At 34.9% G+C, this 70,142-nt stretch overlaps 9 protein-coding genes across 9 annotated transcripts; 5 read left to right on the top strand and 4 right to left on the bottom strand.

Moving 5' to 3' along the window:
* The first annotated feature begins 1,136 nt into the window (after positions 1-1,136).
* On the top strand, positions 1,137-4,491 carry LOC141708861 (fatty acyl-CoA reductase 2, chloroplastic-like). Its single transcript, XM_074512671.1, has 9 exons — positions 1,137-1,903; positions 2,006-2,109; positions 2,203-2,402; positions 2,510-2,610; positions 2,708-2,891; positions 2,979-3,140; positions 3,277-3,358; positions 3,508-3,908; positions 4,021-4,491. The coding sequence occupies exons 1-9, from the start codon at positions 1,537-1,539 to the stop codon at positions 4,172-4,174; spliced, it is 1,755 nt and encodes a 584-aa protein (XP_074368772.1). The 5' UTR covers positions 1,137-1,536; the 3' UTR covers positions 4,175-4,491.
* A 16,210-nt stretch (positions 4,492-20,701) lies between these two features.
* LOC141704269 (fatty acyl-CoA reductase 2, chloroplastic-like) lies at positions 20,702-22,833 on the top strand. The gene is made up of 7 exons (XM_074507546.1): positions 20,702-20,897; positions 20,975-21,078; positions 21,162-21,595; positions 21,665-21,826; positions 21,978-22,059; positions 22,196-22,596; positions 22,647-22,833. Exons 1-7 carry the CDS (start codon positions 20,702-20,704, stop codon positions 22,831-22,833), a joined length of 1,566 nt encoding a protein of 521 aa, XP_074363647.1.
* On the bottom strand, positions 22,766-25,283 carry LOC141708862 (very-long-chain aldehyde decarbonylase CER1-like). Its single transcript, XM_074512672.1, has 6 exons — positions 25,198-25,283; positions 24,873-25,105; positions 24,098-24,693; positions 23,888-23,995; positions 23,183-23,647; positions 22,766-23,073 (listed from the first exon to the last, which is right to left on the bottom strand). Exons 2-6 carry the CDS (start codon positions 25,033-25,035, stop codon positions 22,909-22,911), a joined length of 1,497 nt encoding a protein of 498 aa, XP_074368773.1. The 5' UTR covers positions 25,036-25,105; positions 25,198-25,283; the 3' UTR covers positions 22,766-22,908.
* Positions 25,284-33,427: 8,144 nt separating this feature from the next.
* On the top strand, positions 33,428-34,578 carry LOC141704259 (fatty acyl-CoA reductase 2, chloroplastic-like). Its single transcript, XM_074507545.1, has 4 exons — positions 33,428-33,543; positions 33,695-33,776; positions 33,913-34,334; positions 34,425-34,578. The coding sequence occupies exons 1-4, from the start codon at positions 33,428-33,430 to the stop codon at positions 34,576-34,578; spliced, it is 774 nt and encodes a 257-aa protein (XP_074363646.1).
* Positions 34,579-42,000: 7,422 nt separating this feature from the next.
* On the top strand, positions 42,001-44,203 carry LOC141708860 (fatty acyl-CoA reductase 2, chloroplastic-like). The gene is made up of 6 exons (XM_074512670.1): positions 42,001-42,345; positions 42,429-42,862; positions 42,932-43,093; positions 43,245-43,326; positions 43,463-43,863; positions 43,914-44,203. Exons 1-6 carry the CDS (start codon positions 42,214-42,216, stop codon positions 44,098-44,100), a joined length of 1,398 nt encoding a protein of 465 aa, XP_074368771.1. The 5' UTR covers positions 42,001-42,213; the 3' UTR covers positions 44,101-44,203.
* On the bottom strand, positions 44,036-47,000 carry LOC141708858 (very-long-chain aldehyde decarbonylase CER1-like). Its single transcript, XM_074512669.1, has 7 exons — positions 46,867-47,000; positions 46,465-46,682; positions 46,140-46,372; positions 45,365-45,960; positions 45,155-45,262; positions 44,450-44,914; positions 44,036-44,340 (listed from the first exon to the last, which is right to left on the bottom strand). Exons 1-7 carry the CDS (start codon positions 46,924-46,926, stop codon positions 44,176-44,178), a joined length of 1,845 nt encoding a protein of 614 aa, XP_074368770.1. The 5' UTR covers positions 46,927-47,000; the 3' UTR covers positions 44,036-44,175.
* A 5,364-nt stretch (positions 47,001-52,364) lies between these two features.
* On the bottom strand, positions 52,365-53,327 carry LOC141704252 (uncharacterized). Its single transcript, XM_074507538.1, has 2 exons — positions 52,787-53,327; positions 52,365-52,690 (listed from the first exon to the last, which is right to left on the bottom strand). The coding sequence occupies exons 1-2, from the start codon at positions 53,325-53,327 to the stop codon at positions 52,365-52,367; spliced, it is 867 nt and encodes a 288-aa protein (XP_074363639.1).
* Positions 53,328-53,480: 153 nt separating this feature from the next.
* On the top strand, positions 53,481-57,863 carry LOC141704241 (fatty acyl-CoA reductase 2, chloroplastic-like). The gene is made up of 10 exons (XM_074507532.1): positions 53,481-53,607; positions 53,957-54,139; positions 54,217-54,320; positions 54,404-54,603; positions 56,148-56,248; positions 56,339-56,522; positions 56,592-56,753; positions 56,905-56,986; positions 57,123-57,523; positions 57,574-57,863. Exons 1-10 carry the CDS (start codon positions 53,481-53,483, stop codon positions 57,758-57,760), a joined length of 1,731 nt encoding a protein of 576 aa, XP_074363633.1. The 3' UTR covers positions 57,761-57,863.
* On the bottom strand, positions 57,693-60,657 carry LOC141708857 (very-long-chain aldehyde decarbonylase CER1-like). Its single transcript, XM_074512668.1, has 7 exons — positions 60,524-60,657; positions 60,125-60,342; positions 59,800-60,032; positions 59,025-59,620; positions 58,815-58,922; positions 58,110-58,574; positions 57,693-58,000 (listed from the first exon to the last, which is right to left on the bottom strand). The coding sequence occupies exons 1-7, from the start codon at positions 60,581-60,583 to the stop codon at positions 57,836-57,838; spliced, it is 1,845 nt and encodes a 614-aa protein (XP_074368769.1). The 5' UTR covers positions 60,584-60,657; the 3' UTR covers positions 57,693-57,835.
* Positions 60,658-70,142: the final 9,485 nt, after the last annotated feature.

Below are 70,142 nucleotides of genomic sequence, written 5' to 3'. Positions count from 1 at the left end.
ATTTGAGAGATTTAAATGAAAATTCAGGAATCGTGAACTTATACATAACCTACAGTGCTAGTCAAAAAATGTAGAAAAATTTAGGAATCATGAACTTAAACCCAACCTACACCTAGGACTCTAGTAAAAAAAAGTGGAAAAATTCAGAAATTGTGAACTTATACCAAACCTACACTCGGGCCAGGGAGTCAAAAAAAGTGAAACTCTTGTCACGTCTTAATTCAGAAACTCTCTCTCTGATGTGTACATACAAGATACATAAATTTTATTAATGAATTGAGGTGCAGATTCTTTGTTGAGTCTTGTTATATATGTGAATGAACCTTAATTTTATCCTGAAAACTTTAATATACCTAAGTGATTTTCTCTTTTATCATTTCATTACAGTTGTTAATTATAGTTTATTCTACTATTATTATTTAGATTTGAATATTTTATTTTTTATAGGTTATATATTTTTTCTTGTTTAAAAAGTTCTTTTTATTATTAAAAATTATATGCATCCATATAAAATAGTGCATTTTTTAAAACATGTGTATGTAAGCATACACAAGCCTAGGTTGACGGGAATGGGCTTCGGCCTAGGTTAGCCCGTTAGTTTAAGCATCCCTAAATTTTTGTCCTTGTTCCGTGGAGAAATTTTCTCGGTAATCAAGAGTACGGTTGTCAAAAAAATTCAAAAAATATGATATTTGTTGTCCGAAAAATTCGCATTCGTGTTTGAGAAAAAGCGGATATTATCCGTATCCGAAATAAAAGGGATATTATTCGTATTCGAATCCGGGATATTCGAGTCCGAAACTAAATACATATATGATATTTAAATTATATAAACATATAATTATAAAAAATTTAAAATATATTTTTTTAGTTTATATTGTGTAAATGCATTAAATAAATACATTATACAAATTTTATAAAATATAGGTCCCGTCAAGGTCCTATGCCCGGGCCGGAACCAGGCTGGGCTTTGACCGGGCCGGATTTGACCGGATTTTGATCAGATCGGGTCGGCCAGAATTTTGGGACCGAACTTTTTGTGCATCTCTGTCGGGATCCAATGATAATGATGACAACTATTGATGCAAAATCTTATAATTTTAGATCCATACATTACATGTGTGTATTCTTTATCTACCCATCTTAACCGAACAATTCACGGTATCCGCCGTGTTTCGATCTCAAATGTTTTCGCTCTTCTCCCCGTCATCAAAGTTTATATGTCTCGGAGTGAATTGGAGGGATAAAACAGATCGGCGGTTTGTGAATTGAAGACCACGAAGAATTGTAAAATACGTGTTTTGTTTAAATAAACTGGCACAATTCTATTCCCTGCGACCCTGGAATCGGATTAAAATATAGTTCCAGCTTGTACTTCCAATAGAACAAACTCGTTGCACAACAGATCACTTTGCAGCACAAATCCTCCTTGACATAAATTCACTTCTGAAATATTGTATAAATAAATCCCTCAACTCCGGACCTTGATAATAAACTCAACTTCAAACCTAAACCTTAAACTTTAATCCTGAAGTAATGACTGCATTGCAGAGTGCACTGGTCCTTGGTCCCAATAGCAATGGCACCTCAAGCTTCCACAGATATCATTGCACTAGACATTTTGCTTCAAATCTAGCTCCTTTGCTCAAATCACCACTGGCTTATCGAAATAAAAACATACCGAAGACGACGAGAACTACTACTACTACCACCACGACTGCAGTTTCTGCATATAAAGATTACAGTCTACATGAAGGTGGCTCTATGGCAACTACAATCAGGGCTCCTCCGGCCTCATCTGATCATCTTGAAAAGTTGCATGGTGCGGGGGGTATAGGAGTACTAGAGTTTCTTCGAGCCAAAAATTATTTTGTCACTGGTGCTACTGGATTTCTTGCCAAAGGTACGTAAAAATGTAGTTATAGTTCATCTAATACAGCTAATCTAAAGAATTTCATTTTTGATTTTATTAACTAAACGGAATTGTGTGACTATAATCTTCCAGTGTTGATCGAGAAGCTCTTACGGACGATGCCTGATGTGGGTAAGATTTATGTTCTGATTAGGGCAAAAGACCAGCAAGCCGCAGCAGAAAGATTGAAGAATGAAGTACGTACATTTTTACTGCACATTGTTTCTGTAAAGCACTTGGTGACACGAATTTAATGCCATGTCTAATTTGATATTTATTTATGTCATTAGATCATTGATTCGGATTTATTCAAGTCGCTAGAGTGCTCGCATGGGAAATCCTATAAAGCATTCATGCTGGACAAGCTTATTCCTGTAGCTGGTGATGTTTGTAAATCTGAAATTGGAATTGAAAGTGATTTAACTGCTGAGATTGCGCAGGTTGTCAATGTAATTGTTAATTCATCAGCCAACACAACGTTCGACGAAAGGTTTCTAATTGATCAAATTTATGCATTGTTATACATCTTAATATCATGTGATTTGTGATTATCTGCACTATATTTCATTCATATCTGGGGATTACTTTGTGAAAAAGGTACGATGTTGCTATAAACACAAACACAAGAGGACCTTGTCGGGTTTTAAGCTTCGCCAAGAAGTGCAAAAATCTATGCCTCTTCCTCCATGTATCCACTGGTAAGTACACTATTAAATTATACACAAGGTGTGAATTAGGCTAAAGAAAAAGAGCCTATATTTTGGATTGACCTGCAATATGATTTTGTTTTGGCAGCGTATGTCAATGGGGAGAGATCAAGCATAATTCAGGAGACACCGATACAAATGGGACAGAGATTGAGGAGCCAAGTCTACACGAATGAAGTTGACATTGAAGCTGAATTGAGTATAGCTTTGCAATCAAAGGAGGCCTCTCAAGTGAAAACAACTCCTTTGATGAAAGATTTGGGATTGCAGAGGTCATCCCTTGATAATATCTATTACTCTGTCCATTTATTTATAATAGGTTTAGTTTACTCATCTCAATTAACATGTACAATATGCAGGGCAAAGCTACATGGATGGCAAAACACTTACTCATTTACTAAGGCCATGGGTGAGATGTTGATCACCAAACAAAGAGAAAATATACCAGTAGTAATCGTTCGTCCTAGCGTTGTTGAGAGTTCCTATAGGGAGCCTTTCCCAGGTTGGATTGAAGGAAATAGGTACTTATGTAGTTCTAATCACTTCTTGAGTTCTTGGCTTCCCTTTCAATATAGTGTCTAGTAATTAAGGGCAGATATATGAATTTTGACTCAATAACATTCTCATTTGTACCTCTTCCTTTCTTCTTGTTACTAGAATGATTGACCCCTTAATGTTGTTCTATGGGAAAGGCCAGCTCCCCGGAATTTTAGCAAATCCCAATGCAGTCGTTGACATTGTAAGTGAAAGAGTTCTGGAAAACTTCCCGTTTATGTATCTAGAGAGTCAATAATTGTCTGAGATTATGAGTAGTTTATACTTAAGTATGAATTCAGGTTAGTCCTACACAACTTGTTTACAACTGATAATAAGTGTGTATGTTTAAAGGTACCCGTGGACATCGTTGTCAATACTGTTTTGGTTGCTATGGCAAAGCATGGTAGAGAAGCAAAGCCAGAATTGAATGTGTATCATGCAGCTTCGTCTGTCTCAAATCCAATACGTTTTCACGATTTTTTCAAGTATAGTTGTGAGCACTTCAAGTCTTCGCCATTGATGGATCGAGATGGAAAGCAGATTAGGATTACAGATATGAAGTTTTTAAGTTCTCTGTCTGATTTCTCATCTTACATTTCATCAGAGATAATTCAACAGAATGGCCTAAGGGATCATCAAGCAGTGCCAGATGAGAAGCATTTTGTAAAAATTAAGACCAAATGTGAAAAGCTAGAAACACTTCTTTTGCATATGGCTCAGATTTATGAACCTTACATGTTTTTCACTAGCAGGTCAGATTCTCTTTCAACCTAGGCAACTACAGACTTTTCCTAATCAATTCACGAAAGTTCTATCTCAATATTATAGAATGAATCTTTAATACTGCATTTTTCTAATTGTCAGGTTTGATAATGCTAAAGTGAAAGTACTGATGAAGATGATGTCTGTTGAAGAGAAGAAGCTGTTTGAATGCGACGTTGGGATCATAGACTGGAAGGAATATGTATGCAACATCCACATTCCAGGATTTCGCACTTACGTCTTGAAGGGAAAGTAAACTAGGAACACCAGGATGATTCAGAAATAGTACAGTGACAAAGCCTCATTTCTCCCTTCTCTGTCCATGGTTCGCGAATGTGATAAACCAGGACAAGCTTATATGTTACTACCATATTAATTTTTTCCACTGCTAAGAATATGCTTTCTAGAGTCTATAATCAAGAACTCATTGTAATTGAGCTCTTCAAGTTTTGTTGTTCTTCCAGCACAAGAGGTGGCAACACGTTATGCTAACAGACATATTCATCTTGATGTAAAACCTTCAAAAATCAAAAACAATGTCTTTACCTATCGCAAGTAAAAAAGAAAATCTTATGAATCGGGTTAAATATCAAGTAAGTGACTAACTGCGTCCAAAAAACTCAAGTAGGTTACTCATTGCAAATTTGACTCAAAATGATCATCAAATAACTTAATTTGATCACTTCGTTATAGTCAAAAACTGAAATTAGCCAAAATCAAAAAAAAGTTAACGCGGGAGGGTAGGGGTCATTTTGGGCTTCAATATGGTTATTAAAACTTGTTTTTTGACTCACAAAATCATGATGAAATCTCGTTTTTAATCTTCAAAGTTTTAAAAATAGCTCAAGTTAGGAGAAATAAAGCCAGATTTCAACATGATTCTGTGAGCCAAATAGAAAGTTTTAGTAACCATATTGAAGTCCAAAACGAGCTCTACCATTCTATTTTACCATTTTTCAGTTTTGGGTAATTTCAATTTTTGACTTTATCGAAATGATCAAATTAAATGAATTAATGATCACTTTGAGTCAAATTTGCAATGAATGACCTATTTAAGTTATTTGGACGTAATCAGTCACCTACTTGATTTTTAACCCCTTATGAATCTAAGTTAGGATTATAGAGGTTGCTGCATTTCATAGGGAACATTACTCCCTTGAAACATACGATCAGAGATAAAAATAGGATGCTCGTGCTAGACAATGAGCCACCCCATTTGCAGATCGTTTAAAAGAAAATAAAGACACATCTGACAATGTCTCTAGTATACACAAACATTCTTCCACCACCACCTCAAAGTATGACTCCATAGTTCAATGAGTAACAAAGAATCAGACTCAATATAACAGGACGTCCACACAGTTGCTGCTTACTCCAACTTAGCGCCTCCTTTAAGCCAGTGGCCGAACCAAGATCACAAAGCAGGTGGGGTCAAAATGAATTCTCGCTAATTTTTAGAATTTAGACGGTGCTTTAAGTAAAACTTCTACTGATTCTCAACTAAAAATTGTGACTTTATGAAAAGTTTTTATTGACATTTTCAGTTTAGCCGGGGCTTCGGCCTAGGTTAGCCCGGTTGGTTCAGCCTTTGTCGATAGCCTTAGCCACAGCTAGTGCTGTAATTCGAGTCGGGCGGCTCACGAGCTTGCCCGGCTCGAACTCGTTTAAGTGGGCTCGACTCGGCTCGTTTAGTTAAACGAGCCGAGTTCGGGCAGAAGTTCCGGCTCGTTTAATTACCCGAGTCGGCTCGACTCGACTCGTGAAATTAAACGAGCCGAGTTCGGGTAGAGTTTTTGGCTCGATTAAATGTAAAATTAAATGAACGGGCTCGCCCGACTCGTTAAAACCGGCTCGTTTAGGGCTCGCCCGACTCGTTAAAACCGGCTCGTTTAGCTAAACGAGCTGGGTCGACTCGACTCGTGGAATTAAACGAGTCGAGTTCGGGTAAGGTTTAGGCTCGATTAGTTAAACGAGCCGGCTCGGCTCGGCTCGACTCGATTAATCTCGGCTCGAATTATGTCCGGCTCGAAACTCGGCTCACTCGGCCCGAATTACGGCCCTAGCCACCGCTCTGCAACATGCACGAGTCCTTGCAAAAACACCGTTTGAGTCTCTGGCTACAAAAGCAAAACTGTAGCGTCCTGTTTCAGCGAACATAGCAGCATCCGTATTAATAGTGATTTAGTCTGAAGTTGGTTTTCTCCACTTTTCAAGACCATCTCCTGGGATATGCGACTCCATAGTGGCTGAACCACAGAGGGTGAGAGAATGTTTGAGATTCCCTGAACTCGAAAAAATAATTTAGGAAGACTTAATTATACATTAGCACCCTCAGAGAAAAAAGATGGAATTTATATAGGAAAAAATTTAAGCATCCCTAAATTTTTGTCCTTGTCCTGCAACTGCTACATGGAGACATTTTCTCACTAATCTAGGATAGGGTTGTCAAAAAAATTCGAAAAATATGATATTTGTTGTCAGAAAAATTCGTATTCGCATTCGAGAAAAAGGGGATATTATCCGTATCCGAAATAAAACGAATATTATTCGTATTGGAATCCGGGATATTCGAACCCGAAACTAAATACATATATGATATTTAAATTATATAAACATATAATTATATAAAATTTAAAATATATTTTTTTAGTTTATATTGTGTAAATGCATTAAATAAATACATTATACAAATTTTATATAATTGTACCCTTACTTTATACATATATAAATATATCATTTGTGTTTAATTGTAAAAAATGTTCTAAAATTATCGTCAATACGTAAGGCCATAAAAAATTCAAAAAATCCGATATTCTTCCGAAATATTCGCATTCGTATCCGAGAAAAAACGGATATTATCCGTATCCGAAATAAAATTGATATTATCCGTATTCGAATCCGACAATTGCGGATGCGGATACGGTTACAGATATAGGCAGATCTGTATCTGAATTATCAGTTTGACAGTCCTAGCCTTAATCAAGAGTTACACTCGCTAATTTTAAAAAAAAAAAGAAGATGTTTTTAGGAAAAAAATGCTTTTAATAAATTGTTCTTTTATTTATGTTTTACATAATAAATAATATTTTATGTTCGGCGAAAAGGTGATAGGCTGACATAATAACGCCATAGTTGCCATAGTTGCGAAAAGGTGATAGGCTGGCATATTTCTAGTATTTCTCCTGAAAAGATGGAGTGAGGTCCCAGAAAGAGCTGTTCGTGAACCGAACCGTTCGCGAACAAGCTCGATCTCGTCTGGTTAAAGGCTCGATCCGGCTCGATTCGTAGGGCTCGAGCTCGAACTTAAACATAAAAATGTGTTCGTTAGGAAAACGAGCTCGAACCGAGCTTTTGGCATGTTCGGCCGAGCTCGACTCGGCTCGGTTCGGCTCGAACTCGACTCAGTTCGGCTAGAAAAAAATTAAAAAAAATATTTTAATTTTTATATATTTGATTATTATGAATTTTATTCAGATTTTTAATAAATATTTTAAAATTATTGAACCATATGAATGTCAAAATATATATTTTAGTAATTTGAAAAAAAATTAGATATTAAAAATAAAAATTTTAACAAGTGAATTGACTACTACTTGTAACTAGTATTTATTCCCTGATTGGTGTTGTGATTTTTTTAAAATTATTTATAAATGATCCAACCGTACGGATGCCAAGATCTATATATTTAAGTGATATAATTAAAAATTTAGAAAAAATAAATATATTTGGTTTGCTATTTTAATAGTCAACCAGTAGTTTGACCAGTACTTCTATTTAGTCCTATATTGATGTATCGATTTTTTAAAAAAATATTTATGAATGATCCAACCGTACTTATGTCAAGATCTATATGTTTTAATGATAAGACAAAATTTTTACAAAAAAAAAGTATTTTGTTTGTTATTTTAACAATCAACCAACGGTTTGAATAATACTTATAACTAATGTTTAGTCTCATATGTAATATATAATAGATGATGTCAAAGAATTATGCCTCAGAAGAATGTCAAAGATTACTGGAGCTAATAATATCATCAACATCTATGATCTGAGTATATCAGAAGATCAGAAGAGTTGAAGGCAGCAGGCAAGAGCAGAATATCATAGGATGGAAGATTTCTGAATATAAAAGCTGACTCTTTGTCAAGTTACATGATAGGGATGTTAGCTAGATATCCTAAGCCAGATTTGCTGAAACTAATAGAGGCTCTAACTGACACCCTCATCCTAGAAGAATTGGAAATACTTGTGTAAATTAAGAACATAATTGAGAAAGAATCAGACAGCTCAGTCTTTACTTAATTATTGTAAACTGTCAAATATTCATTGTACAAGTGTTGTATCAGCTTTTGTATTATTTTATTTTCATTCTTTAACTTGGGGTTAGTCTTGTTAACAGGCATGAATTTGTGATAAGCAATCTTCTCACAAATTGGGGGAGATTGTTGTGCAAGACATGCCTGTATTATAACAAGACTAAGTCATACTGACAACCCTAAGATTAGTTGTATTGTAACCTTAATCTGTAATTCATACTTGTAATATTTAATGTCTGTAAAATGTAAATGGAGCAGACTGGAGCATTTTTCTCTAAACAGTGTCAAGCCTAAGAATTCTATCTGGAAGAAGATCAAGAAGATCATGCCTCAGAAGAATTATGAAGAAGCTTGGAGTTGAATAAATCTGTTTGGTGTAAAACATTCTAAGTCAAGATCTCTACAAGTCACAGAATTAGTGTTATAGAGAAATCATTCGAGAACTCCAGAATGACTTATCGAGAAGTCATTTAAACTCCAGAGAGTACCGACGGATGAATAACATCTACCTGACGGATGAGCAATATCTACTCGACGGATGAGCAATGTCTACCCGACGGTTAAGCAATATATACTTGACGGATGAGCAATGTCTACCCGACGGATAAGCAACATCCATCGGGTGTAGAGAACTCAGGAATTGCTATTGGAGATATCAATAAGTTAGATACCCATTTGAGAACTCAGAGATATCGACAAGTATACATTCATTAGAGAACTCTGAGTTATCGATAAGCCAAAGTCCATTAGAGAACTCTGAGTTATCGATAAACCAAAATTCACTAGAGAACTCAGAGTTATCGATAAGTCAAGTTAACAATGAAGTTTCAGAGATAGCGACAAGCCAACATGCCTATCGAGATGTCGAGTTCTCTACAACTTAATTGGAGATCTCGAAGTGAAGAAATTTCTCTAAGTACAGAATTGCAGAACAGTTCAATATCCAAGGTTACAAATCAACAAACAATTCACACAGCTGGATTGACAAGTCTACAAAAAGCAGCTTGAGAGATGTGCAAGATCAATGACAAAGATTAACTGACAGAGGAGATTAAAGTAATCACGGGATGCTAAAGATATGCTAAGCCAGAAATGGAAGATTTGTTTTTCTATATATAGAAATGACAAGTGACAGTTTAGAAAAGCTAATAGCATGTTTATTATCCACTGTGTAAACCAGCAGTTAACTGAGTTATAAAGTTAACACTGGTCCTCTAGTTAAGCAGAACAATAAGAATAGAAAATTTGTGTGTTCTCTCTCAAGAAACAAGCTAAGTTCTAAAACAAGAACTTAGAGATTTTGTAGCAAAACACTGCTTGATTTTTAATATAAAATTAAGTGAGTTTTGAAGATCTTTGTTTTACATATTTGCACAGTTATTTATGTTTAACATCCATTCTACTAAATCATTAACAACTACCAACTGCTAAAGCCTAAGTCGATCGAAAATCAAACAATTAAGCCAAAACACATTCACCCCCCCTCTATGTTGTATTCATACCTAACAAGTGGTATCAGAGCAAAATCTGAAAGTAAACAGATTATATCTTGGAAAAATGAATACACAGAAAATCAGTAGTATCAAGATTTCTCCCTTTGATAAGGCCAATTACACTTTATGGAAAAAAATGTTGTTGTTTATAAGAATCGCCAATCATCTTTACATTGGTATCCTCAAGAATGGGCCCTTCACTCCTGTAGTTAGAGTTGAGGAAACCACGGATGGAGATATGGTTATTCCAGCTCATTATGCTCCCAAGGATCCTTCTGAGTATACTAAACCTGAAAGAGTGAAAGTTTCCCTAGACAATGCTTTGCAACTGATACTAATTGAGTCACTTGACAATGTAATGTATAATAACATTGTCAACTGTGACACTTCTAAACAGATCTGGGAAAAGATTGAAATACTTTGTGAAGGAACTGAGGAGGTTAGGTCAAATCAAAGAAGGATATTGATTTCCCAGTATGAGGGTTTTATGGCTAAACCAAAAGAGAGTATTAATGATGTGTTTGAAAGGTTTAATAAGCTAATAAATGACTTGCAGCTTCATGATAAATTTTATGATGTCGAAGAAGTGAATTTGAAGTTCTTGCTTACTCTCCCTGATCACTTGGAACAAAAAATCTCTGCAATTAGAGAAGGAAGGGATCTGAGTAGAATCACACTGGAAGTGCTCTATGGGGTTCTGAAAACTTATGAGCTTGAAATGATTCAAAAGAAGTCATTAAGGGCTGGTCAAGGATATGTAATGGATGGCTCAAGTGCACTGATTGTGAATGATGGCCAGACTTCTAATGATGAGCAAAGATCCCCAACTCCAACAATTTCTACAAGTGAGAAAAGAGTCAATGACACTGAAGAGCAAGTCATACTGGAATGGGATGAAGAAGATGAGTTCTACACTCTTGATGAGCTTGATGAGCTAGACAAATCAATGGCTTACTTGGCTAGAAAATTCTCTAATATTAGAGTAAAGAAACCAAGATTTTTCAAGAGCAAAGGACAGTCCTTCAACAAAGACATCAGCTGGAAAGGAAAAGGGAAGTACACTCCTGATGGCAAAACTGGCTACAAAACTGGATCTGTTGATAGATCAAAAATAAGGTGCTTTAACTGTGATGAGTTGGGCCATTTTGCTACAGAATGTAGGAAAACCAAGAAGGCAAAGAAAGGCAAAGCCTATCTTGAATTGGAAGCAAAGTATGATGCTCTTCTAAAGAAGCAACAATGGAAAGCTTATATTGCTGAGGGCAAGAGCTGGGATGATTCAGATAATGATGAAGATGAAGTAGTTGGAAACTATGCATTCATGGCCTTGGAGCAAGGATTTTCTTCATCATCTAAATCACAGGTACCAACTCTTACCACAATTGATTTAAATGTGAGTCAATATAAGGAAACTGTTGAAAAGATGAGCACAGAAATGTTCCACATTCATACAAGCATGGTTGCTGTAAATGAGGAAGTTAGCAGATTGAAAAAGATCAATGAAAAACTTGAGAGTGAAAAACAAGAGACTGAATTATTGCTGGTTGAGCTTTATACTGCTAAGCAAGAAAATGCATACTTAAAGAACAAATTAAAGTGTGCAACTGAAATTGAAGCAGTATTGAGAGAAAAGCTGGAGAAGAATGAAGTGAAGCTGAAATCCTTCAGAAATGCTTCTGATTTGATTGGCCAATATCATGAAAAGAACAAGCCATGTGCAAACATTGCCATTGGTCTTGATTATGAGGATTTGAAAAACAAGAGGAAGTCTGTCAGTGACAAATGGAAATCAACTGAAACTGAAGATGTTTCAATTATTTTGAAGAAAGTTGAATCACCTTTGCTTAAGGCATGTGAAGTGAACTTCAGTGAAGAAGAGTTGATATTGAAGCTGAACTGAGTATTGCTTTGCAATCAAAGGAGGCTGCTCAAGTTAAATCAACTCCATTGATGAAAGAGTTGGGCTTGCAGAGGTCATCCCTTGATAAATATATTTCTCTGAGTATCGTTTACTCATCTTAATTAACATGTACAATATGCAGGGCAAAGTTACATGGATGGCAAAACACTTACTCATTTACTAAGGCCATGGGTGAGATGTTGATCACCAAACAAAGAGAAAATATCCCAGTAGTAATCGTTCGTCCTAGCGTTGTTGAGAGTGCCTATAGGGAGCCTTTCCCAGGTTGGATTGAAGGAAATAGGTACTTGTTTACTTCTAATCACTTCTTGGATTCCATTTCGATATAATGTCTAGTAATTATGGGAAGCTATATCAATTTTGAAATACTGTGGAAGTCAATATTAACTCAACAACATTCTCATTTGTACCTCTTCCTTTCTTCTTGTTATTAGAATGCTTGACCCCTTAATGTTGTTTTATGGGAAAGGCCAGCTCCCCGGAATTTTAGCAAATCCCAACGCAGTCATTGACATTGTAAGTGAAAGAAAACTGGAAAACTTCCCGTTTATGTATCTAGAGTCATTAACTGTCTGAGATTATGAGTTGTTTATACTTAAGTTTGAATTTAGGGTAGTCCTCCACAACTGATAATAAGTGTGTATGTTTAAAGGTACCCGTGGACATCGTTGTCAATACTATTTTGGTGGCTATGGCAAAGCATGGTAGAGAAGCAAAGCCAAAATTGAATGTGTATCATGCAGCTTCGTCTGTCTCAAATCCAATACTATTTTACGATTTTTTCAAGTATAGTTGTGATCACTTCAAGTCTTCGCCATTGATAGATCGAGATGGAAAGCAAATTAGGATAACAGATATGAAGTTTTTAAGCTCTCTGTCTGATTTCTCATCTTACATTTCATCAGAGATAATTCAACAGAATGGCCTAAGGGATCATCAAGCAGTGCCAGATGAGAAGCATTTTGTAAAAATTAAGACCAAATGTGAAAAGCTAGAAACACTTCTTTTGCATATGGCTCAGATTTATGAACCTTACATGTTTTTTACTAGCAGGTCAGATTCTCTTTCAACCTAGGCAACTACAGACTTTTCCTAATCAGTACACGCAAGTTCTATCTCGATATTATAGAATGAAGCTCTAGTACTGCATGTTTCTAATTGTCAGGTTTGATAATGCTAAAGTAAAAGCACTGATGAAGATGATGTCTGTTGAGGAGAAGAAGCTGTTTGAATGCGACGTTGGGATCATAGACTGGAAGGAATATGTACGCGACATCCATATTCCAGGATTTCGCACTTATGTCTTGAAGGGAAAGTAAGAAACCAGGAAAAAAGATTACGAACCTCATTTTTGCCCCCTTCCTGAGGTTGATGCAATATATGTGAAACATGCATGTGAGAACAAACTAAGGCAATACTTCCTGAGGATTAGTTCTGTAACTAGTGATATGAAACAAGAACGAGCCTCGGATATCATCACTAATAGTTTTGTACTTGTGTTTTTGAATTGCAATGAGCCAATGTACGAAAATTCGGACTCTCTCCCCTGTTATATGTGATAACAAAAGGTGATAGACAGTAGTGCACAGGCATAGGCATTTTGATTTAAGAAAATTAACCATAATATTCTCAGGGTATTAGAGCCTAGGTTGGCGGGAGAAGCACTAAGGTTCGACTTCCTAATATCCAGTATTCTCAATAATTATTCAAAATATTAATATTATATCTTGGTGGGCCCAAATAAATGGGGCAAGATCCCCACCTAGTAATTGACCGGATGTTAGGCCCAAAAAAGCACGAAACACCTAATGATGCACTTTTTATATCCGAATAACAGGCTTTCGAGTGAGGGGATATTAAGATATGAGATATGATCTGGGTTAGCCGAATTCCTAATACATTGAGATTTTAGCAGAACTGGTAACTTAACATTGGTGGATGATTTTTTTAGAGCTGCAAACGAACAGAACCCAGCTGAGTTTTATCCGAGCCGAGCCGAGCCGAGTTGAGTTCAAAAATCAAGCCAAAAAAAATGTCCACGATCGGCTCGTTTATAAACGAGTCGAACCGAACACGAGTTTGCTCACTAACAACCGAGCAGGGCCGAACTCGAGCAGAGCCGAACTCGAGCCGAGTCGAGTTGTCCACTAATAGTTCGCATATATTTTTTAATCGAACAAGCTTAAGGTAAAATTTATAATTCTATAAATTATATGGAAATCAAATACTGGTTTGATCTTACAATTTGAATTATATACGCACACTTACACTCGACACTTATTTCTTAATCCATATAATTTTATCAACTTATTTCACAAGTCGAGTTTTAAGAACAAAATCTTTTTTATTTTAAATTATTGAGATATTCGTAACTTTAGAAATCGTACATTACTTTTAAATTCTTGATGTCGATTATTAAAGATTTAGTAATTTTTGATATTTCAGTTAAATTGGTTTAGATTAGAAAGGACATATAAAATCTATTTTTATACTAAAGTAAAGTACAGCTAAGATCATTCTTGTTGATGTGTCAAACTCTCATTTGACAACTAACATCATCAAATTATAGGTGTCAAACTCTCATCAATTTTGATGATGTCATCTTTCACTAATAATTCTTTACTCATTTAATTTACTTTCAAAATATATCTCTCTCTCATTTATTAACTCCGCTAATTCTCTTTGTTCTCCATTTCTACAATTTCCCTTCCTCCTCACTTTTACATTCTCATATTTATAATTTACAATATTTCTCTTTAATCCACTAATTTTATCTTCATAAAAATTTATTTTATTTATATAAATATTCGTCAATTCCTTTTTATATTTTAAATTTAATAGAAAGTTGATAATCAATATTTGTATTTTGTATGCTATTATTTTTAAATTTTATTCTATTATTCTATTATTATATATTATGAATTTAGTATTAATACATATTTGAATTAAACTATTTCTAAAATATCTTTATTAAAATATAATTATGAGATAAACGGACATATGCCCGGGAACTACTCTAGTAAAATAAAGGAAGCAGGCCCCTTTAAGTGGTCGAGAAATATATTTATTAAAAATTATTTTATCTTTTTCCCAAAAATATTATAATGTTATAATTTATTTTAATAACTCACTATTTTAATTCATTTGAAATCGTAATTTTGGTCGATATTATCATAGACTCCTCTAATAAAAGTGTGAGGTAGAATTTAGTTTTAAGTTTAATTAGATATTGTTTGTTAAAGTAACCAAACTCTAGTGATATATATTAAATTAATTAAATTATTTGTTATTAAAATATATATTAAATTTAAATTAAATTAATTATTTTACTTTAAAATAAGTATTAAATTTTAATTAAAAAATAAACATTTATACAAGTGATTAGTAAATATTTATTATTCGTTATATATAAAAATTTTATCCGAGACGAGTCGAGTTACCGATTTCGAGCTGAGTCCAAGCTAAACAAGTCGAGTCTGAGCCGAACATACAAAAAAACTCGGCTCGACTCATTTAATTACCCGAGATTATTTTTATGTTCGCGATCAAAATGAGCCGAGACGAGTTTAAATAAACGAGCCGATCCCGAGTTTTGTTCACGAACGCTATGTTCATTTGCAGCTATAATTTTTCTCGTGATGTATGGGTATTCTTGTTGAGTGATAAAATAGAGGTACTTAAATTTTTTTATGTGGTTTATTGGTATGGTTGACTGTCAGTTTGAACAAAAAATAAAAATTGTACGCAGTGACAATGGTATATAATTTAATAGCATGAAAAAATATTTTTTGGCGAATGGTATATTATTTAAACTAGTTGTGTGGGTAGTCCTCAGCAAAATGGACAAGTGGAGAGAAAACAACATCATATTTTAAATCTTGGACGCGCTTTAAGATTTAAAGGAAATTTTCCTATCATGTTTTGGGGAGAATGTATCTTGGTTGCAGCATATTTAATTAATAGAACACCTTCTAGTGGTTTACAAAACAATATTTCGTATGAAATTTTATTTGATTTTCCTCACTCTTATGATATTTTGCGTATATTTGGATGTTTGTGTTTTGCTCATAATCAATGAGCAAAAGTTGATAAATTTGCAAGTCGTAATAGAAAGTGTGTATTTGTAGCTTACCCTCGTGGTAAAAAAGGATGGAAGCTATATGATTTGGAGAATAAAGATTTTTTCGTGTCTCGTGATGTGAACTTTTATGAGAATATTTTTTCTTACTTGGAGAATGATTCAGTGAATGCTAAATTGCCCCCTCCGATGAAAAATAAAGTGTTTATAGATTATTCAAAAAAAATTGAGTATTACGATATGCCAAATGAAACAACAGAGGTAATGAACTCAGATTCTCCTAATCATAATATTAAACCCCCAAATTTAGTGTTAATTGATCCATAAATCAGTGTTATGCAAGCAGGTGAGACCTCTACAAGTACCTAATGCTATATTTGATAGTACTTCGGGTCGAGAAATGAGAACAAAATTTCCATCGACTAGACTTTGTAACACATACAGTATTACATAAGACTCCATCATATGTTTTCTCTACTCCCAATTCTCCTTCGAGTACACGTTTTCCGAAAGCACATTATGTTAGTTGTGATAAATTTTTTGTTAAACACCGAAATTTTCTTGCAGCTATTACTACAGGTATGGAGCCACAATCTTTTAAGGAGGCTGTGAAGGACCCAGGGTGGCGTAATGCGATATAAAAAGAAATTCAAGATTTAGAAGATAATGGCACATGGATCATGAAGTATCTTCCTCCAGGGAAAAAAGCACTTGGCAATAAATGGGTGTACAAAATTAAGTACAACTCAGATGGCACCATTGAAAGAATGAATGCTAGACTGGTTGTTTTTGGGAATCATCAGGTGGAAGGTATTGATTATAATGAAATATTTGCTCTTGTGTCAAAGATGGTGACTATTCGGGCTTTCTTAGCCATTGCTGCAATAAAAAATTTGGAATTACATTAAATGGATGTCCATAATGCTTTTTACACGGTGATCTCGATGAGGAAGTATATATTAAACTTCTGCCTGGTTTTAAATCTCCAACTCCAAGTATGGTTTATCATCTTTATAAGTCAATATATCGGTTAAGATAGTCACCTCGTTGTTGTTCTGATAAACTTGTTGCCGCATTAAAGGAGTATGAATTTATGCAATTTTATTCTGATTATTCGCTTTTTACATATACAAAGGGTGGTGTACAAATAAACGTGCTTTTCTATATTGATTACTTGATTATTTCTGGAAGTGATTCTCATGCATTAAAGATGTTTAAAGATTATCTTTGCTCTTGTTTGCTCATGAAAGATCTTATGGTGGTGAAATATTTTTTGGGTATTGAGGTGGCTCGAAATCCTCAAAGATTATTTTTATGTCAGCGAAAGTAGACTCTTGATATTATTTATGAAACATTTTTGTTGGATGCTAAGCCTGCAATTCTACCAATTGAACAAAATCATAAACTTGGTCATGCTACTGGTGCATATCTCGCGGATCCTGAAAAATATCGTAGACTTGTTGGACGTCTTATTTATTTGGCAGTTACACGCCCAGATTTGTCATACACAAATCATATTATTTTTCAGTTTTTACAAAATCGTTGATAAAAGCATTAGGATGCAGGTCAAGGAATTTTACTTCGTTCTGATAGTGAATTGTCTTTGACTAGTTGGTGCGACTCGGATTGGGCAACATGTCCTCTTACTCGACGATCTCTTACTAGTTGGTTGATATTTCTTGAGCAGTCGCCAATATCTTGGAAGACTAAACATACAGTATCTTATTCTTCAGAAGCCGAGTATTGTTCAATGGAAGCTATTACTTGTGAGTTAAAGTGGTTAAAGGCACTTATATTGAGTCTTGTGTACATCACAAGAAAGTTATTCTTTTATTTTGTGATAGTAAATCTGCATTGCACATTATCAAGAATCCTGTTTTTCATTAGAGAACGAAACATATTGAGATCGATTGTCATTTTGTGCAAGATGGTATTATCTCTCCATTTTTATGTGCATACCACTGAACAATTAGAAGATATATTTACAAATGCATTGGAAAGAGACAGTTTGATTTCTATTTCAGTAAGTTGGGTATTTGTGATCTACATGCTCCAACTTGATAGGGGTATTAGGAAAATATATTAAATATATATTATATGTTTGATAGTTATTATAAAGTTGAGTTCTGTGGAGACCCATGTATATTGGAGACCGTGGAGACCTCTACTACAACCGTTATATTCTTTTATAATCATGTGACAAATACTAAAGTATGACACTTTCTATCTTTCTATATTAGTGTGTTGAGCCAATGAATAACCAACACAACTGTAACTAGAGGAAATTCAAATAAGCATTCATAAATAGTTTTATTGTGAATAGATTTGAAGAACATTTTTATGTAACAATGAAAAATTAATCGAGTGCCAAACATTTTAAAATGGGTCACAGGAGTGAAGGTGCAATATTACAGTTTTCATGGGAGGAACATAATTTTATGAGAAATTTGTAGTTTTCTTCAGTTCAACTACAATGTTTAATTTTCTATTTTTACGTTTTTTTGCATAACATAATAGTTTTTTTGAAAAAATAATTATTTGTTTGCAGAATTCTGACTCTTAAAAAACGATTATAGAGCTGAAGTTTTTTCCACAAATATTTTTCCTTAACTATAATTATGTTTTATTTCTATTAAAAATAATATAATAAAAATATGTGAAATTATTCATTTGGGCAAAAAAAGACCCACTTAAAAAAATTATAAAGTTTGTAGATAAATATTTTGTGCAAAATCAAGAATCAAAGTCTTAAAAAAATATAAATATGTTGTGATTTTATAAATATTTTGTTGATAACGTTTCTGTTAAATAAAATATAAAATTTTATTATAATAAAGAAAAATTATTAAAATGTAAAGTGTACATATATATATACAAATTATGTGTTTTTAAATTTTGCTTTCATAATCTTTTTTTATTACATTATGGACTACACTTTTTATGTTTTCTTATCTATAATTTTATTTTTGAATGTAGATATTCAACAACAGTATCATATTCTTAAGATTATTTATTTAAATGTATTAAAAAATATTTAAATGGAGGAAAATGGAATATATAAAAATAAATATAATATTTTTCATCTCTTTTAGTTCCATATAAAAAATTCTAATGATAAATTTCTTTTAATAAAATTTTGCAACACTTTTGAACTTAGTGTGCAATACTTGTTTTTTTAAATCTATTATTTTGTCGTGTTCTATACATAAACATGGTTTGCATTATATAAAATATATTTTGCATCATTCCACTTATTTAATTTGTGTTGTGCGCTTTTTTTCATTGTACAGCAGCACCTTGTATCCTGCACTCGGTTATACAAAATATGCAGTGTAGAACATAGTATTTTTACTATGTATAATATAGAAAATGGTTTTAATCAATTTATAAAGTGCAGCCCGATGATATATATTATCCAGGAAATATATATATACTCACCATGACAATTTTAAATAAATAAAAAACAAAGAAAAGTGGAGCGTTTGATGAGATATAGATCAACGGGCTAGGTTTGGTCTCCAGGTCTCCAAGAAAAGAACGGTCTCCATAGAACTTCCTTCTAAAGATATAATATTATAATATTGATGTATATATATATATATCTTCAAATACATTATTATCGGATTGTACGATTGAATAATTGAGAACACCTTTATTAATTTTGTCAGTTGCAGAGAAATTAGAAAACTCAAAATATAGTTTTAGTTGAATTGATATATTTTTAATTTCAAACTATTATATGATTTTGTAAATTGCATGTTACTAAAATATAGTTTTGTAATAAAGTGTATTAAGTACTTTCTTTTCTTATTTATTGTTCAGAATTATCAAAATGACATATGTTCTTTGTTAACTAGTAATGTTTAGCACTGTATAGCCTATATAAACATTGAAGTAATATTGTTTACTCCTTACCATTATATATGGATTATTTATTAATTGGTTTGATTATTTGAAACTTAGGATTTGTTTGGCAATATTTTGGATCACCATTTTTGCAGATAAGGTAAGTTAACTCTTCACACTTTATTTTATTCTAAAATCTTTTAAATATTTTTGCAATGCTTTTGTTTTAAAAATTATTGATCAAGTACCATGTTTTAGAAATAAGAATTCCCAGTGTGCTCTCACTTATGAAGCAGTTAGAAATTGCGTATAGTTCCGGAAAACTAGCCTTTGATACCTTACCAGCCAGTGCTACTTATGATGCATTGGGGAGCGCACACTCTATGATACCTTAGGGGCGCATTATTGATAGAAATTATGAACTTTTGATACTGTGTCACCAGGTTTTTGTGGCCTTAGCGAGCTGTGGAATTTTATATCTTTTGTCATATGGATTTTGGAAAATGATTTTTATCTTATAAAATTATGATACTTGATCCACTAGTGTAGAACTGTTTTCTTGCTGGGCTCTTGGCTCATTACTCACAAATTTTGAGGTACTTAACTTTTGGGACATCTTAAAGTGGACTTGATTTGAGCTTGCTTTGAAATAATATTTTAGTGATTATGTTTGTATTGGAGCTGCGTCTCCCATGATTTGCTTTATTTTCAACTTAGATGATTTTATTTCTGTCTCGGATTTTAGAATTTTATGAAAAACTAAAAACGTATTCTTATTATGGATTAAATATGGAGTTTAGCTGAATACTTAAGTACAGTCTGAAAAGTCGTGGTATTACACACCTTGAATGTTTTCAAGATAGGGGTCCTAACTTCTTCTTTTTTACTATAAAAAGTTGTAGCATTTATAGGATGTGCATTTAGTATAAAAGTTAAATAGCATATCCCTCATCTTCAAACCTTCCCAATAAACTTGCACAAAGAATTGATGACTGCTTTGCAGACTCCACTGCTCCTTGGTCACAATAGCAATGGCTCCTCAACCTTCCACAGATATTATTGCACTAGAAATTTTACTTCAAATGTAACTCCTCTACTCAAATCACCACCAACTTGTAAAAATACGAGCATGATGACTACTACTACCACCGTGTATAAAGATTACCACCTACATGAAGGTAGCTCTAGTGCAACTACAATCAGGGCTCCTCCGGCTCCATCTGATCATCTTGAGACGCTGCATGGTGCAGGGGGTATAGGAGTACTAGAGTTTCTTCGAGGCAAAAATTATTTTGTCACTGGTACAACGGGATTTCTTGCCAAAGGTACGTAAAAATATAGGAGTAACAGATTGTTTTTAGTTGATCAGGCTATATGAAATTGTATGACCTTGTTTTTCCAGTATTGATCGAGAAACTCTTACGGACGATGCCTGATGTGGGTAAAATTTACGTTCTGATTAGAGCAAAAGATCAACAAGCTGCTGCAGAAAGATTGAAAAATGAAGTACGTTTTTACTTGACACTTTGTTTTTGTAAAGCACTTGAATGTTGTGTGATGTGATGTCTATTTTTTTAAAATGTCATTAGATCATTAATTCGGAGTTATTCAAGTCACTGGAGAGCTTGCATGGGAAATCCTATATAACATTCATGCTGGACAAGCTTATTCCTGTAGCTGGTGATGTTTGTGAATCTGATCTTGGAATTGAAACTAATTTAGCTGCTGAGATTGCGCAGGCTGTCAATGTAGTTGTTAATTCATCAGCCAGCACTACGTTTGATGAAAGGTTTCTAATTTTATTTGTCCACTGTATAGATCTCAACACAAACACAAGACCTTGTCGGGTCTTGGGCTTTGCCAAAAAGTGCAAGAATCTGTGCCTCTTCAGGAGACACCGATTGAGGAGCCAAGTCTACACTAATGAAGTTGATATTGAAGCTGAACTGAGTATTGCTTTGCAATCAAAGGAGGCTGCTCAAGTTAAATCAACTCCATTGATGAAAGAGTTGGGCTTGCAGAGGTCATCCCTTGATAAATATATTTCTCTGAGTATCGTTTACTCATCTTAATTAACATGTACAATATGCAGGGCAAAGCTACATGGATGGCAAAACACTTACTCATTTACTAAGGCCATGGGTGAGATGTTGATCACCAAACAAAGAGAAAATATACCAGTAGTAATCGTTCGTCCTAGCGTTGTTGAGAGTGCCTATAGGGAGCCTTTCCCAGGTTGGATTGAAGGAAATAGGTATTTGTTTACTTCTAATCACTTCTTGGATTCCATTTCGATATAATGTCTAGTAATTAAGGGAAGCTATATCAATTTTGAAATACTGTGGAAGTCAATATTAACTCAACAACATTCTCATTTGTACCTCTTCCTTTCTTCTTGTTATTAGAATCCTTGACCCCTTAATGTTGTTTTATGGGAAAGGCCAGCTCCCCGGAATTTTAGCAAATCCCAACGCAGTCATTGACATTGTAAGTGAAAGAAAACTGGAAAACTTCCCGTTTATGTATCTAGAGTCATTAACTGTCTGAGATTATGAGTTGTTTATACTTAAGTTTGAATTTAGGGTAGTCCTCCACAACTGATAATAAGTGTGTATGTTTAAAGGTACCCGTGGACATCGTTGTCAATACTATTTTGGTGGCTATGGCAAAGCATGGTAGAGAAGCAAAGCCAGAATTGAATGTGTATCATGCAGCTTCGTCTGTCTCAAATCCAATACTATTTTATGATTTTTTCAAGTATAGTTGTGAGCACTTCAAGTCTTCGCCATTGATGGATCGAGATGGAAAGCAGATTAGGATTACAGATATGAAGTTTTTAAGCTCTCTGTCTGATTTCTCATCTTACATTTCATCAGAGATAATTCAACAGAATGGCCTAAGGGATCATCAAGCAGTGCCAGATGAGAAGCATTTTGTAAAAATTAAGACCAAATGTGAAAAGCTAGAAACACTTCTTTTGCATATGGCTCAGATTTATGAACCTTACATGTTTTTCACTAGCAGGTCAGATATTATAGAATGAATTACTAGTACTGCATGTTTCTAATTGTCAGGTTTGATAATGCTAAAGTGAAAGCACTGATGAAGATGATGTTTGTTGAAGAGAAGAAGCTGTTTGAATGCGACGTTGGGATCATAGACTGGAAAGAATATTATTCTTACGCATGTACGCGACATCTCATATTATTCTTAGGAAAATTTTGGGAAATATTTTGTACACGACACAACAGTAGTTCCTAATCAAGATTACACACTTGGAACCTTATTTGTTGTACATTACAGAAAGTAGAAAACTCTGCAACCATGTTTCTGAAGTTAATATGGTGTGGTTAATGGTTTAAATCCATGTTTTAGACAAGCTTCCCACACTTTTGCAATGTCTAAAATGGTGCTTCCACATTCATGTTCACTCCATCCTTCCAAGGCATGTACCATTCCGGCTACTCGTGAAGCGCTCATAACTCTCCTTGGTAGCCAGTTCTGTTAAACGAAACACGCAATGATTATTAATATGTGTATGTTACTGAACTCTTGAGACTAATGTTTATAAGATATAAATATGATCAAGAAGATGACATGATGTACTAACCTCACAGGAATCGACGTTTTCAAGAGATGCAGGGATCACCATTGCTGGTGTGTGATGGTACAAGCAATCATCGCGAACTTTGATAGGAGGTAATGAAGAAAATGGAATGATAACTGTTCCCTTATCAGCTCTAGACTGTTCTTCATCACCAAGTCCTTCTCCTACTATCCATACTTTTTGCTCATAGCCGCTTAGTCGGATCAAATTCTCACTGTACTTTGTGGCTTCTTGTAGCTTCTCATACTCATCTCCATCAGCAGCCACTTGTATTCCCCTTTTGCACAAAGCAGAAGCTACTGCACAAGCAACTTTTGTGACCTTGCCTCTAAGGAGCACTTGTGTTGTGCCTTGCGGAACGTTGTTTAGGACAATAGCAATGGCCAGAGCACTCCCATCTACAACTCTTAGTTTCAAATTAGGGAATTTTTCGATGAAAATTTCACCATTTTGGTTGAGTTCTTCACTCTGCAGAAAAATGAAAAGATAAGTCTTGTGAGAAATTTTCTTGAAAAAGAAACAAAATATGTTTCCCCGACAAAATGGAGTATTCACTACTAGAAAAATGGCCTTGGATACTTTTTTTTTTCAAAACGATGTTTTCGCATGTACAGAGAGAGGTAGGGGTCTCTAACATCGGTTTTTAACCGATGTTAAAGATGTACATAGACATCGGTTTTCTTAGCAAACTGATGTATAATTCGTCACCTGGTTCAGAAGGCCTAAACTTAAGACTTTAGTGCCTTTTGATTCTGCTTCTAGTATGGCATTTTCTATAAATCCATTGATAGCTTTTCTCTGCCATTTCGAAAAGTACTGCAGAAACAAGAAAATGAACCAATATAGCATCACCCTGACAAGCAATTAGACTAACTGAAATATGAATCAAAACTCAGTTTCCTGATAAACAAAACATACTTGCACGTTAAATCTAGGAACTGCCCATGACTGGACTTTAAGCTCTCCGAACTGATTCCTCTCAGAAATGACCGTTTTTCCATAAAATGAAGTGATAATCATGGACCACCATGTCACTGGTGCCATCAGCTTTAAGTACCATCTCGATTTCTCTGGCTTAGAAGAAACAGAAGCGAATCCTAAACGTAGATGATAAACAGATTCTGCAGTAGTTAAGTGAGTTAAATGAACGACATCCGGTCTGTCTTCCTTTTTCTCAAGGGATGTTTGATGCAAGCTATCAGTAGACTTGTCCATTGTTCCGTAAATGTAGTCATAGATGGGCATAAAAAGTGAGAGGTTTGTTTTGAACTGAGTGTGGTGAAGAGAATGGAATGATGGTGTGTACAGTAAGTACTTAAGGGGAGGAAAGACTCTGAAAAGCCAAGTAGGAATGAATTCGAAATTGCAGTGTCCCATATAGTTTACGAAATCAAAAATAGCAATGTAGCCGAGAAATGCAAGAATTGATGCAGTTCCTGTAAGGTTTAGAATCACCATTGGTTCTGCAAAGAGTACAACGTATGCTAAATCCTCCGCGAATGGATGAATAACAGCTGCAAAGTTTCAGTAAAATTTTCCAAATTAGTAACTAAATTTCAAAAACAACAGATATACAGACGTTTTAATGGTGAAAAAACGTAAATTGTTTAGGGGAGACACATGTCTCCCCTCCGTGCCCCTTACTAGATTCTCCCCTGCACACACACGTAGTAAGATTGTTGCATAAACTTACATGTAATAGGCTCGGTAACAATCGAAGAGTGATGATGAGAGTGGTAGCGAGAGTATAGAAAATGATGATGAAGTGCTCTATGAAACCAATAGTACAGAAACTCAATAGGACCAACATGAAGCAAAAACATTAGAATTGCACCATCAAGCTTCCACAATGGCATTTTCGCAATTGCTGGATGAGTGAAACTAAACAGATAGTATAGCAGCGCAACCGCCAAAATAGTATCATCCCTGTGGCGCAAAATTAAAGAAATCACAAGCATTTAAATATCAGCAATACAACAATCAGAGCTAAACAAATAGCAAGAGAAGAACTTAATTACCAATCTCTTTCCCTATCAACTTGTTCAAACTCAATGTTCTTGTCAACAATTCTAAGCTTGGCTGTTCGATAACGAGAATACGAAATCCAAATTTTAACTCAACAGAATTAAAATTAGGATAACAGATATGAAGTTTTTAAGCTCTCTGTCTGATTTCTCATCTTACATTTCATCAGAGATAATTCAACAGAATGGCCTAAGGGATCATCAAGCAGTGCCAGATGAGAAGCATTTTGTAAAAATTAAGACCAAATGTGAAAAGCTAGAAACACTTCTTTTGCATATGGCTCAGATTTATGAACCTTACATGTTTTTCACTAGCAGGTCAGATTCTCTTTCAACCTAGGCAACTACAGACTTTTCCTAATCAATTCACGAAAGTTCTATCTCAATATTATAGAATGAATCTTTAATACTGCATTTTTCTAATTGTCAGGTTTGATAATGCTAAAGTGAAAGTACTGATGAAGATGATGTCTGTTGAAGAGAAGAAGCTGTTTGAATGCGACGTTGGGATCATAGACTGGAAGGAATATGTATGCAACATCCACATTCCAGGATTTCACACTTACGTCTTGAAGGGAAAGTAAACTAGGAACACCAGGATGATTCAGAAATAGTACAGTGACAAAGCCTCATTTCTCCCTTCTCTGTCCATGGTTCGCGAATGTGATAAACCAGGACAAGCTTATATGTTACTACCATATTAATTTTTTCCACTGCTAAGAATATGCTTTCTAGAGTCTATAATCAAGAACTCATTGTAATTGAGCTCTTCAAGTTTTGTTGTTCTTCCAGCACAAGAGGTGGCAACACGTTATGCTAACAGACATATTCATCTTGATGTAAAACCTTCAAAAATCAAAAACAATGTCTTTACCTATCGCAAGTAAAAAAGAAAATCTTATGAATCGGGTTAAATATCAAGTAAGTGACTAACTGCGTCCAAAAAACTCAAGTAGGTTACTCATTGCAAATTTGACTCAAAATGATCATCAAATAACTTAATTTGATCACTTCGTTATAGTCAAAAACTGAAATTAGCCAAAATCAAAAAAAGTTAACGCGGGAGGGTAGGGGTCATTTTGGGCTTCAATATGGTTATTAAAACTTGTTTTTTGACTCACAAAATCATGATGAAATCTCGTTTTTAATCTTCAAAGTTTTAAAAATAGCTCAAGTTAGGAGAAATAAAGCCAGATTTCAACATGATTCTGTGAGCCAAATAGAAAGTTTTAGTAACCATATTGAAGTCCAAAACGAGCTCTACCATTCTATTTTACCATTTTTCAATTTTGGGTAATTTCAATTTTTGACTTTATCGAAATGATCAAATTAAATGAATTAATGATCACTTTGAGTCAAATTTGCAATGAATGACCTATTTAAGTTATTTGGACGTAATCAGTCACCTACTTGATTTTTAACCCCTTATGAATCTAAGTTAGGATTATAGAGGTTGCTGCATTTCATAGGGAACATTACTCCCTTGAAACATACGATCAGAGATAAAAATAGGATGCTCGTGCTAGACAATGAGCCACCCCATTTGCAGATCGTTTAAAAGAAAATAAAGACACATCTGACAATGTCTCTAGTATACACAAACATTCTTCCACCACCACCTCAAAGTATGACTCCATAGTTCAATGAGTAACAAAGAATCAGACTCAATATAACAGGACGTCCACACAGTTGCTGCTTACTCCAACTTAGCGCCTCCTTTAAGCCAGTGGCCGAACCAAGATCACAAAGCAGGTGGGGTCAAAATGAATTCTCGCTAATTTTTAGAATTTAGACGGTGCTTTAAGTAAAACTTCTACTGATTCTCAACTAAAAATTGTGACTTTATGAAAAGTTTTTATTGACATTTTCAGTTTAGCCAGGGCTTCGGCCTAGGTTAGCCCGGTTGGTTCAGCCTTTGTCGATAGCCTTAGCCACAGCTAGGGCTGTAATTCGAGTCGGGCGGCTCACGAGCTTGCCCGGCTCGAACTCGTTTAAGTGGGCTCGACTCGGCTCGTTTAGTTAAACGAGCCGAGTTCGGGCAGAAGTTCCGGCTCGTTTAATTACCCGAGTCGGCTCGACTCGACTCGTGAAATTAAACGAGCCGAGTTCGGGTAGAGTTTTTGGCTCGATTAAATGTAAAATTAAATGAACGGGCTCGCCCGACTCGTTAAAACCGGCTCGTTTAGGGCTCGCCCGACTCGTTAAAACCGGCTCGTTTAGCTAAACGAGCTGGGTCGACTCGACTCGTGGAATTAAACGAGTCGAGTTCGGGTAAGGTTTAGGCTCGATTAGTTAAACGAGCCGGCTCGGCTCGGCTCGACTCGATTAATCTCGGCTCGAATTATGTCCGGCTCGAAACTCGGCTCACTCGGCCCGAATTACGGCCCTAGCCACCGCTCTGCAACATGCACGAGTCCTTGCAAAAACACCGTTTGAGTCTCTGACTACAAAAGCAAAACTGTAGCGTCCTGTTTCAGCGAACATAGCAGCATCCGTATTAATAGTGATTTAGTCTGAAGTTGGTTTTCTCCACTTTTCAAGACCATCTCCTGGGATATGCGACTCCATAGTGGCTGAACCACAGAGGGTGAGAGAATGTTTGAGATTCCCTGAACTCGAAAAAATAATTTAGGAAGACTTAATTATACATTAGCACCCTCAGAGAAAAAAGATGGAATTTATATAGGAAAAAATTTAAGCATCCCTAAATTTTTGTCCTTGTCCTGCAACTGCTACATGGAGACATTTTCTCACTAATCTAGGATAGGGTTGTCAAAAAAATTCGAAAAATATAATATTTGTTGTCAGAAAAATTCGTATTCGCATTCGAGAAAAAGGGGATATTATCCGTATCCGAAATAAAATGAATATTATTCGTATTGGAATCCGGGATATTCGAACCCGAAACTAAATACATATATGATATTTAAATTATATAAACATATAATTATATAAAATTTAAAATATATTTTTTTAGTTTATATTTTGTAAATGCATTAAATAAATACATTATACAAATTTTATATAATTGTACCCTTACTTTATACATATATAAATATATCATTTGTGTTTAATTGTAAAAAATGTTCTAAAATTATCGTCAATACGTAAGGCCATAAAAAATTCAAAAAATCCGATATTCTTCCGAAATATTCGCATTCGTATCCGAGAAAAAACGGATATTATCCGTATCCGAAATAAAATTGATATTATCCGTATTCGAATCCGACAATTGCGGATGCGGATACGGTTACAGATATAGGCAGATCTGTATCTGAATTATCAGTTTGACAGTCCTAGCCTTAATCAAGAGTTACACTCGCTAATTTTAAAAAAAAGAAGAAGATGTTTTTAGGAAAAAAATGCTTTTAATAAATTGTTCTTTTATTTATGTTTTACATAATAAATAATATTTTATGTTCAGCGAAAAGGTGATAGGCTGACATAATAACGCCATAGTTGCCATAGTTGCGAAAAGGTGATAGGCTGGCATATTTCTAGTATTTCTCTTGAAAAGATGGAGTGAGGTCCCAGAAAGAGCTGTTCGTGAACCGAACCGTTCGCGAACAAGCTCGATCTCGTCTGGTTAAAGGCTCGATCCGGCTCGATTCGTAGGGCTCGAGCTCGAACTTAAACATAAAAATGTGTTCGTTAGGAAAACGAGCTCGAACCGAGCTTTTGGCATGTTCGGCCGAGCTCGACTCGGCTCGGTTCGGCTCGAACTCGACTCAGTTCGGCTAGAAAAAAATCAAAAAAAATATTTTAATTTTTATATATTTGATTATTATGAATTTTATTCAGATTTTTAATAAATATTTTAAAATTATTGAACCATATGAATGTCAAAATATATATTTTAGTAATTTGAAAAAAAATTAGATATTAAAAATAAAAATTTTAACAAGTGATTTGACTACTACTTGTAACTAGTATTTATTCCCTGATTGGTGTTGTGATTTTTTTAAAATTATTTATAAATGATCCAACCGTACGGATGCCAAGATCTATATATTTAAGTGATATAATTAAAAATTTAGAAAAAATAAATATATTTGGTTTGCTATTTTAATAGTCAACCAGTAGTTTGACCAGTACTTCTATTTAGTCCTATATTGATGTATCGAATTTTTAAAAAAATATTTATGAATGATCCAACCGTACTTATGTCAAGATCTATATGTTTTAATGATAAGACAAAATTTTTACAAAAAAAAAGTATTTTGTTTGTTATTTTAACAATCAACCAACGGTTTGAATAATACTTATAACTAATGTTTAGTCTCATATGTAATATATAATAGATGATGTCAAAGAATTATGCCTCAGAAGAATGTCAAAGATTACTGGAGCTAATAATATCATCAACATCTATGATCTGAGTATATCAGAAGATCAGAAGAGTTGAAGGCAGCAGGCAAGAGCAGAATATCATAGGATGGAAGATTTCTGAATATAAAAGCTGACTCTTTGTCAAGTTACATGATAGGGATGTTAGCTAGATATCCTAAGCCAGATTTGCTGAAACTAATAGAGGCTCTAACTGACACCCTCATCCTAGAAGAATTGGAAATACTTGTGTAAATTAAGAACATAATTGAGAAAGAATCAGACAGCTCAGTCTTTACTTAATTATTGTAAACTGTCAAATATTCATTGTACAAGTGTTGTATCAGCTTTTGTATTATCTTATTTTCATTCTTTAACTTGGGGTTAGTCTTGTTAACAGGCATGAATTTATGATAAGCAATCTTCTCACAAATTGGGGGAGATTGTTGTGCAAGACATGCCTGTATTATAACAAGACTAAGTCATACTGACAACCCTAAGATTAGTTGTATTGTAACCTTAATCTGTAATTCATACTTGTAACATTTAATGTCTGTAAAATGTAAATGGAACATACTGGAGCATTTTTCTCTAAACAGTGTCAAGCCTAAGAATTCTATCTGGAAGAAGATCAAGAAGATCATGCCTCAGAAGAATTATGAAGAAGCTTGGAGTTGAATAAATCTGTTTGGTGTAAAACATTCTAAGTCAAGATCTCTACAAGTCACAGAATTAGTGTTATAGAGAAATCATTCGAGAACTCCAGAATGACTTATCGAGAAGTCATTTAAACTCCAGAGAGTACCGACGGATGAATAACATCTACCTGACGGATGAGCAATATCTACTCGACGGATGAGCAATGTCTACCCGACGGTTAAGCAATATATACTTGACGGATGAGCAATGTCTACCCGACGGATAAGCAACATCCATCGGGTGTAGAGAACTCAGGAATTGCTATTGGAGATATCAATAAGTTAGATACCCATTTGAGAACTCAGAGATATCGACAAGTATACATTCATTAGAGAACTCTGAGTTATCGATAAGCCAAAGTCCATTAGAGAACTCTGAGTTATCGATAAACCAAAATTCACTAGAGAACTCAGAGTTATCGATAAGTCAAGTTAACAATGAAGTTTCAGAGATAGCGACAAGCCAACATGCCTATCGAGATGTCGAGTTCTCTACAACTTAATTGGAGATCTCGAAGTGAAGAAATTTCTCTAAGTACAGAATTGCAGAACAGTTCAATATCCAAGGTTACAAATCAACAAACAATTCACACAGCTGGATTGACAAGTCTACAAAAAGCAGCTTGAGAGATGTGCAAGATCAATGACAAAGATTAACTGACAGAGGAGATTAAAGTAATCACGGGATGCTAAAGATATGCTAAGCCAGAAATGGAAGATTTGTTTTTCTATATATAGAAATGACAAGTGACAGTTTAGAAAAGCTAATAGCATGTTTATTATCCACTGTGTAAACCAGCAGTTAACTGAGTTATAAAGTTAACACTGGTCCTCTAGTTAAGCAGAACAATAAGAATAGAAAATTTGTGTGTTCTCTCTCAAGAAACAAGCTAAGTTCTAAAACAAGAACTTAGAGATTTTGTAGCAAAACACTGCTTGATTTTTAATATAAAATTAAGTGAGTTTTGAAGATCTTTGTTTTACATATTTGCACAGTTATTTATGTTTAACATCCATTCTACTAAATCATTAACAACTACCAACTGCTAAAGCCTAAGTCGATCGAAAATCAAACAATTAAGCCAAAACACATTCACCCCCCCTCTATGTTGTATTCATACCTAACAAGTGGTATCAGAGCAAAATCTGAAAGTAAACAGATTATATCTTGGAAAAATGAATACACAGAAAATCAGTAGTATCAAGATTTCTCCCTTTGATAAGGCCAATTACACTTTATGGAAAAAAATGTTGTTGTTTATAAGAATCGCCAATCATCTTTACATTGGTATCCTCAAGAATGGGCCCTTCACTCCTGTAGTTAGAGTTGAGGAAACCACGGATGGAGATATGGTTATTCCAGCTCATTATGCTCCCAAGGATCCTTCTGAGTATACTAAACCTGAAAGAGTGAAAGTTTCCCTAGACAATGCTTTGCAACTGATACTAATTGAGTCACTTGACAATGTAATGTATAATAACATTGTCAACTGTGACACTTCTAAACAGATCTGGGAAAAGATTGAAATACTTTGTGAAGGAACTGAGGAGGTTAGGTCAAATCAAAGAAGGATATTGATTTCCCAGTATGAGGGTTTTATGGCTAAACCAAAAGAGAGTATTAATGATATGTTTGAAAGGTTTAATAAGCTAATAAATGACTTGCAGCTTCATGATAAATTTTATGATGTCGAAGAAGTGAATTTGAAGTTCTTGCTTACTCTCCCTGATCACTTGGAACAAAAAATCTCTGCAATTAGAGAAGGAAGGGATCTGAGTAGAATCACACTGGAAGTGCTCTATGGGGTTCTGAAAACTTATGAGCTTGAAATGATTCAAAAGAAGTCATTAAGGGCTGGTCAAGGATATGTAATGGATGGCTCAAGTGCACTGATTGTGAATGATGGCCAGACTTCTAATGATGAGCAAAGATCCCCAACTCCAACAATTTCTACAAGTGAGAAAAGAGTCAATGACACTGAAGAGCAAGTCATACTGGAATGGGATGAAGAAGATGAGTTCTACACTCTTGATGAGCTTGATGAGCTAGACAAATCAATGGCTTACTTGGCTAGAAAATTCTCTAATATTAGAGTAAAGAAACCAAGATTTTTCAAGAGCAAAGGACAGTCCTTCAACAAAGACATCAGCTGGAAAGGAAAAGGGAAGTACACTCCTGATAGCAAAACTGGCTACAAAACTGGATCTGTTGATAGATCAAAAATAAGGTGCTTTAACTGTGATGAGTTGGGCCATTTTGCTACAGAATGTAGGAAACCCAAGAAGGCAAAGAAAGACAAAGCCTATCTTGAATTGGAAGCAAAGTATGATGCTCTTCTAAAGAAGCAACAATGGAAAGCTTATATTGCTGAGGGCAAGAGCTGGGATGATTCAGATAATGATGAAGATGAAGTAGTTGGAAACTATGCATTCATGGCCTTGGAGCAAGGATTTTCTTCATCATCTAAATCACAGGTACCAACTCTTACCACAATTGATTTAAATGTGAGTCAATATAAGGAAACTGTTGAAAAGATGAGCACAGAAATGTTCCACATTCATACAAGCATGGTTGCTGTAAATGAGGAAGTTAGCAGATTGAAAAAGATCAATGAAAAACTTGAGAGTGAAAAACAAGAGACTGAATTGTTGCTGGTTGAGCTTTATACTGCTAAGCAAGAAAATGCATACTTAAAGAACAAATTAAAGTGTGCAACTGAAATTGAAGCAGTATTGAGAGAAAAACTGGAGAAGAATGAAGTGAAGCTGAAATCCTTCAGAAATGCTTCTGATTTGATTGGCCAATATCATGAAAAGAACAAGCCATGTGCAAACATTGCCATTGGTCTTGATTATGAGGATTTGAAAAACAAGAGGAAGTCTGTCAGTGACAAATGGAAATCAACTGAAACTGAAGATGTTTCAATTATTTTGAAGAAAGTTGAATCACCTTTGTTTAAGGCATGTGAAGTGAACTTCAGTGAAGAAGAGTTGATATTGAAGCTGAACTGAGTATTGCTTTGCAATCAAAGGAGGCTGCTCAAGTTAAATCAACTCCATTGATGAAAGAGTTGGGCTTGCAGAGGTCATCCCTTGATAAATATATTTCTCTGAGTATCGTTTACTCATCTTAATTAACATGTACAATATGCAGGGCAAAGTTACATGGATGGCAAAACACTTACTCATTTACTAAGGCCATGGGTGAGATGTTGATCACCAAACAAAGAGAAAATATCCCAGTAGTAATCGTTCGTCCTAGCGTTGTTGAGAGTGCCTATAGGGAGCCTTTCCCAGGTTGGATTGAAGGAAATAGGTACTTGTTTACTTCTAATCACTTCTTGGATTCCATTTCGATATAATGTCTAGTAATTATGGGAAGCTATATCAATTTTGAAATACTGTGGAAGTCAATATTAACTCAACAACATTCTCATTTGTACCTCTTCCTTTCTTCTTGTTATTAGAATGTTTGACCCCTTAATGTTGTTTTATGGGAAAGGCCAGCTCCCCGGAATTTTAGAAAATCCCAACGCAGTCATTGACATTGTAAGTGAAAGAAAACTGGAAAACTTCCCGTTTATGTATCTAGAGTCATTAACTGTCTGAGATTATGAGTTGTTTATACTTAAGTTTGAATTTAGGGTAGTCCTCCACAACTGATAATAAGTGTGTATGTTTAAAGGTACCCGTGGACATCGTTGTCAATACTATTTTGGTGGCTATGGCAAAGCATGGTAGAGAAGCAAAGCCAGAATTGAATGTGTATCATGCAGCTTCGTCTGTCTCAAATCCAATACTATTTTACGATTTTTTCAAGTATAGTTGTGATCACTTCAAGTCTTCGCCATTGATAGATCGAGATGGAAAGCAAATTAGGATAACAGATATGAAGTTTTTAAGCTCTCTGTCTGATTTCTCATCTTACATTTCATCAGAGATAATTCAACAGAATGGCCTAAGGGATCATCAAGCAGTGCCAGATGAGAAGCATTTTGTAAAAATTAAGACCAAATGTGAAAAGCTAGAAAACTTCTTTTGCATATGGCTCAGATTTATGAACCTTACATGTTTTTCACTAGCAGGTCAGATTCTCTTTCAACCTAGGCAACTACAGACTTTTCCTAATCAGTACACGCAAGTTCTATCTCGATATTATAGAATGAAGCTTTAGTACTGCATGTTTCTAATTGTCAGGTTTGATAATGCTAAAGTAAAAGCACTGATGAAGATGATGTCTGTTGAGGAGAAGAAGCTGTTTGCATGCGATGTTGGGATCATAGACTGGAAGGAATATGTACGCGACATCCATATTCCAGGATTTCGCACTTATGTCTTGAAGGGAAAGTAAGAAACCAGGAAAAAAGATTACGAACCTCATTTCTGCCCCCTTCCTGAGGTTGATGCAATATATGTGAAACATGCATGTGAGAACAAACTAAGGCAATACTTCCTGAGGATTAGTTCTGTAACTAGTGATATGAAACAAGAACGAGCCTCGGATATCATCACTAATAGTTTTGTACTTGTGTTTTTGAATTGCAATGAGCCAATGTACGAAAATTCGGACTCTCTCCCCTGTTATATGTGATAACAAAAGGTGATAGACAGTAGTGCACAGGCATAGGCATTTTGATTTAAGAAAATTAACCATAATATTCTCAGGGTATTAGAGCCTAGGTTGGCGGGAGAAGCACTAAGGTTCGACTTCCTGATATCCAGTATTCTCAATAATTATTCAAAATATTAATATTATATCTTGGTGGGCCCAAATAAATGGGGCAAGATCCCCACCTAGTAATTGACCGGATGTTAGGCCCAAAAAAGCACGAAACACCTAATGATGCACTTTTTATATCCGAATAACAGGCTTTCGAGTGAGGGGATATTAAGATATGAGATATGATCTGGGTTAGCCGAATTCCTAATACATTGAGATTTTAGCAGAACTGGTAACTTAACATTGGTGGATGATTTTTTTAGAGCTGCAAACGAACAGAACCCAGCTGAGTTTTATCCGAGCCGAGCCGAGCCGAGTTGAGTTCAAAAATCAAGCCAAAAAAAATGTCCACGATCGGCTCGTTTATAAACGAGTCGAACCGAACACGAGTTTGCTCACTAACAACCGAGCAGGGCCGAACTCGAGCAGAGCCAAACTCGAGCCGAGTCGAGTTGTCCACTAATAGTTCGCATATATTTTTTAATCGAACAAGCTTAAGGTAAAATTTATAATTTTATAAATTATATGGAAATTAAATACTGGTTTGATCTTACAATTTGAATTATATACGCACACTTACACTCGACACTTATTTCTTAATCCATATAATTTTATCAACTTATTTCACAAGTCGAGTTTTAAGAACAAAATCTTTTTTATTTTAAATTATTGAGATATTCGTAACTTTAGAAATCGTACATTACTTTTAAATTCTTGATGTCGATTATTAAAGATTTAGTAATTTTTGATATTTCAGTTAAATTGGTTTAGATTAGAAAGGACATATAAAATCTATTTTTATACTAAAGTAAAGTACAGCTAAGATCATTCTTGTTGATGTGTCAAACTCTCATTTGACAACTAACATCATCAAATTATAGGTGTCAAACTCTCATCAATTTTGATGATGTCATCTTTCACTAATAATTCTTTACTCATTTAATTTACTTTCAAAATATATCTCTCTCTCATTTATTAACTCCACTAATTCTCTTTGTTCTCCATTTCTACTATTTCCCTTCCTCCTCACTTTTACATTCTCATATTTATAATTTACAATATTTCTCTTTAATCCACTAATTTTATCTTCATAAAAATTTATTTTATTTATATAAATATTCGTCAATTCCTTTTTATATTTTAAATTTAATAGAAAGTTGATAATCAATATTTGTATTTTGTATACTATTATTTTTAAGTTTTATTCTATTATTTATTATTATATATTATGAATTTAGTATTAATACATATTTGAATTAAACTATTTCTAAAATATCTTTATTAAAATATAATTATGAGATAAACGGACATATGCCCGGGAACTACTCTAGTAAAATAAAGGAAGCAGGCCCCTTTAAGTGGTCGAGAAATATATTTATTAAAAATTATTTTATCTTTTTCCCAAAAATATTATAATGTTATAATTTATTTTAATAACTCACTATTTTAATTCATTTGAAATCGTAATTTTGGTCGATATTATCATAGACTCCTCTAATAAAAGTGTGAGGTAGAATTTAGTTTTAAGTTTAATTAGATATTGTTTGTTAAAGTAACCAAACTCTAGTGATATATATTAAATTAATTAAATTATTTGTTATTAAAATATATATTAAATTTAAATTAAATTAATTATTTTACTTTAAAATAAGTATTAAATTTTAATTAAAAAAATAAACATTTATACAAGTGATTAGTAAATATTTATTATTCGTTATATATAAAAATTTTATCCGAGACGAGTCGAGTTACCGATTTCGAGCTGAGTCCAAGCTAAACAACTCGAGTCAGAGCCGAACATACAAAAAAACTCGCCTCGACTCATTTAATTACCCGAGATTATTTTTATGTTCGCGATCAAAATGAACCGAGACGAGTTTAAATAAACGAGCCGATCCCGAGTTTTGTTCACGAACGCTATGTTCATTTGCAGCTATAATTTTTCTCGTGATGTATGGGTATTCTTGTTGAGTGATAAAATAGAGGTACTTAAATTTTTTTATGTGGTTTATTGGTATGGTTGACTGTCAGTTTGAACAAAAAATAAAAATTGTACGCAGTGACAATGGTATATAATTTAATAGCATGAAAAAATATTTTTTGGCGAATGGTATATTATTTAAACTAGTTGTGTGGGTAGTCCTCAGCAAAATGGACAAGTGGAGAGAAAACAACATCATATTTTAAATCTTGGACGCGCTTTAAGATTTAAAGGAAATTTTCCTATCATGTTTTGGGGAGAATGTATCTTGGTTGCAGCATATTTAATTAATAGAACACCTTCTAGTGGTTTACAAAACAATATTTCGTATGAAATTTTATTTGATTTTCCTCACTCTTATGATATTTTGCGTATATTTGGATGTTTGTGTTTTGCTCATAATCAATGAGCAAAAATTGATAAATTTGCAAGTCGTAATAGAAAGTGTGTATTTGTAGCTTACCCTCGTGGTAAAAAAGGATGGAAGCTATATGATTTGGAGAATAAAGATTTTTTCGTGTCTCGTGATGTGAACTTTTATGAGAATATTTTTTCTTACTTGGAGAATGATTCAGTGAATGCTAAATTGCCCCCTCCGATGAAAAATAAAGTGTTTATAGATTATTCAAAAAAATTGAGTATTACGATATGCCAAATGAAACAACAGAGGTAATGAACTCAGATTCTCCTAATCATAATATTAAACCCCCAAATTTAGTGTTAATTGATCCATAAATCAGTGTTATGCAAGCAGGTGAGACCTCTACAAGTACCTAATGCTATATTTGATAGTACTTCGGGTCGAGAAATGAGAACAAAATTTCCATCGACTAGACTTTGTAACACATACAGTATTACATAAGACTCCATCATATGTTTTCTCTACTCCCAATTCTCCTTCGAGTACACGTTTTCCGAAAGCACATTATGTTAGTTGTGATAAATTTTTTGTTAAACACCGAAATTTTCTTGCAGCTATTACTACAGGTATGGAGCCACAATCTTTTAAGGAGGCTGTGAAGGACCCAGGGTGGCGTAATGCGATATAAAAAGAAATTCAAGATTTAGAAGATAATGGCACATGGATCATGAAGTATCTTCCTCCAGGGAAAAAAGCACTTGGCAATAAATGGGTGTACAAAATTAAGTACAACTCAGATGGCACCATTGAAAGAATGAATGCTAGACTGGTTGTTTTTGGGAATCATCAGGTGGAAGGTATTGATTATAATGAAATATTTGCTCTTGTGTCAAAGATGGTGACTATTCGGGCTTTCTTAGCCATTGCTGCAATAAAAAATTTGGAATTACATTAAATGGATGTCCATAATGCTTTTTACACGGTGATCTCGATGAGGAAGTATATATTAAACTTCTGCCTGGTTTTAAATCTCCAACTCCAAGTATGGTTTATCATCTTTATAAGTCAATATATCGGTTAAGATAGTCACCTCGTTGTTGTTCTGATAAACTTGTTGCCGCATTAAAGGAGTATGAATTTATGCAATTTTATTCTGATTATTCGCTTTTTACATATACAAAGGGTGGTGTACAAATAAACGTGCTTTTCTATATTGATTACTTGATTATTTCTGGAAGTGATTCTCATGCATTAAAGATGTTTAAAGATTATCTTTGCTCTTGTTTGCTCATGAAAGATCTTATGGTGGTGAAATATTTTTTGGGTATTGAGGTGGCTCGAAATCCTCAAAGATTATTTTTATGTCAGCGAAAGTAGACTCTTGATATTATTTATGAAACATTTTTGTTGGATGCTAAGCCTGCAATTCTACCAATTGAACAAAATCATAAACTTGGTCATGCTACTGGTGCATATCTCGCGGATCCTGAAAAATATCGTAGACTTGTTGGACGTCTTATTTATTTGGCAGTTACACGCCCAGATTTATCATACACAAATCATATTATTTTTCAGTTTTTACAAAATCGTTGATAAAAGCATTAGGATGCAGGTAAAGGAATTTTACTTCGTTCTGATAGTGAATTGTCTTTGACTAGTTGGTGCGACTCGGATTGGGCAACATGTCCTCTTACTCGACGATCTCTTACTAGTTGGTTGATATTTCTTGAGCAGTCGCCAATATCTTGGAAGACTAAACATACAGTATCTTATTCTTCAGAAGCCGAGTATTGTTCAATGGAAGCTATTACTTGTGAGTTAAAGTGGTTAAAGGCACTTATATTGAGTCTTGTGTACATCACAAGAAAGTTATTCTTTTATTTTGTGATAGTAAATCTGCATTGCACATTATCAAGAATCCTGTTTTTCATTAGAGAACGAAACATATTGAGATCGATTGTCATTTTATGCAAGATGGTATTATCTCTCCATTTTTATGTGCATACCACTGAACAATTAGAAGATATATTTACAAATGCATTGGAAAGAGACAGTTTGATTTCTATTTCAGTAAGTTGGGTATTTGTGATCTACATGCTCCAACTTGATAGGGGTATTAGGAAAATATATTAAATATATATTATATGTTTGATAGTTATTATAAAGTTGAGTTCTGTGGAGACCCATGTATATTGGAGACCGTGGAGACCTCTACTACAACCGTTATATTCTTTTATAATCATGTGACAAATACTAAAGTATGACACTTTCTATCTTTCTATATTAGTGTGTTGAGCCAATGAATAACCAACACAACTGTAACTAGAGGAAATTCAAATAAGCATTCATAAATAGTTTTATTGTGAATAGATTTGAAGAACATTTTTATGTAACAATGAAAAATTAATCGAGTGCCAAACATTTTAAAATGGGTCACAGGAGTGAAGGTGCAATATTACAGTTTTCATGGGAGGAACATAATTTTATGAGAAATTTGTAGTTTTCTTCAGTTCAACTACAATGTTTAATTTTCTATTTTTACGTTTTTTTGCATAACATAATAGTTTTTTTGAAAAAATAATTATTTGTTTGCAGAATTCTGACTCTTAAAAAACGATTATAGAGCTGAAGTTTTTTCCACAAATATTTTTCCTTAACTATAATTATGTTTTATTTCTATTAAAAATAATATAATAAAAATATGTGAAATTATTCATTTGGGCAAAAAAAGACCCACTTAAAAAAATTATAAAGTTTGTAGATAAACATTTTGTGCAAAATCAAGAATCAAAGTCTTAAAAAAATATAAATATGTTGTGATTTTATAAATATTTTGTTGATAACGTTTCTGTTAAATAAAATATAAAATTTTATTATAATAAAGAAAAATTATTAAAATGTAAAGTGTACATATATATATACAAATTATGTGTTTTTAAATTTTGCTTTCATAATCTTTTTTTATTACATTATGGACTACACTTTTTATGTTTTCTTATCTATAATTTTATTTTTGAATGTAGATATTCAACAACAGTATCATATTCTTAAGATTATTTATTTAAATATATTAAAAAATATTTAAATGGAGGAAAATGGAATATATAAAAATAAATATAATATTTTTCATCTCTTTTAGTTCCATATAAAAAATTCTAATGATAAATTTCTTTTAATAAAATTTTGCAACACTTTTGAACTTAGTGTGCAATACTTGTTTTTTTAAATCTATTATTTTGTCGTGTTCTATACATAAACATGGTTTGCATTATATAAAATATATTTTGCATCATTCCACTTATTTAATTTGTGTTGTGCGCTTTTTTTCATTGTACAGCAGCACCTTGTATCCTGCACTCGGTTATACAAAATATGCAGTGTAGAACATAGTATTTTTACTATGTATAATATAGAAAATGGTTTTAATCAATTTATAAAGTGCAGCCCGATGATATATATTATCCAGGAAATATATATATACTCACCATGACAATTTTAAATAAATAAAAAACAAAGAAAAGTGGAGCGTTTGATGAGATATAGATCAACGGGCTAGGTTTGGTCTCCAGGTCTCCAAGAAAAGAACGGTCTCCATAGAACTTCCTTCTAAAGATATAATATTATAATATTGATGTATATATATATATATCTTCAAATACATTATTATCGGATTGTACGATTGAATAATTGAGAACACCTTTATTAATTTTGTCAGTTGCAGAGAAATTAGAAAACTCAAAATATAGTTTTAGTTGAATTGATATATTTTTAATTTCAAACTATTATATGATTTTGTAAATTGCATGTTACTAAAATATAGTTTTGTAATAAAGTGTATTAAGTACTTTCTTTTCTTATTTATTGTTCAGAATTATCAAAATGGCATATGTTCTTTGTTAACTAGTAATGTTTAGCACTGTATAGCCTATATAAACATTGAAGTAATATTGTTTACTCCTTACCATTATATATGGATTATTTATTAATTGGTTTGATTATTTGAAACTTAGGATTTGTTTGGCAATATTTTGGATCACCATTTTTGCAGATAAGGTAAGTTAACTCTTCACACTTTATTTTATTCTAAAATCTTTTAAATATTTTTGCAATGCTTTTGTTTTAAAATTTATTGATCAAGTACCCTGTTTTAGAAATAAGAATTCCCAGTGTGTGAGCAGTTAGAAATTGCGTATAGTTCCGGAAAACTAGCCTTTGATACCTTACCAGCGAGTGCTACTTATGATGCATTCGGGAGCGCACACTCTATGATACCTTAGTAAGGGGCGCATTATTGATAGAAATAATGAACTTTTGATACTGTGTCACCAGGTTTTTGTGGCCTTAGCGAGCTGTGGAATTTTATATCTTTTGTCATATGGATTTTGGAAAATGATTTTTATCTTATAAAATTATGATACTTGATCCACTAGTGTAGAACTGTTTTCTTGCTGGGCTCTTGGCTCATTACTCACAAATTTTGAGGTACTTAGCTTTTGGGACATCTTAAAGTGGACTTGATTTTAGCTAGCTTTGAAATAATATTTTAGTGATTATGTTTGTATTGGAGCTGCGTCTCCCATGATTTGCTTTATTTTCAACTTATATGATTTTATTTCTGTCTCGGATTTTAGAATTTTATGAAAAACTAAAAACGTATTCTTATTATGGATTAAATATGGAGTTTAGCTGAATATTTAAGTACAGTCTGAAAAGTCGTGGTATTACACACCTTGAATGTTTTCAAGATAGGGGTCCTAACTTCTTCTTTTTTACTATAAAAAGTTGTAGCATTTATAGGATGTGCATTTAGTATAAAAGTTAAATAGCATATCCCTCATCTTCAAACCTTCCCAATAAACTTGCACAAAGAATTGATGACTGCTTTGCAGACTCCACTGCTCCTTGGTCACAATAGCAATGGACGATGAAATTGTATGACCTTGTTTTTCCAGTATTGATCGAGAAACTCTTACGGACGATGCCTGATGTGGGTAAAATTTACGTTCTGATTAGAGCAAAAGATCAACAAGCTGCTGCAGAAAGATTGAAAAATGAAGTACGTTTTTACTTGACACTTTGTTTTTGTAAAGCACTTGAATGTTGTGTGATGTGATGTCTATTTTTTTAAAATGTCATTAGATCATTAATTCGGAGTTATTCAAGTCACTGGAGAGCTTGCATGGGAAATCCTATATAACATTCATGCTGGACAAGCTTATTCCTGTAGCTGGTGATGTTTGTGAATCTGATCTTGGAATTGAAACTAATTTAGCTGCTGAGATTGCGCAGGCTGTCAATGTAGTTGTTAATTCATCAGCCAGCACTACGTTTGATGAAAGGTTTCTAATTTTATTTGTCCACTGTATAGATCTCAACACAAACACAAGACCTTGTCGGGTCTTGGGCTTTGCCAAAAAGTGCAAGAATCTGTGCCTCTTCAGGAGACACCGATTGAGGAGCCAAGTCTACACTAATGAAGTTGATATTGAAGCTGAACTGAGTATTGCTTTGCAATCAAAGGAGGCTGCTCAAGTTAAATCAACTCCATTGATGAAAGAGTTGGGCTTGCAGAGGTCATCCCTTGATAAATATATTTCTCTGAGTATCGTTTACTCATCTTAATTAACATGTACAATATGCAGGGCAAAGCTACATGGATGGCAAAACACTTACTCATTTACTAAGGCCATGGGTGAGATGTTGATCACCAAACAAAGAGAAAATATACCAGTAGTAATCGTTCGTCCTAGCGTTGTTGAGAGTGCCTATAGGGAGCCTTTCCCAGGTTGGATTGAAGGAAATAGGTACTTGTTTACTTCTAATCACTTCTTGGATTCCATTTCGATATAATGTCTAGTAATTAAGGGAAGCTATATCAATTTTGAAATACTGTGGAAGTCAATATTAACTCAACAACATTCTCATTTCTACCTCTTCCTTTCTTCTTGTTATTAGAATGCTTGACCCCTTAATGTTGTTCTATGGGAAAGGCCAGCTCCCCGGAATTTTAGCAAATCCCAACGCAGTCATTGACATTGTAAGTGAAAGAAAACTGGAAAACTTCCCGTTTATGTATCTAGAGTCATTAACTGTCTGAGATTATGAGTTGTTTATACTTAAGTTTGAATTTAGGGTAGTCCTCCACAACTGATAATAAGTGTGTTTGTTTAAAGGTACCCGTGGACATCGTTGTCAATACTATTTTGGTGGCTATGGCAAAGCATGGTAGAGAAGCAAAGCCAGAATTGAATGTGTATCATGCAGCTTCGTCTGTCTCAAATCCAATACTATTTTATGATTTTTTCAAGTATAGTTGTGAGCACTTCAAGTCTTCGCCATTGATGGATCGAGATGGAAAGCAGATTAGGATTACAGATATGAAGTTTTTAAGCTCTCTGTCTGATTTCTCATCTTACATTTCATCAGAGATAATTCAACAGAATGGCCTAAGGGATCATCAAGCAGTGCCAGATGAGAAGCATTTTGTAAAAATTAAGACCAAATGTGAAAAGCTAGAAACACTTCTTTTGCATATGGCTCAGATTTATGAACCTTACATGTTTTTCACTAGCAGGTCAGATATTATAGAATGAATTACTAGTACTGCATGTTTCTAATTGTCAGGTTTGATAATGCTAAAGTGAAAGCACTGATGAAGATGATGTTTGTTGAAGAGAAGAAGCTGTTTGAATGCGACGTTGGGATCATAGACTGGAAAGAATATTATTCTTACGCATGTACGCGACATCTCATATTATTCTTAGGAAAATTTTGGGAAATATTTTGTACACGACACAACAGTAGTTCCTAATCAAGATTACACACTTGGAACCTTATTTGTTGTACATTACAGAAAGTAGAAAACTCTGCAACCATGTTTCTGAAGTTAATATGGTGTGGTTAATGGTTTAAATCCATGTTTTAGACAAGCTTCCCACACTTTTGCAATGTCTAAAATGGTGCTTCCACATTCATGTTCACTCCATCCTTCCAAGGCATGTACCATTCCGGCTACTCGTGAAGCGCTCATAACTCTCCTTGGTAGCCAGTTCTGTTAAACGAAACACGCAATGATTATTAATATGTGTATGTTACTGAACTCTTGAGACTAATGTTTATAAGATATAAATATGATCAAGAAGATGACATGATGTACTAACCTCACAGGAATCGACATTTTCAAGAGATGCAGGGATCACCATTGCTGGTGTGTGATGGTACAAGCAATCGTCGCGAACTTTGGTAGGAGGTAATGAAGAAAATGGAATGATAACTGTTCCCTTATCAGCTCTAGACTGTTCTTCATCACCAAGTCCTTCTCCTACTATCCATACTTTTTGCTCATAGCCGCTTAGTCGGATCAAATTCTCACTGTACTTTGTGGCTTCTTGTAGCTTCTCATACTCATCTCCATCAGCAGCCACTTGTATTCCCCTTTTGCACAAAGCAGAAGCTACTGCACAAGCAACTTTTGTGACCTTGCCTCTAAGGAGCACTTGTGTTGTGCCTTGCGGAACGTTGTTTAGGACAATAGCAATGGCCAGAGCACTCCCATCTACAACTCTTAGTTTCAAATTAGGGAATTTTTCGATGAAAATTTCACCATTTTGGTTGAGTTCTTCACTCTGCAGAAAAATGAAAAGATAAGTCTTGTGAGAAATTTTCTTGAAAAAGAAACAAAATATGTTTCCCCGACAAAATGGAGTATTCACTACTAGAAAAATGGCCTTGGATACTTTTTTTTTTCAAAACGATGTTTTCGCATGTACAGAGAGAGGTAGGGGTCTCTAACATCGGTTTTTAACCGATGTTAAAGATGTACATAGACATCGGTTTTCTTAGCAAACTGATGTATAATTCGTCACCTGGTTCAGAAGGCCTAAACTTAAGACTTTAGTGCCTTTTGATTCTGCTTCTAGTATGGCATTTTCTATAAATCCATTGATAGCTTTTCTCTGCCATTTCGAAAAGTACTGCAGAAACAAGAAAATGAACCAATATAGCATCACCCTGACAAGCAATTAGACTAACTGAAATATGAATCAAAACTCAGTTTCCTGATAAACAAAACATACTTGCACGTTAAATCTAGGAACTGCCCATGACTGGACTTTAAGCTCTCCGAACTGATTCCTCTCAGAAATGACCGTTTTTCCATAAAATGAAGTGATAATCATGGACCACCATGTCACTGGTGCCATCAGCTTTAAGTACCATCTCGATTTCTCTGGCTTAGAAGAAACAGAAGCGAATCCTAAACGTAGATGATAAACAGATTCTGCAGTAGTTAAGTGAGTTAAATGAACGACATCCGGTCTGTCTTCCTTTTTCTCAAGGGATGTTTGATGCAAGCTATCAGTAGACTTGTCCATTGTTCCGTAAATGTAGTCATAGATGGGCATAAAAAGTGAGAGGTTTGTTTTGAACTGAGTGTGGTGAAGAGAATGGAATGATGGTGTGTACAGTAAGTACTTAAGGGGAGGAAAGACTCTGAAAAGCCAAGTAGGAATGAATTCGAAATTGCAGTGTCCCATATAGTTTACGAAATCAAAAATAGCAATGTAGCCGAGAAATGCAAGAATTGATGCAGTTCCTGTAAGGTTTAGAATCACCATTGGTTCTGCAAAGAGTACAACGTATGCTAAATCCTCCGCGAATGGATGAATAACAGCTGCAAAGTTTCAGTAAAATTTTCCAAATTAGTAACTAAATTTCAAAAACAACAGATATACAGACGTTTTAATGGTGAAAAAACGTAAATTGTTTAGGGGAGACACATGTCTCCCCTCCGTGCCCCTTACTAGATTCTCCCCTGCACACACACGTAGTAAGATTGTTGCATAAACTTACATGTAATAGGCTCGGTAACAATCGAAGAGTGATGATGAGAGTGGTAGCGAGAGTATAGAAAATGATGATGAAGTGCTCTATGAAACCAATAGTACAGAAACTCAATAGGACCAACATGAAGCAAAAACATTAGAATTGCACCATCAAGCTTCCACAATGGCATTTTCGCAATTGCTGGATGAGTGAAACTAAACAGATAGTATAGCAGCGCAACCGCCAAAATAGTATCATCCCTGTCGCGCAAAATTAAAGAACTCACAAGCATTTAAATATCAGCAATACAACAATCAGAGCTAAACAAATAGCAAGAGAAGAACTTAATTACCAATCTCTTTCCCTATCAACTTGTTCAAACTCAATGTTCTTGTCAACAATTCTAAGCTTGGCTGTTCGATAACGAGAATACGAAATCCAAATCTGGCTATGAATAAGTCTCAATAGCATAAATGGAAAAACAAGAAAATTGAAGAGACTCCTGTCATCTGCTTCCTTTGTAGCAAATGAGTAGATGCTATGTGCTACAAATGGCGCCAAAAATGCATACTTCAAAAAAAAAACTCATGTTAATTATAACTTGCCTTACCATAACTAAAATATAATACATGCATGTATGCGTCGTGCTAAAATCAAATTTTAGGTTTTTTCACAGTAGTTTTTAAAAAAAATATATATATCAAGTGTCCTTGTAATATTCAAAAATCAAAGGGTATCTCCCCATATATTATACCTTAAAATTTCCCAAAGGCTTCCATGGCCAATCAGTAAGCAACCCTGGTTTTGAGGCCATTTTGAGGTTGGTTCTTTAGAGATACAGGAACATCCAACAGGGGGAACTATAGCTTTTAGTTTTCTCTGGTTTTCTGAGCTTGAGATACATGTTATATACATGTGTTAATTTCAATATTATATCATTATTATTATCTTAATTAATTTTCATTTTGACATATTAGATTTATCGAAGAAAATCAGTAATTTGCAGGACTTCAAAGTCAATAAGAAGGTACTTCCAGAATCTGACATAATTCAGCACGCCTGACACAGCAAATACTAGGATTTAAAACAACAATTAGTATAGCAAACAACAACTTTAATTCACATCGTTTGTAGGAGGGGCAGTTTGCTAGAATATTAGCAGCCAGACAACTCTAATTAGGATGAGACCTTTTGGGAGTGACCCAAAAAACAAATTCATGCGGGCTAGGCCCAAAACAGACAATATCATACTAATGTGGAGTTAGACCTGCTCAGTAAAGCCCAACAAGTGGTATCAGAGCTATTATTGAAACAGTCCATAACAATCTCAGATGGGCTCCAGAAGAGACCTGGGAAGAGGCAGATGGGCTTGCCCCAGAATGGGCTCAACGAAAAGGCAGACGGGTCTTCCAGTATGTGCCTAGGGGGAGCAGATAGCCAGATAGACTTTCAGTATGGGTCGAGGGGGAGCCTGGTCACACTATCAGGAGGCAGATCCGACAGGTGTCGGGCCCGATGTGTGAAGGGGGAGATTGTTAGGAGTTGTCCCACATCGTTTGTGGGAGGGGCAGTTTGCTAGAATATTAGCAGCCAGACAACTCCAATTATGATGAGGCCTTTTGGGAGTGACCCAAAAATAAATCCGTGCGGGCTCGGCCCAAAGCGGACAATATCATACTAATGTGGAGTTAGGTCTGCTCAGTAAAGCCCAACAGATTTATGTGAAACATGCGTGTGAGAAGAACCAGAATCTGCCAAATAAATCAAACATCGATTTTTAAACTCCATTACTTCACTCTTCGAATTCTCTTCTTGTTATCAAGAGAAGAATAGTAGTCATGTAGCTGCAAAATGAGAATACATGTCTTTTTTCTTACAATGACGTTAGATTTGAGTAATAAAAACCGATCGAGGACACAAGGGACAACAGTTGGAAAATTTTCGCAAACAAGGCTGGATGCAGTCTCTGTAAAACATATGAGAACAAACTGAGGTTTTCAACCTTTGCAACTCTAGAAAAATCGAAACCATATTCCTCCAAACAATCCGTAAAAGAGAAATTTGGTTCTGTTGTGTAAAGGGCATCCATGCCTCATATTGGATCAATTCTGTTATAATACTACAACGTTTGCTTGATTTTTCACCCTGCCACCCGATCTAAAAGTGTTAGTGTTATCAATAATCTGTGTAAAAAACAAATATAAGTATAGGTGTGTGCGTGCAAAAATAATAATCGAATAACAGAAAAAACGGAGATAAGAAGCGTATGACGAAGGATAGAAAAATCCGAGTCAAGTGCGGAACTGTCTGTCTTCTTAAAGCTTATTAGCCCTCACCGTATTGTGCGAACGAAAAGCCTCCCAGGATAAAACAAATTGCAGTGATGACGGCAAAGGTCGGCACTATCAGCGAGTTTAAAAGTGAGCAAGAAACTATCACGGGTAGAGGGTAGGTGTTTAGTAACGGCTGTGTATTTGTGAGTTTAACCCTAACGCCCTAGAGGTGTTTATATAGGGAGGAAAAATTTGTGCACTAGACAATTACCATAATTAATTAAAATGCGTTAATTAATTAGGTCGGTGGTCAATCAATTATAATTAATTAATTAATTCGACTGACAAAAATAAAACTGTAAGTCAATTTATTTGAGCCCAGGTCCATCGGAAAATAAAAAACAGCAAAACTAGTCCGGCGTTATTCGGGCCAATTTTTTGCTACATTCATGTCCGCACGTTGCACACGCGGGTAAGCTCGAAAGCTTCGCCCCACAATTTACACCCCCTGCGCTCTCGCGTAGTTGATGGAGCAACACATAGACAACACAAGTGAACAATACATATGTGTGTTGCTATATAAAGTTAAGAAAATCTTTTTTCCTTTCCAATGTGGGACTTAAAGTTTCATAACATATTTTCCACTCTTAAGGGACCATCTTTGGATAATCATATCTCACTCATCCCTTAATCATTTTGAGTGATTCAAAGTGTCACGGAAAGCTCTTGTGAAGGAGAACACATTCCAAGCGTCACTCGTTGTACACAAGCAACAACCAACCACTCAAGCGCGGCTCAAAATGACTCGACAATATGGGGCGTAAAACCCCACATTTTCTAACAATCCCCCACATAAGTGAGATTGATATTTCAGTAGCACACATCAGACAAACAGACACGAAGTTTGACTTGGTGATAGTTTCTTCGATCAGATATAGCATATGATAGGTAGAGAATGCTCCTTGAACCTTCGCTCGGGTAAGCATACCGACTTTACTGGTAGACAGTAGACGTGCTTGTCCTTGAACTGTTCGACCGTTTGTGTAAACGATGATATACTTATCACTATATCTTTTCTGACTCGTTCAGCTTTCATGGGTATGTCCATTTTGGCCATGGAACATCGTCCTGGTTCTGTAGGAGTTTCTAAAGAATTGTGCCTCGCAATTCTCATTTGAAGCGGCCTCACTTCTCTCCCACATAAGTGATCTTTATCTTATATAGTAACCCGCGTTTACTCAACGAAATTCCATGTGTTCACTTCTGAACTTCATGTATTCATCAAAGATTATTAAAAGCTCAAAACTTAACCTCGTACCTTACGGGTCTCATTGTTTCATCATAGAAACAGGCCACGGGTTACCCCCAAGGTGATTTGGTCATCATGATTTAGTTGTCCCATTGAACCAAGTTCTTAGGATCTCCAGTCAGCAATGGTTGGGTGTCCACCATGATTCCATTAAGCAATAAGTTTAAGGCTCATCCCTCTCGATTATTTCTCAACCACTTATCTTGATAACCCTTTGGTTAGCGGATCCGTGATATTATCCTTTGACGATATATAGTCAATGGTAATAATTCCGGTTGAGATTAATTATCTAATGAAACTATGTCGTCGTCGTATATGACGTGAGTTTCCATTATACATCGTGCTATGTGCTCTGCCAATAGCGGATTGACTATCACAATGTATCCCTATTGCAGTCACAGACTTTGGCCATCTTGGAATATCCTCCAGAAATTGGCGTAGATATTCAGTCTCTTCAGCGCATTTATCTAGTGCCACGAACTCAGCTTTCATCATGGAATGAATTATCACTATTTGCTTGGAGGATTTCCATGATACTGCCGCTCCGGCTAGTGTAAATACGTAGCCACTCCTAGACTTTAGTGCCTTCTTGCTGGATATCCAGTTTGCGTCAGTATATCCCTCTAATACTGCTGGATATCTGTCATAGTACAGTCCATAGTCTCGAGTTCCCCTCAAATAGCTCAGTACTCTTATGATTGCTTTCCAGTGAATTAGCTCCCGGATTACTCGTAAATCTACTCGACATGCTAACATAGTATGAATATAGCTATCAGTAAGCTGTATTATACATTCTGATAAATGCGTGATTTATATAACTTAACATCCTAACTTCAAAGCCCGCTAATCTTAATTAATTAGAAGGGATTATTTAAAATTTAAGCCACATTTTAAGTAGGGATTATTTAAATTTTAAATCACATTCTGATACAATGTAATTCAGCATAGAGGAATGCTAGGTAATTAAAATCTCAAAATCGTTCTACAATATCAGGTGTTATGTTTTGATACCCAAACATTTACATCAACTTTTTCAATTAAAATATGATGTTTAATAATTAAACGACATTTTGAAACTACTTTTTGACCCAATTTTAAATCTCCTACCCTGCTCTTCAGCAAATATGCTGCCAGCTATTGGATGGCAATACTTTTCTGATTCTAGAAAGCGTGTGTGATTAATCATTTTTGCTCTTATAATTTACTCCCTCTCTCCCATTGAATTTCTACGTTACTTTTCGGGAAGCTTTTCAATGCTCATTTAAAACATAACTTCACAATATTTTTATTTTTTTTTCTGAATAAAAATTTCATGTTTAAACTTTTATTCAAAAAAAATAATTGAAAAAAAAATATTATCAAACTATATTTTATAAAATTCTCAAAATACGTGCAAATAGTAAACGTATAGATACGAACGGGACGTATGGAGGTAGTAGTAAATTTAGCAGTGAAGTACATATTTAGAAACTCGTTTCGGGTGCAACAGGCTACTCAAGAAAACAGGTGAGCTATTTTAATTTTTAATGTACACTATGATTTATTCTATTTTTTTAGTGTAATTCATAAAAAAAAAGAGAAAAAATTATTTATTTATAAAAATATTGTTTTAATTTTAGTTGACTAGTAAATTGTGAATTCTCTTAAAATATTTGAGAGATTTAAACGAAAATTCAGGAATCGTGAACTTATACCCAACCTACACTGCTAGTCAAAAAATGTAGAAAAATTTAGGAATTATGAACTTATACCCAACCTACACCCAGGACTCTAGTAAAAAAAAGTGGAAAAATTCAGAAATTGTGAATTTATACCAAACCTACACTCAGGCCAGGTAGTCAAAAAAAGTGAAACTCTTGTCTCTTAATTTGAAATACATTTTATCAAATTAGGGGCTAACTCAATATTAAAATTATATTCATGTATACTTATAAATAAATTTATTATATATTATTTTATATATTGATATCTAAGTGAAGAATATTATTATTATTATTATTATCATTATTATTGATAAAATATGATATAGATATATATAATTAGGGAGACGTTACTTTTTCAATAAGAATTGGAAAAAAAAAATTAACATCCCCCTCTTACTCTCTCTGACATGTACATACAAGATACATATAAATTCCAACATAAATTGTATAGGCGTCACTCTTTTTAACTATGTTAAGGGTCTGAACTTGGTAGAAAACAAATTGTTATGATTCATATTAAAGCGATGCTTTATATGGTGTTACTGGTTAAGCGAGAGCTGCATATGCATGTTACTGTACTACCTGACTGTGTTTTCCAAAATGTTCACTTGTTTATGTTTAGGTCTAATTTGAATTCATGGGCGTTGTGAGACCTGAGCACTTTAATATCATCATTGAACTGAGTTTTGACATATTTACGGAATATTTCAAGTATCAGCCATTAACTTTCTCACTGAAAAGAGATTATGCTGAAATGATGCCACACAGACGACTTTATGTAATGTTAGGCCAGTGTAACAGTACCTTGATGAGAAATCTTGGCAGTTGCACCTGTAGGGAGGTTAATTTGAGTAGGTTGGGCAAAGGATACTGGGTTGGTTAAATGTTCATGGTCTCGGGTCATATGGTCCATGGCCCCAGAGTCAATAATTCAAGAAAATAGGTCCTCTAACCAAGTGACAGGACATCATGCCAGAGAAGGTTGAGCTGTGGTAGCCATTTTTGACACCCCTGGATTATGACCTGAAGGCCATTTATTGGTTTGAAACTGAGGCTTGACTCTCACACTATTGTTACTACTAATTTGACCATGTTTAGCATGCCACTTAACGTAACCTACCACATCCCAACACTTATCATTCTTGTGACCTCTACCACCACACACGGTGCATATCATAGGCTTATCATACTTAATAACATTGGACTTTGTAAATATAGCCACGGACTCATTATCCAATTTATTTAACTGCAAGAGCTCTCTTTGAGCTTCTTCTTGATGTAAGGCTGCAGACGCTATTTCAATAGAGGGTAGTGGTGACATTAATAGGAAGTGGCTATATTATGGGTTGTAAACCTCATTAAAACTATTTAAAAACTGAAACAACTTGCCTTCCTCTTTTTGAGAAGAAATAGCATTCAACAGGACTGTAACATCCTCACTGGGAGTAACGACAGTAGGTAACGTATTCAGGGATTCTAACTCCTCCCACAAGGCACGCATATCAGTATAATATTCGTTTATAGACAGGGTTCCTTGCTTTAAATCATGGACAACTATATTTATTTTGTATTTTCTAAACCCATTTGTCAACTGAAAACGAGTTTCAAGATTGGACCGTATAGGAGACGCAGTAGTGGTCATAAACATCATAGATTTAATAATAGAAGGAGATACATTATGAGTAAGCCAAGCAATTATCATATTGTTGCAAGTGTCCCAAAGCTTAGCTTGCACGAGATCTGATGGCCTTGCTACTCCTCCCGTGACAAATGCCAATTTTCTTTTAGAAGTTACGTTTATTTTCATAGCCATTTTCCAAGCTCTGTAATCAGTGGAAGCCTGGAGCTTTTCAACGTGAACAGCTCCATCAGACGGGTGTAAGTACAACGGATTTACTAAATCTTGTAACGTTACTCTGTTTCCAGTCATCACAACAACAATGTGAAGAAGGTAAAACGAATAAATAAGACACATAAAAAAGGAACAAATGGATTTAGTGTTTATACTGAGAACTGAACAGAATGATCTTTTTGACTCGTATTTACAAGTGGTGGCTCTGATACCATAAAGAGTAATTATACTATGACAATATTAACTCAATATGCAGCCATTAAAGAGAGCCTAAAAGAGATTGTTTTGGTGAATAATGATAACATTTCAGTCTGTCTTATAATAACAGCTCTTAGGCTGTTTGTGGGGTTTATTACGGGTGAAAAGAAATAACAAATTGTCACCTTAACATACGATGGGGTACAAAAGTAATAAAGCTGCAATCTAATAATCATGACATTATGAATATTATTAAAGAGAAAATGATTGAGCACGTGATAGTCACTTGGACATCTCTCAATATTTACTCTATTGATATTTAATTGAATTATACTTATTTATTTAAGAATATTTTTATAATTCTAACATTTTTTTTTCTTTTTGAAAAGATGGAGTGAGGTCCCAGACACACCTTGAATGTTTTCAAGATAGGGGTCCTAACTTCTTTTTTTTTACTATAAAAAGTTGTAGCATTTATAGGATGTGCATTTAGTATAAAAGTTAAATAGCATATCCCTCATCTTCAAACCTTCCCAATAAACTTGCACAAAGAATTGATGACTGCTTTGCAGACTCCACTTCTCCATCTGATCATCTTGAAACGCTGCATGGTGCAGGGGGTATAGGAGTACTAGATTTTCTTCGGGGCAAAAATTTTTTTGTCACTGGTGCTACCGGATTTCTTGCCAAAGGTACGTAAAAGTATAGGAGTAACTAATTGTTTTTAGTTGATCAGGCTATATGAAATTGTATGACCTTGTTTTTCCAGTATTGATCGAGAAACTCTTACGGACGATGCCTGATGTGGGTAAAATTTACGTTCTGATTAGAGCAAAAGATCAACAAGCTGCTGCAGAAAGATTGAAAAATGAAGTACGTTTTTACTTGACACTTTGTTTTTGTAAAGCACTTGAATGTTGTGTGATGTGATGTTTATTTTTTTTAAATGTCATTAGATTATTAATTCGGAGTTATTCAAGTCACTGGAGAGCTTGCATGGGAGATCCTATATAACATTCATGACAGACAAGGTTATTCCTGTAGCTGGTGATGTTTGTGAATCTGATCTTGGAATTGAAAGTAATTTAGATGCTGAGATTGCGCAGGCTGTCAATGTAGTTGTTAATTCATCAGCCAACACTACGTTTGATGAAAGGTTTCTAATTTTATTTGTCCACTGTATAGATCTCAACACAAACACAAGAATACATGCATGATAACATTATTGTTCTGAAAGGATACATGCATGGTAACATTTATTAAGCCAAGCTTTCAACAAGTATTGATGGTTCTGCAATCTGTCTGTTAAGTAGAGCATCAATTGAAGAAAACTGAAATTGGCACAAGAAATTCTCTCATTTAAATTTCAACAATATAAATAAACTTGTCAAGAAAGATCTTGTGAGAGGTTTGCCAAAATCAGTATTTGCTCCTCATGATCTTTGTGATTCCTGTCAAAATGCAAAACAAAGAAAATCTTCATTCAAGAGCAAGACTGAATCTTCAATTCTTGAGCCTTATCACCTACTACATGTCGATCTATTTGGTCCAGTGAATGTCATGTCTATTGCAAATAAGAAATATGTTATGGTCATAGTGGATGAGTTCACCAGATACACATGGGTGTATTTCTTGCACACAAAAAGTGAAATTGCATCTATTTTGATTGATCATGTCAGGCAACTGGATAAATTGGTCAAAGATTCTGTGAAGATCATAAGAAGTGATAATGGCACTGAGTTCAAGAATTTGATCATGGAAGAGTTCTGCAAAGACCATGGAATAAAGCAAGAATTTTTAGCTCCTGGAACTCCACAGCAAAATGGAGTTGTTGAAAGAAAAAATAGAACTCTTATTGAAGCTGCAAGAACTATGCTTGATGAAGCAAAATTGCCAACCTACTTTTGGGCTGAAGCTGTGCAGACTGCTTGTTTTACTCAGAATGCAACCCTCATTAACAAGCATGACAAAACACCATATGAGATGGTGAAGAAAGAGAAGCCAAATCTGAAGTATTTTCATATATTTGGATGCAAAACACAAGAATACGTTTGATGAAAGGTTTCTAATTTTATTTGTCCACTGTATAGATCTCAACACAAACACAAGAATACATGCATGCAGCTTTGCCAAAAAGTGCAAGAATCTGTGCCTCTTCGGGAGACACCGATACAAATGGGACACAGATTGAGGAGCCAAGTCTACACTAATGAAGTTGATATTGAAGCTGAACTGAGTATAGCTTTGCAATCAAAGGAGGCTGCTCAAGTTAAAGAAATTTTACTTCAAATGTAACTCCTCTACTCAAATCACCACTAGCTTGTAAAAATACGAGCACACTGAAGACTACTACTACTACCACTGCAGTTTCCGCTTATAAAGATTACCACCTACATGAAGGTAGCTCTAGTGCAACTACAATCAGGGCTCCTCCGGCTCCATCTGATCATCTTGAGACGCTGCATGGTGCAGGGGGTATAGTAGCTGGTGATGTTTGTGAATCTGATCTTGGAATTGAAACTAATTTAGCTGCTGAGATTGCGCAGGCTGTCAATGTAGTTGTTAATTCATCAGCCAACACTACGTTTGATGAAAGGTTTCTAATTTTATTTGTCCACTGTATAGATCTTATTATCATGTGATTTGCAATTTTCTTTAACATATTTAACTCATGATCTGCGGATGGATTTGTGCAAAAAGGTACGATGTTGCTCTCAACACAAACACAAGAGGACCTTGTCGAGTCTTGGGCTTTGCCAAAAAGTGCAAGAATCTGTGCCTCTTCCTCCATGTATCCACTGGTAGGCATTCCAGGAACCATTGTTTGGATTAGAGTTAGGTTGAATAAAAAAGAGGCTACGTATGCATATAACATGATTTTGTTTTGGCAGCGTATGTCAATGGGGAGAGATCAAACATAATTCAGGAGACACCAATACAAATGGGACAGAGATTGAGGAGCCAAGTCTACACGAATGAAGTTGATATTGAAGCTGAACTGAGTATAGCTTTGCAATCAAAGGAGGCTGCTCAAGTTAAAGCAACTCCATTGATGAAAGAGTTGGGCTTGCAGAGGTCATCCCTTGATAAATATATTTCTCTGAGTATCGTTTACTCATCTTAATTAACATGTACAATATGCAGGGCAAAGCTACATGGATGGCAAAACACTTACTCATTTACTAAGGCCATGGGTGAGATGTTGATCACCAAACAAAGAGAAAATATCCCAGTAGTAATCGTTCGTCCTAGCGTTGTTGAGAGTGCCTATAGGGAGCCTTTCCCAGGTTGGATTGAAGGAAATAGGTACTTGTTTACTTCTAATCACTTCTTGGATTCCATTTCGATATAATGTCTAGTAATTATGGGAAGCTATATCAATTTTGAAATACTGTGGAAGTCAATATTAACTCAACAACATTCTCATTTGTACCTCTTCCTTTCTTCTTGTTATTAGAATGCTTGACCCCTTAATGTTGTTCTATGGGAAAGGCCAGCTCCCCGGAATTTTAGCAAATCCCAACGCAGTCATTGACATTGTAAGTGAAAGAAAACTGGAAAACTTCCCGTTTATGTATCTAGAGTCATTAACTGTCTGAGATTATGAGTTGTTTATACTTAAGTTTGAATTTAGGGTAGTCCTCCACAACTGATAATAAGTGTGTATGTTTAAAGGTACCCGTGGACATCGTTGTCAATACTATTTTGGTGGCTATGGCAAAGCATGGTAGAGAAGCAAAGCCAGAATTGAATGTGTATCATGCAGCTTCGTCTGTCTCAAATCCAATACTATTTCACGATTTTTTCAAGTATAGTTGTGATCACTTCAAGTCTTCGCCATTGATAGATCGAGATGGAAAGCAAATTAGGATAACAGATATGAAGTTTTTAAGCTCTCTGTCTGATTTCTCATCTTACATTTCATCAGAGATAATTCAACAGAATGGCCTAAGGGATCATCAAGCAGTGCCAGATGAGAAGCATTTTGTAAAAATTAAGACCAAATGTGAAAAGCTAGAAACACTTCTTTTGCATATGGCTCAGATTTATGAACCTTACATGTTTTTCACTAGCAGGTCAGATATTATAGAATGAATTACTAGTACTGCATGTTTCTAATTGTCAGGTTTGATAATGCTAAAGTGAAAGCACTGATGAAGATGATGTTTGTTGAAGAGAAGAAGCTGTTTGAATGCGACGTTGGGATCATAGACTGGAAAGAATATTATTCTTACGCATGTACGCGACATCTCATATTATTCTTAGGAAAATTTTGGGAAATATTTTGTACACGACACAACAGTAGTTCCTAATCAAGATTACACACTTGGAACCTTATTTGTTGTACATTACAGAAAGTAGAAAACTCTGCAACCATGTTTCTGAAGTTAATATGGTGTGGTTAATGGTTTAAATCCATGTTTTAGACAAGCTTCCCACACTTTTGCAATGTCTAAAATGGTGCTTCCACATTCATGTTCACTCCATCCTTCCAAGGCATGTACCATTCCGGCTACTCGTGAAGCGCTCATAACTCTCCTTGGTAGCCAGTTCTGTTAAACGAAACACGCAATGATTATTAATATGTGTATGTTACTGAACTCTTGAGACTAATGTTTATAAGATATAAATATGATCAAGAAGATGACATGATGTACTAACCTCACAGGAATCGACGTTTTCAAGAGATGCAGGGATCACCATTGCTGGTGTGTGATGGTACAAGCAATCATCGCGAACTTTGATAGGAGGTAATGAAGAAAATGGAATGATAACTGTTCCCTTATCAGCTCTAGACTGTTCTTCATCACCAAGTCCTTCTCCTACTATCCATACTTTTTGCTCATAGCCGCTTAGTCGGATCAAATTCTCACTGTACTTTGTGGCTTCTTGTAGCTTCTCATACTCATCTCCATCAGCAGCCACTTGTATTCCCCTTTTGCACAAAGCAGAAGCTACTGCACAAGCAACTTTTGTGACCTTGCCTCTAAGGAGCACTTGTGTTGTGCCTTGCGGAACGTTGTTTAGGACAATAGCAATGGCCAGAGCACTCCCATCTACAACTCTTAGTTTCAAATTAGGGAATTTTTCGATGAAAATTTCACCATTTTGGTTGAGTTCTTCACTCTGCAGAAAAATGAAAAGATAAGTCTTGTGAGAAATTTTCTTGAAAAAGAAACAAAATATGTTTCCCCGACAAAATGGAGTATTCACTACTAGAAAAATGGCCTTGGATACTTTTTTTTTTCAAAACGATGTTTTCGCATGTACAGAGAGAGGTAGGGGTCTCTAACATCGGTTTTTAACCGATGTTAAAGATGTACATAGACATCGGTTTTCTTAGCAAACTGATGTATAATTCGTCACCTGGTTCAGAAGGCCTAAACTTAAGACTTTAGTGCCTTTTGATTCTGCTTCTAGTATGGCATTTTCTATAAATCCATTGATAGCTTTTCTCTGCCATTTCGAAAAGTACTGCAGAAACAAGAAAATGAACCAATATAGCATCACCCTGACAAGCAATTAGACTAACTGAAATATGAATCAAAACTCAGTTTCCTGATAAACAAAACATACTTGCACGTTAAATCTAGGAACTGCCCATGACTGGACTTTAAGCTCTCCGAACTGATTCCTCTCAGAAATGACCGTTTTTCCATAAAATGAAGTGATAATCATGGACCACCATGTCACTGGTGCCATCAGCTTTAAGTACCATCTCGATTTCTCTGGCTTAGAAGAAACAGAAGCGAATCCTAAACGTAGATGATAAACAGATTCTGCAGTAGTTAAGTGAGTTAAATGAACGACATCCGGTCTGTCTTCCTTTTTCTCAAGGGATGTTTGATGCAAGCTATCAGTAGACTTGTCCATTGTTCCGTAAATGTAGTCATAGATGGGCATAAAAAGTGAGAGGTTTGTTTTGAACTGAGTGTGGTGAAGAGAATGGAATGATGGTGTGTACAGTAAGTACTTAAGGGGAGGAAAGACTCTGAAAAGCCAAGTAGGAATGAATTCGAAATTGCAGTGTCCCATATAGTTTACGAAATCAAAAATAGCAATGTAGCCGAGAAATGCAAGAATTGATGCAGTTCCTGTAAGGTTTAGAATCACCATTGGTTCTGCAAAGAGTACAACGTATGCTAAATCCTCCGCGAATGGATGAATAACAGCTGCAAAGTTTCAGTAAAATTTTCCAAATTAGTAACTAAATTTCAAAAACAACAGATATACAGACGTTTTAATGGTGAAAAAACGTAAATTGTTTAGGGGAGACACATGTCTCCCCTCCGTGCCCCTTACTAGATTCTCCCCTGCACACACACGTAGTAAGATTGTTGCATAAACTTACATGTAATAGGCTCGGTAACAATCGAAGAGTGATGATGAGAGTGGTAGCGAGAGTATAGAAAATGATGATGAAGTGCTCTATGAAACCAATAGTACAGAAACTCAATAGGACCAACATGAAGCAAAAACATTAGAATTGCACCATCAAGCTTCCACAATGGCATTTTCGCAATTGCTGGATGAGTGAAACTAAACAGATAGTATAGCAGCGCAACCGCCAAAATAGTATCATCCCTGTCGCGCAAAATTAAAGAACTCACAAGCATTTAAATATCAGCAATACAACAATCAGAGCTAAACAAATAGCAAGAGAAGAACTTAATTACCAATCTCTTTCCCTATCAACTTGTTCAAACTCAATGTTCTTGTCAACAATTCTAAGCTTGGCTGTTCGATAACGAGAATACGAAATCCAAATCTGGCTATGAATAAGTCTCAATAGCATAAATGGAAAAACAAGAAAATTGAAGAGACTCCTGTCATCTGCTTCCTTTGTAGCAAATGAGTAGATGCTATGTGCTACAAATGGCGCCAAAAATGCATACTTCAAAAAAAAAACTCATGTTAATTATAACTTGCCTTACCATAACTAAAATATAATACATGCATGTATGCAGGGGATGATGTAAGTGGCACAGGGAGACGGAGACGTGTCGTGCTAAATATATATATCAAGTGTCCTTGTAATATTCAAAAATCAAAGGGTATCTCCCCATATATTATACCTTAAAATTTCCCAAAGGCTTCCATGGCCAATCAGTAAGCAACCCTGGTTTTGAGGCCATTTTGAGGTTGGTTCTTTAGAGATACAGGAACATCCAACAGGGGGAACTATAGCTTTTAGTTTTCTCTGGTTTTCTGAGCTTGAGATGCATGTTATATACATGTGTTAATTTCAATATTATATCATTATTATTATCTTAATTAATTTTCATTTTGACATATTCGATTTACCAAGAAAATTAATAATTTGCAGGACCTCAAAGTCAATATGAAGGTACTTCCAGAATCAAAAAAATTTCAGCACGCCAGACACAGCAAAAACTAGGATTTAAAACAACAATTAATATAGAATACAACAACTTTAATTCAACTTGCTTTCATTTTAGTATAGTTAATTCATGTAATACACTAAAATGAAAAAATCATTTGCATGTTTGTAGTGGTGGTCGCTGTCAAATTGCGACTTAAAGTTCTGGATATACAGGAATAGGGCATCGCTCAGTAGTTTCAGTCTAACCACAGTTTCGCTTGAATGTTATGTTTTCGAGATTTTTCGTAGATATTTATCAAAACAATTCAAGAAAAAATGCTCATGGATCTGGTCTGAGCAACAAAAACTAAGCTGACACAACAGTTGGAAAATCTTCACAACCATGGGTTGATATTATAGGATGTAAACAAAGCTATCAACTAAAATACTAAACGATTACTCAAGCAATAAGTCTCTGCAAGCTGAGATTGTTATTCAAAACTAAAAAGCATTCTTACTGAATACATTACTGAAGTGATTTAAATGTTAAAGGTGGCCACGATAAACCAGGAACTGAATACCTGTTTTATCTCCACGACTCTCCTAAACCAACTGAAACACTTGACCTATTCTAGCTGCATGGAAACACATATACAGCTGATTATTTAAAATAAAACATACACGTAAATAACAAAACAATTAAACACTTTTAGATTAAATAATTAATCCAACAAACTCCCCCTTAATCTAAAAGTGATTAAGGTCCCTGACTCCCAGCAGAGCACGCATCTTCTCAAATTTGACAACAGACATGGGCTTCGGTAGGACGTCTGCTCGCTGCAACTCAGTACACACATGTTTAATGATGATAGACCCCTTCTCCACACACTCACGTATGAAATGATAACGCACGTCTATGTGCTTACTGCGACCATGAAACACTGGGTTCCTTGCCAAATTGATAGCAGACCTATTATCGATGTAAATCACTACTGGACCAGCCTTGACATCTGTAATTTGACTCAGTAGACTGTGCAACCATATTCCTTGACATGCTGCAGCAGTAGCAGCCATAAACTCAGCTTCACACGAACTCAATGCAACACACCTTTGCTTCTGAGATACCCATGTAATCAGTGACTCATCCAAATAGAACGCCATACCACCTGTGCTTTTCCTATCCGTAACATCTCCTGCAAGATCACTGTCTGAGAAGCCAGACAACATATAGTCTCCTCGACCTGCAGTATACACTAAACCATAATTTAGTGTCCCTTTCACGTATCTCATGATCCTCTTAACAGCATTTTTGTGTAATATAGTGGGTCTTTCCATAAATCTGCTCACCGCCCCCACTGCGTATGCAATGTCTGGGCGTGTGTGAACCAAGTACCTCATGCCACCCACCATACTTTTAAACTCTGTGGAATTTACTGCCTTTCCTTTCTCGTCTTTGTGCATCTGAACCTTGGACTCCATTGGAAACTTAACTGAATTACAATCAGATAAACCTGCCTTCTCAAGTACCTTTTTTGCATATGCCACCTGCTTCAACTTGATATAGCCATCTCCTTGATCAACTTCTATGCCAAGGTAGTAGCTTAATTTTCCCAAATCTGACATCTCGAATTCTCTACCCATCTGCAATTTAAACTCAGCTATGTTTGTCACCTTTGTACCTGTAATGATCAAGTCATCGACATAAACACCAATGATCAATGATTCATCTCCCTCCTTTCTCGTGTACACAGCATGTTCGAGAGGACATTTTGTAAAGCCAAGCTTCTCAAGACTTTTGTTTCACTGAGTATACCAGGCTCGCGGAGCTTGTCTTAACCCATACAGCGCCTTGAATAACTTGTAAACCTTATGCTCTTGTCCATCTTTCACATAACCTTCGGGCTGACTTACATACACCTCTTCATAAAGTGTACCATTCAAAAAGGCTGACTTCACGTCTAAATGATGAACCTCCCAAGAATTTTTTGCTGCCAATGCAAGTAAGAGACGTACTGTTTCCATCCTTGTTACCGGAGCGAAAGCCTCTTCAAAGTCGACACCATATTTTTGAACATACCCCTTTGCAACTAACCTTGCCTTATGCTTCAAAATTTCACCGTTTGTATCCCTTTTAATCTTGTACACCCATTTCAAGTCAATCGCCTTGTGTCCAGCCGGCAAGTCTGTTAATTCCCACGTCTTGTTTCGTTCTATTGCTTCAATTTCACAGTCCATGGCCTGCCTCCAACATTTTTCTTTACTTGCCTGACTGTAATTTACTGGTTCATCAATGCCAGCCAGCAGTAGCTCATCAGCAAGCTCTTCGTTCAATTCTGTCTCCTCGGTCTCATTGTAAACATCACTGAGAAGTCTGAATTTACGTGGTGGCTCACTCCCATCGTAAGTATCCTCGATATTGAGATGACCACCAGTCCTGTTTCCTTGGCTTGTAGTAGAGTCTGCAGACTGAGTCTCTGCAGATTGAGGTTCTGCAGATTGAGGAGTGTGGTGCTCCTCTTCATCACCCTCCATCGTGTTGTTGAATTGAGAATTTTCTTCCTCATTTATATCTGCAAACTCAGCACCAGGTAGGCTGAATGAATGCTCTGCACCATCTCCTTCTGTTTCACTCCAGTCCCATCCCTGTGCTTCATCAAAAACTACATCTCGACTGATGTGCACAGTCCTTGTGTTGGGATCAAACAGGCGATATGCCTTCGTTCCAGCTTCCCTTCCAAGATAGACAACACGTTTGCTTCTATTGTCAAGTTTTTTTGTGTGCACACTAGGAATTTTCATGTAAGCAACACAGCCAAATACCTTGAGATAATCTACCCGTGGCTTTGTATTTGTCCATGATTCATATGGTGTTGCTCCCACGAGTGCCCGAGTTGGCAAACGGTTTAACAGGTACACAACATGTCTAATGGCCTCTCCCCACATATATGAGGGTATATTTCGCTCCTTTAACAGACTTCTTCCCATGGCCACTACAGTTCGGTTACGTCGCTCCACAACCCCATTTTGTTGTGGAGTGTACGGTGCAGTAAAGTGTCGAGCAATGCCCATTTCTTCACAAAATTTTGTGAATTCATTTGAACAGAACTCACCTCCCTTGTCTGTTCTGAGAACCTTAATCTCCTGGCTAGACTCTTTCTCCACCAAGATCTTGAACCTCTTAAAATGTGTGAATGCTTCGTCTTTAGCCTTAAGCATATAAACCCACATAGCACGGCTAAAATCATCAACAAATAACAAAAAATACTTGTTACCTGATGGTGTTGGTGGTGAGATTGGTCCGCAAATATCTCCGTGGATCAATTCCAAGCGTTTTTTGGCCGTAAATTGAGTCTGTGAAGGGAAGGGACGTCTAGTCTGTTTAGACATCAAGCATCCTTTGCATATGTCCTTGGGGTGAGTAAATTCTGGTAGACCTGATGCCATTTTATTCTTGGACATAAGCATCATAGCGTTAAAGTTTACATGACCCAGTCGTGAGTGCCACAACCAAGTTATGTTATCTGCCTTCGTCAACAAACAAGCATCCTTAGTACCTTTAATCACCACCTTGTACAGTCTATTCATGGATCTTTTCACTTTCATTATCAAAACATTCCTTTCATTATATATCCACAGGTACTCTCCCTTGATAATAACTTTACTACCGTTCTCAGACAATTGACCCAAGGAAATTATGTTATTGCACAAGCTTGGAATAAAATATACCTCTTTAAGAACATATTCCTTGCCATCATCAGTGGTGAAGTGAACAGATCCTTTCCCCTGTATCTTTACGGCAGACCCATCACCAAATTTAACTTCCCCTGTCACGTTATCATCCAACACCTTAAACTTTGAACGTTGGCCAGTCATGTGATTACTGGCCCCGTTGTCAAGGTACCATACACTCGATTCACCATCTTTACCAGTATCCGTACTGCTGAGTTTCGGTTGTATAGCTGTCTCATTTAGAAAAATGGCTTCATTCTTGACGTCCTGACACTTTGCCAAGAGGAGCGTTGGTTCATCATCATTTGTTTGAGCCAAGTTTACTTCATTTCTTTGTTCCTTATCTCGTCTGGGTTTACGGCACTCCGCTGCATAATGCCCATAAACAAGGCAGTTAAAGCAACGTACCTTACTTCTGTCACGTCCACCTCTAGCACCATCTCTACCTCTGATTTCATTTGTGCTGCGAGAGTTCCCTCTGGTTCCCCGTTTTAACCACTCATCCCGTGTGAATAACAACTGACCATCTTTGTTCTGCAATTGGCCATCTCTGCTCTCCCTCTTAATCCATTCTTCCTCTGTAAGAAGAAGCTGTTGTTCACCATTCTCCGTTTTGCCACGCAGTCTCTCTTCGTGGGCCTTAAGAGATCCAACTATTTCCTCAACAGACATTTTCTCCAAATCGCCAAACTGTTCAATAGCTGACGTTATCTGTAGGAACTTGGTGGGTACAGCTCGAAGGAGTTTTTTAACCACATATGCTTCCTCAATTGTCTCCCCCAGGGCTCGGATATTTGTTACCAAGCCATTCAATCTCATACAAAAATTATCAAGTAATTCAGTCTCTTTCATAGTGAGTGATTCAAACTCTGATTTTAGAGTCTGAGCCTTCGCTTTCTTGACTTTGTCTGCACCCAGGTGTACTGTTTTGATCGCGTCCCAAGCTTCTTTGGCATTTGTTTTTTCTGCAATCGACAAAAGTAAATCCTCAGGAATGCCCTGGTAAATTATGGCCAGTGCTCGCTTGTCAACCTTGTCTTCAACCGCCGTCTTGGGATCTTCAGGTTCTACAGCTTCCCACACGCTATGGGCCTGCATAAAGACGCGCATTTTCATGACCCATGTCGTGTAGTTTGTTCTGGTAAGTATAGGATAACTCAGACCAAATGAGCTTTCCTTTCCCTTGGTGGTTGCCATCAGTGTTCAGGTTGAAAGTGGTCGTGGTGTAGGCTCTGATACCAGATATAGGATGTAAACAAAGCTATCAACTAAAATACTAAACGATTACTCAAGCAATAAGTCTCTGCAAGCTGAGATTGTTATTCAAAACTAAAAAGCATTCTTAATGAATACATTACTGAAGTGATTTAAATGTTAAAGGTGGCCACGATAAACCAGGAACTGAATACCTGTTTTATCTCCACGACTCTCCTAAACCAACTGAAACACTTGACCTATTCTAGCTGCATGGAAACACATATACAGCTGATTATTCAAAATAAAACATACACGTAAATAACAAAACAATTAAACACTTTTAGATTAAATAATTAATCCAACAGATATTGCAATATATGTGAAACATGGCTTCCGTCGCGTCTTTGCAACTCCAGAGTAATCGGAACCAGAATCATGCCAAACAAATCAAACATTGATTTTTAAACTCCATAACTTCACTCTTCGAATTCTCAACTTCTTGTTATCAAGAGAAGAATAGTAGTCATGTAGGTGCAAAACAAGAATACACGTTTTTTTTCTTGCAATGACGTTAGATTTGAGCAATAAAAACCGATCGAGGGACACAAGGGACAGCAGTTCGAAAATTTTCGCAACCAAGGCTGGATGCAGTCTCCGTGAAACATATGAGAACAAACTGAGGTTTTCAGCCTTTGCAGCTCTAGAAAAATCGAAACCATATTCCTCCAAACAATCCGTAAAAGAGAAATTTGGTGCTGCCTTTCATTCTGTTGTGTAAAAGGCATCCATGCCTCATATTATATCAATTCTGTTGTGATACTACGTTTGCTTGATTTTTCACCCTGCCACCCTATCTAAAAATTTTAGTAGCAGCATAATATGTTTTGGAGGATATTCCAATGTTTAACTGAACATGATGATATCTGCAATATCATGCAAAAAAATCTATAATTCCCATTATTCAATAAATTATTTTGTCTATTCAAGATTATACGACATTCTGATAAATGCCTGAATTATTTAACTTTACCAAATCCTTGTTGGGTATAATTAACATTACGCCCAATAATGGGACAGTCAAGATTTAAGCAAGAAGAGGCAAATTAACTAAGTAATGAAACAAAACATGAAGGCAAATAACAACATAAATCAGTAACTGAATTGACAAAGAGCGAATAGAATACTTAGCTCTAACAGAAATTTAACAAATCTGAAAGAAATATGAACAGCTGGGGCGTCTAGCCTTCGAAAAGTCTAGACTGTTCTTGAAGAGATTATTACCCCAAAAAAATATTCTGACTTAAACAACATTTAACTGAATATTATCATAATCAGAAACGTAACATTCAGGACATCCTAGCCCATCAGTTTTACACTCTCGCCTCGCGTATGCAATACGCCGAGACATTCACCATAATCGCCCTTCGACCCGAGTCGTGGCGTGGCGGTGGCATGCGTGTGCGCACGCGCGAGTCCCCGAATTACACCATGCACACTCACATGTCTTAGTAGTTGGTATACAACTCTTGCACATGCACATGGTACTATATAAAACACGAGATCCCTCTTTACTTAATCAATGTGGGACAAAACCCACAAACTCATTTCAAACTACTAAATTCACCTCAATTTCTATATGGATTAAAATAAGAAAATGATTTAGATCCAAATATGAAAATTAAAGTCCTCGTTACAAAAAAATCTCCAACAATTAATTTTAAAAAATTATATTAAGAACAAGTCTCAAACATGCATCAAATTTTTCATTTTCTAACACTTCTAAGCCCAATGATCTTAGTTAATTAGAAGGAATTATTTAAAACTTAATTCACATTCTAAATTAGTTTTAGAAGGGATTATTTAAACCTTAAATCACATTCTGATACAATGTAATTCAGCAAATATGCTGCTAGTGATCTTTTGGATGGCTGTACTTATCTGATTCTAGAAAGCGCGTGTGATTAGTCATTTTTGCTCTGATAATTTAGTAAATTTAGTAGTGCAGTAAATATTTAGAAACTCGTTTCGTGTGTAACAGGCTACTCAAGAAAACAGGTGAGCTATTTTTATTTTTAATGTACACTATAAATTATTCTATTTTTTAGTGTAATTCATGAAATAAATGAGAGAAAAAATTCTTTATTTACAATTTTTTTTATTTTAATTGACAAGTAAATTGTGAATTCTCTTACCATACTTGAGAAACTTAAATGAAAATTGAGGGATTGTGAACTTATACCTAACCTATATTATGAGTAAAAAAAGTGGAAAAATTTAGGGATTGTGAACTTATACCTAATGAATGTGAGTCAAAAAAAGTGGAATAATTAGGGATTGTGAATTTATACATGACCTACTCTTTGAGTCAAAAAAAGTGAAACTCGTAATGATAATATTAAAATTATATTTATTTATATTTATTAATAAATTTATTGTATATTATTTTATATATTGATATCTAAGTGAAGATTATTATTATTATTATTATTATTATTATTATTATTACTCTTGATAAAGTTATGATATAGATATATACAATTAGGGAGGCGTTACTTTTTTAATGAGGGGATAACTATTCTCTTGGTCACAGATTCGAATCCCACGGGAGGAGAATTTATGATTATGCATCCTGAGTCAGAGCATGTCGCTTAAATGCGGTTTACCTTGGTTCACGTGGTTTGCAGGCTATGGCGTGAGTCCGTAGGGTTTATCCAGTGCGCACCCGAAGAGTAGCGGCTGCGGGTTACCATAAAACAAAAGAAAAATAATAACATCTCCCCTCAAACTCTCTCTCACATATATATACAAGATACATAAATTTTATTGATGAATTGAGTTGTATATCATTGTTGAGCCTTGTTATATATATGAACGAATAGCTCTGGTAAACCATCAAATGAGGTAATAATCTCTATAAGAATAATGTTTTCTCAAAAACTTGGCCACTTAGCTGATTTTCTAATTTTGATAAAAAAAATATAGCCAAGTGATTTTCTCTTTTATCCTTTCATTATAGTTGCTAATTATAATTTGTTTTGTATTCGTGATTGATTTCGTTATTTGATTTAATTTGTCTAGACTTATTATTTTCGTGATACATAACTATTTTATTGTTACGTATTTTGTTAATACTAACTTAAATTTCGTGCAAAGCATAGATTACTTTTATCCTATTATTATTATTATTTAGATTTGAATATTTCATTTTTAAAAGGTCATGCCCATTTTTTGTTGTTTAAAAAAGTTCTTTTTATTAGTAAAAATTATATGCAACCATATAAAATAGTGCATTTTTTAGTAAAAAGTTCTTGTTATGATTCATATTAAATCGATGCTTTATATGGTGTGGTTAAGCAAGAGCTGTAAATCCGTCCTCCCTTTAATCTTTTAATGACATCAAAGGTATTCATATTATCATTTGGAATAAATTTTGGCATATATGAATATTTACTACAAACTCACTGTCCCCGTGGCCCACTACTTTGCCGTTTATTTAATTTTCTCAATTAATTTTACTTGCCCTTGTATGTAGTTAGAAGTTAGAACCCATTGCTACTTTTTACATTCTTTTTACTTTTCCTTATTTTGAATAAATTTTTTCAAGTAAAAATGTAAAATTAGTTATTTTTAATAATTTAATAATTTGGTCAATTTAACAATGTTATTTAATTATTTTTTTTGAATAAACTTTTAAAATAAAAGGCAAAGTTTGATACATGCATGTTATAATATTATTTTATTAAATGATTTCAATTTTTTTACCTAATATATTATTTATTGAGCGATTTTTTAACAAAAGAAAATAAGAATATTATATATTTTTTCTAAAAATTTGAGCATCAAATTTGTAAAAATTAAAAAGTATAAAAGGGATTAACTTTTCCTACTCATGAATATCACATATTATTTATACTCAGAACCAAGAGTGAGGTATTCTTTTAAATTTGAAAAGAATTTGTTGCAGACTAACAATACTCAAAATTGACAGTACTTTCCACTTCTTGAGATTTTTCAACTAAAATATCCATATCTCTCCATAGATTGAAAACCCTGAAAATGTTAAAGAAAAAGCAAAAGAAAAAATATGTAGGAATTGATTCTAACCAAATGCGTGTACGTGAAAGGAAATAAAAAAGAAATAATAACAAAGTGGGGTCATTTCAACTCTAGTGACTTGCAGTGAATAGGTATGTATGTCAAGATATATTGTATCATTTGTATATTACCATTTGTCTTGTGTAAGACTAGTGTCATTGTCAAGGGCCAAAAATTGGATGTGAAAAAAGTCCTCAAATAATATTTAGGTCAGCAAGAATGTGCTAATTTAGGTTAGGAATTAACGTAATTTTATACCATTATTTAATATTAAAATTTTGATTTTTGATTTCTGATCATTTGATCCGTCAGATCAAATTAATGAAAATGTTAGATATTTTTTAAAAATT

The sequence above is a fragment of the Apium graveolens genome, chromosome 2 (assembly GCF_009905375.1).
Source record: "Apium graveolens cultivar Ventura chromosome 2, ASM990537v1, whole genome shotgun sequence".
In the NCBI taxonomy this organism is placed as follows: Eukaryota; Viridiplantae; Streptophyta; class Magnoliopsida; order Apiales; family Apiaceae; genus Apium; species Apium graveolens.
Note: the sequence above shows the minus strand (reverse complement) of the source record. Positions and strands in the feature narration are given on the sequence as shown.

Bases quoted from the DNA above. Each gene is read 5' to 3' on its own strand.
- LOC141708861 (XM_074512671.1), top strand. From the start codon at position 1,537: ATGACTGCATTGCAGAGTGCACTGGTCCTTGGTCCCAATAGCAATGGC. The intron at 2,892-2,978 runs GTCATCCCTTGA...TACAATATGCAG, and splicing joins AAAGATTTGGGATTGCAGAG to GGCAAAGCTACATGGATGGC. The intron at 3,141-3,276 runs GTACTTATGTAG...TCTTGTTACTAG, and splicing joins GGTTGGATTGAAGGAAATAG to AATGATTGACCCCTTAATGT.
- LOC141704269 (XM_074507546.1), top strand. From the start codon at position 20,702: ATGATGACTACTACTACCACCGTGTATAAAGATTACCACCTACATGAA. The intron at 21,596-21,664 runs GTCATCCCTTGA...TACAATATGCAG, and splicing joins AAAGAGTTGGGCTTGCAGAG to GGCAAAGCTACATGGATGGC. The intron at 22,060-22,195 runs GTAAGTGAAAGA...GTATGTTTAAAG, and splicing joins CCAACGCAGTCATTGACATT to GTACCCGTGGACATCGTTGT.
- LOC141708862 (XM_074512672.1), bottom strand. From the start codon at position 25,035: ATGCCATTGTGGAAGCTTGATGGTGCAATTCTAATGTTTTTGCTTCAT. The intron at 23,996-24,097 runs GTATGTTTTGTT...TTGTTTCTGCAG, and splicing joins TTCCTAGATTTAACGTGCAA to TACTTTTCGAAATGGCAGAG. The intron at 23,648-23,887 runs GTGACGAATTAT...ATTTTTCTGCAG, and splicing joins GTTTAGGCCTTCTGAACCAG to AGTGAAGAACTCAACCAAAA.
- LOC141704259 (XM_074507545.1), top strand. From the start codon at position 33,428: ATGGGTGAGATGTTGATCACCAAACAAAGAGAAAATATCCCAGTAGTA. The intron at 33,544-33,694 runs GTACTTGTTTAC...TCTTGTTATTAG, and splicing joins GGTTGGATTGAAGGAAATAG to AATGTTTGACCCCTTAATGT. The intron at 33,777-33,912 runs GTAAGTGAAAGA...GTATGTTTAAAG, and splicing joins CCAACGCAGTCATTGACATT to GTACCCGTGGACATCGTTGT.
- LOC141708860 (XM_074512670.1), top strand. From the start codon at position 42,214: ATGAAATTGTATGACCTTGTTTTTCCAGTATTGATCGAGAAACTCTTA. The intron at 42,863-42,931 runs GTCATCCCTTGA...TACAATATGCAG, and splicing joins AAAGAGTTGGGCTTGCAGAG to GGCAAAGCTACATGGATGGC. The intron at 43,094-43,244 runs GTACTTGTTTAC...TCTTGTTATTAG, and splicing joins GGTTGGATTGAAGGAAATAG to AATGCTTGACCCCTTAATGT.
- LOC141708858 (XM_074512669.1), bottom strand. From the start codon at position 46,926: ATGGCCTCAAAACCAGGGTTGCTTACTGATTGGCCATGGAAGCCTTTG. The intron at 46,373-46,464 runs GTAATTAAGTTC...TTTGCGCGACAG, and splicing joins GTTGATAGGGAAAGAGATTG to GGATGATACTATTTTGGCGG. The intron at 44,915-45,154 runs GTGACGAATTAT...ATTTTTCTGCAG, and splicing joins GTTTAGGCCTTCTGAACCAG to AGTGAAGAACTCAACCAAAA.
- LOC141704252 (XM_074507538.1), bottom strand. From the start codon at position 53,327: ATGACTGGAAACAGAGTAACGTTACAAGATTTAGTAAATCCGTTGTAC. The intron at 52,691-52,786 runs GCAAGTTGTTTC...CTATTGAAATAG, and splicing joins TTCTTCTCAAAAAGAGGAAG to CGTCTGCAGCCTTACATCAA.
- LOC141704241 (XM_074507532.1), top strand. From the start codon at position 53,481: ATGACAATATTAACTCAATATGCAGCCATTAAAGAGAGCCTAAAAGAG. The intron at 54,140-54,216 runs GTACGTAAAAGT...TTGTTTTTCCAG, and splicing joins TACCGGATTTCTTGCCAAAG to TATTGATCGAGAAACTCTTA. The intron at 56,523-56,591 runs GTCATCCCTTGA...TACAATATGCAG, and splicing joins AAAGAGTTGGGCTTGCAGAG to GGCAAAGCTACATGGATGGC.
- LOC141708857 (XM_074512668.1), bottom strand. From the start codon at position 60,583: ATGGCCTCAAAACCAGGGTTGCTTACTGATTGGCCATGGAAGCCTTTG. The intron at 59,621-59,799 runs GTAAGTTTATGC...GAAACTTTGCAG, and splicing joins TGTTACCGAGCCTATTACAT to CTGTTATTCATCCATTCGCG. The intron at 58,575-58,814 runs GTGACGAATTAT...ATTTTTCTGCAG, and splicing joins GTTTAGGCCTTCTGAACCAG to AGTGAAGAACTCAACCAAAA.